The 72,089-nt window shown below is 32.0% G+C and overlaps 4 protein-coding genes across 6 annotated transcripts in view; 3 read left to right on the top strand and 1 right to left on the bottom strand.

The window, feature by feature from the left end:
• LOC143062321 (uncharacterized) overlaps positions 1–556 on the top strand; it is a 3,311-nt gene extending 2,755 nt beyond the window's left edge. Inside the window, exon 3 of the mRNA XM_076234045.1 lies at positions 1–556. This exon is cut by the window's left edge and continues 161 nt beyond it. Coding sequence (XP_076090160.1) covers positions 1–277 — 277 coding nt within the window. The 3' untranslated portion in view covers positions 278–556.
• A 14,989-nt stretch (positions 557–15,545) lies between these two features.
• On the bottom strand, positions 15,546–19,008 carry LOC143063955 (small ribosomal subunit protein uS13). The gene is made up of 5 exons (XM_076236416.1): positions 18,973–19,008; positions 18,178–18,276; positions 17,397–17,483; positions 16,207–16,400; positions 15,546–15,647 (listed from the first exon to the last, which is right to left on the bottom strand). Exons 1-5 carry the CDS (start codon positions 18,973–18,975, stop codon positions 15,572–15,574), a joined length of 459 nt encoding a protein of 152 aa, XP_076092531.1. The 5' UTR covers positions 18,976–19,008; the 3' UTR covers positions 15,546–15,571.
• Positions 19,009–19,011: 3 nt separating this feature from the next.
• LOC143063954 (vacuolar protein sorting-associated protein 52 homolog) lies at positions 19,012–58,590 on the top strand. The gene is made up of 19 exons (XM_076236415.1): positions 19,012–19,165; positions 21,543–21,627; positions 22,105–22,157; positions 22,625–22,700; positions 23,573–23,640; positions 25,392–25,505; positions 26,918–26,979; positions 31,555–31,705; positions 32,569–32,669; positions 36,432–36,564; positions 37,439–37,496; positions 38,263–38,396; positions 39,622–39,777; positions 43,822–43,940; positions 44,619–44,742; positions 45,419–45,622; positions 51,268–51,445; positions 52,811–52,929; positions 57,808–58,590. The coding sequence occupies exons 2-19, from the start codon at positions 21,546–21,548 to the stop codon at positions 57,952–57,954; spliced, it is 2,079 nt and encodes a 692-aa protein (XP_076092530.1). The 5' UTR covers positions 19,012–19,165; positions 21,543–21,545; the 3' UTR covers positions 57,955–58,590.
• Positions 58,591–65,867: 7,277 nt separating this feature from the next.
• Positions 65,868–72,089, top strand: part of LOC143063953 (N(G),N(G)-dimethylarginine dimethylaminohydrolase 1-like) — a 10,018-nt gene continuing 3,796 nt past the window's right edge. Inside the window, exons 1-5 of one of the 3 annotated variants that reach the window (XM_076236414.1) lie at positions 65,868–66,236; positions 66,690–66,792; positions 68,959–69,158; positions 69,829–69,960; positions 71,328–71,477. In XM_076236414.1, coding sequence (XP_076092529.1) covers positions 65,940–66,236; positions 66,690–66,792; positions 68,959–69,158; positions 69,829–69,960; positions 71,328–71,474 — 879 coding nt within the window. In that variant the 5' untranslated portion in view covers positions 65,868–65,939 and the 3' untranslated portion in view covers positions 71,475–71,477. Of the gene's footprint in view, positions 66,237–66,689; positions 66,793–68,958; positions 69,159–69,828; positions 70,051–70,205; positions 70,234–71,327; positions 71,478–72,089 lie in introns of those variants that run through there. The other 2 variants (XR_012975147.1, XM_076236413.1) reach the window with 2 other exon arrangements.

The following is a 72,089-nucleotide window of genomic DNA, read 5'->3' as shown; positions in this document are numbered from 1 at the left end:
TCGCCAAGATGTTGAGGAATTTAGAGAGCAACCTTACATGAGACATGAATATCCAACATTAAGGAAACATTATCCTGGTACATGGAGACTAGCGTCAAGAGATGAAATCCAAGCCACGACAGAGCGGTTGACAAGTGTTCCTGCTCCAACGTCAGCAAGCATGAATTTGCATAAATTTCAGTGTTTCCTGCACAATGTATTGGAAGTAGAAGCACAGACGCGGAATCGTGAGCTTCGGTCATGCCTTCGTAGAAGACCTAGAACATCTGTTATATAGGAGCACCCAGCGACATGTAGAATATCTGCATTTATACCTCGAGATTTAAACATAACATTTGCTATAAAATTCACAATGGTGGTGAACACTAATGATTATATTTTCAGATACCGAAATAGTAAAAACTATCCACGAAATCCTTGAACGTAATATTAAAGTGGAAGTTTTTTTTGTTTTTTTTTTTTGTGTTGATGAAAATAAAAATATTGATGGTTGTTCTATCGTTCACCCAAAGTTTGATTCGTGTCGTTCAATCTATTAAATTTTGAGTCATATTTTGTAGAACATTTGTCGTTTTGTCTCTTGGCCATAATGTCTGTTTTTTCATTGCTATTGATCCAGTGGTATAGTCTCCTTTTTGTCGAGCCTGCGTCAGTTTATGTCGACGTCAGTGGCGTCACTTTCGATTCGGTTTTTGAAAATATCTATGTAATTTCCCCGTGTTATTTTTTTAAGTAAACATTTAGTCTCATTTAAACAATTTTCAATCAGCCATTTCTTTCTAAAATTTCTTCGTGAAATCGGTCCTAATTTATGACAAAAATCATTTTCAGTCAGGAAACATATTGAATATGTTGTTTTTGTTTTTCCTTTATTTACAAATCAAAGGACTTATAGTTTATTGTAGTTAACAGGTAGATACACCCGGGGTTCACCTTTATTACACATCAATGACTTTGCCAAACCATTATCTAACTTTGACAAAGCTTTTATTTAGGATTAAGAGGTAATCATGTCTGAAGCAAAACTTTGAAGATAAATGTTTTTTTTTCTGTGAACATTTATATAGACAGCTTTGAATTACATTTTATACTTAATAAATCTAGTAACACCTTCATCGATAAATATTAAACTTTGACAGAAGCTAATCTTCAAAGTCAAGCTTCTAAAGCCGCTGATTTTTTTTCCAGTTTAGATTCTGTATTTTATTTTTTGATGCATTACATTTTTACTCCGGCAGACGCAATCGAAAGTGAGATACATGCAAGGTTCCGTGGAACCATTGAGAACTTAAAAAATAAACCAAAATAAACACGTTACACTGTTGCGTATATAAGAACAAGATTTTTCCTGAATTTGATCTTTGTTAATTTAATTAAAGGCTATGACGAGGTGTGTTTTTGAAGATTTTACTTTTAATTGCATTTACTGATTGTTGAAAAAGCATTCAACGAAATATTGGTTTTCTAATACTTGACAGCTGTAAGAAAAGACTCTTGTGCTATATGCAAATATAGGTCGTTTGTATGCATATATACTCAAGGATGTTAAGCTTGGTTCAAGTTTTGTTTTCAACTGTGTAGATGATTCAACTATTATTGAATTGAGCTGACCAGTAAAATGCTATGATAACTACATCTGTAATATTGATTCCATACACGTTCTCTTGATTGAGAAGCTTCTGTCCTCATTTCAAATAAGTTTCATGAAGAAGTGATACGGTATATATTTTAACCGGATTAATTATCTAATTGCAAAGTATTTAATCTTTGGGTAAAATGCAGAAACTCAAAGCGCTTGTAATCAACAAAGGGTAATGATTGCTTACATTTGTAAGTGGAAGTAAAATTAAAAGGCATTGTTTGTAGTTGATTCAACTACAGTTATGGACAAAGGAAGATAACTCTAATTCTAAAAATTACTTAAACAATTACATCAACAGATATTAGATTCCTGCACCTTGCACTAGTTGTGTAAGTTTCTTGACAAGTAAACCATCATTTTGTGACTTAAATGTCGGAGCAAATATTTTTGAAAATGCACTCAGTCATCTTTTTTTGGTTGGGGTAAGCAGCTGATACATCATTCAAATATCCCACCCTTTTAAAATATTGTTTATCCAAATATATACCTCGTCATATATCAGTTAACAAAAACAGAAACAAGAATCGAATTCGATCATCGTGTTCACACACTTTTCCTTTTTAATTTGAATTGATTCGAATAGGTTAATTCGAATCATAGGTGCTTGAGGACATGATCCTTTTATGAGCCCCCCATAGTCCCTCCCCTTAGTTATAAAGGGATAGAACGACGAAAGTGTCACTACCCAAATTTGTATTTGATCTGAGTTTTGTTATAAGTATGGTATATAAATTTCATAATATTTGGTTGTGGCTTACTTAATTTATAGAACTAAAACGAAAAATTCAGCATTTTTTTTTCATTTGTAAACGGACACAACTCGAGAAAACAATAGTGACACCACTAAAAGTAAAACTTGATCTGTTTTGTGGAAGTAAGTATTGTGTATACGTTTTTGAGAACGGAAACCAACTTTAGGACATACAAGGGCAGGCTTAATGCCCCCTCCACCTTGTAAGGGCATAAATGTTTTAGGATGCAAAGTTGACATATCATAATCTGTAATAAAAACACATTTTGGTTTCAATGGTAAAGTTTGATAATTGAACCGTTGAGTGGTTTTGTTCTCACTGGCCTATATTTCTTCCTTTTTTAGTATATGGAAAGTGCAAAAAGTAGAGTAACCACCAATTCATAATCATTACAAGTTGAACCACGAGTGCACACACTGATTGTTTTGCCTTCTTTACTTACCAATGGTTTTATGTTGATAGTATTTAATATAAAGTTTTACTGCAACTATGACTTAAACAGACATATAATGTCGTCTGATATCATGATATTATATATAATATAATCGAAAATAAAACAACGCCTACCTCGAATTCGCCGTTTTAAAGTTATTTTATCCGAATTTGAAGCGTACAGGTAACGTAATAACCTCCAGGTTGTAAGTTTTCATTTGTATGACGTCACGTTTAGCCATGACGTCTTTGTGCCAAAATAATTCATGAAGTTTCGCGGATTTTTTTCTATTTGTCAAATTTAGACGTTTTTTAAAGTTTTATCGTACTTTTCTTTTTGTAATGCAGTAGAATCGGAATAACAGTACTGTAGTTGAAGAGTTGCCACCGTCAATTTTGATTTGACGGTCGCAAATCTCCGTTTTACTGTCTCCGCTACGCGTCGCCAGGAAAACTGCATTTGCGACCGTCAAATCTACAATTGACGGTGGCAACTCTTCAACTACAGTACTGTTATTCCTTAAATTTACTGTATTTTTCAGTCAGAAATACAAGAAAGTGATATCAGACGACATGTCTTTGGAACACCAGTAGAGGAAATGGAGTTTGTTGGATCCGACAACACAGTAAGGCGACCAACAGTATCTAGTGCACGCCGATCTGTCCCGTTTGGTCACGTGATCGATGACTTTATGAAGACCGACATCGCCAAGATGTGGAGGAATTTAGAGAGCAACCGTACATGAGACATGAATATCCAACATTAAGGAAACATTATCCCGGTACATGGAGATTAGCGTCAAGAGACGAAATCCAAGCCACGACAGAACGGTTGACAAGTGTTCCTGCTCCAACGTCAGCAAGCATGAATTTGCATAAATTTCAGTGTTTCCTGCACAATGTATTGGAAGTAGAAGCTCAGGCTCGGAATCGTGAGCTTAGGTCATGCCTTCGTAGAAGACCGAGAACATCTGTAATATAAGAACACTCAAAGACATATAGAATATCTGCATTTATACCTCGAGATTTAAACATAACATTTGCTATAAAATTCACAATGGTGGTGAACACTAATGATTAATATTTTCAGTTACCGAAATAGTAAAAACTATCCACGAAATCCTTCAACGTAATATTAAAGTGGAAGTTTTTTTGTTTGTTTTTTTTTTGTGTTGATGAAAATAAAAATATCGATGGTTGTTATATCGTTCACCCAAAGTTTCGTGTTCAATCTATTAAATTCTGATTCATATTTTGTAGAACATCTGTCGTTTTGTCTCTTGGCCATAATGTCTGTTTTTTCTTTGCTATTGATCCGTTGGTATAGTCTCCTTCTTTTCGAGCCTGCGTCAGTTTATGTCGACGTCGGTGGCGTCACTTTAGATTCAGTTTTTGAAAATATCTATGTAATTTCCCGTGTTATTTTTTAAGTTAACATTAAGTCTCAAGTAAACAATTTTCAATCATCAATTTCTTTGTAAAATCTTCGTGAAATCGGTCCTAATTTATGACAAAAATCATTTTCAGTCAGGCAACATATTGAATATGTTGTTTTTATTTCCCCTTTATTTACAAATCAAAGGACTTTATTTATTGTAGTTAACAGGTAGATATATCCGGGGTTCGAGTTTATTACACATCAATGACTTTGATAAACCTTAAAAGATTGTTACCTAACTTTGACAAAGCTTTTTTTTTATAATAAAGAGGTAATTATGTCTGAAGCAAAACTTTGAAATTAAATGTTTTTTTTCTGTGAACATTTATATAGACAGTTTGGAATTACATTTTATACATAATAAATCTAGTATCACCTTCATCGATAAATATTAAACTTTGACAGAAGCTAATCTTCAAAGTCAAGCTTCTAAAGCCGCTGAATTTTTTTCCAGTTTAGATTCTGTATTTTATTTTTTGATGCATTACATTTTTACTCCGACAGACGCAATCGAAAGCGAGATACATGCAAGGTTCCGTGGAACCATCGATAGCTTAAAAAACAAAAAACAATAACCCACGTTGCACTGTTGCGTATATAAGAGCCAATTTCCTAAATTTGATCTTGGTTAATTTAATTAAGGGCTATGACGAGGTGTGTTTTTTAAGATTTTACTTTTAAAATTGCATATGCTGACTGTTAAAAAAAGCATTCAACGAAATATTGGTTTTCTAATACGTAACAGTTGTAAGAAAAGACTGATGTTATATGCAACTAGAGGTCGTTTGTATACATATATACTAAAGGATGTTAAGCTTCGTTTCAGTTTTGTATTAAACTGTGTAGATGATGCAACTATTATTAAATTAAGCTGTCCAGTAAAATGCTATGATAACTGCATCTGTTATACTGATTCCATAAACTTTCTCTTGATCGAGAAGCTTCTGTCCTCATTTCAAATACGTTTCATGTAGAAGTGATACGGTATATATTTTAACCGGATTAATTATCTAATTGCAAAGTAGTTAATCTTTGGGTAAAATACAGAAACTCAAAGCGCTTGTAATCAACAAAAGGTAATGACTGCTTACATTTGTAAGTGGAAGTAAAATTAAAAGGCATTGTTTGTAGTTGATTCAACTACAATTATGGAAAAAGGAAGATAACTCTAATTCTAAAAAATACTTAATCAATTATATCAACAGATATTAGATTCCTGCACCTTGCACTAGTTGTGTAAGTTTCTTGACAAGTAAACCATCATTTTGTGACTTAAATGTCGGAGCAAATATTTTTGAAAATGCACTCAGTCAATCTTTTTTTGGTTGGGGTAAGCAGCTGATACATCATTCAAATATCCCACCCTTTTAAAATATTGTTTATCCAAATATATACCTCGTCATATATCAGTTAACAAAAACAGAAACAAGAATCGAATTCGCTCATCGCGTTCACACACTTTTCTTTTTTTAATTTGAATTGATTCGAATAGGTTAATTCGAATCATAGGTGCTTGAGGACATGATCCTTTTATGAGCCCCCATAGTCCCTCCCCTTAGTTATAAAGGGATAGAACGACGAAAGTGTCACTACCCAAATTTGTATTTGATCTGAGTTTTGTGATAAGTATGGTATATAAATTTCATAATATTTGGTTGTGGCTTACTTAAGTTATAGAACTAAAACGAAAAATTCAGCATTTTTTTCATTTGTAAACGGACACAACTCGAGAAAACAATAGTGACACCACTAAAAGTAAAACTTGATCTGTTTTGTGGAAGTAAGTATTGTGTATAAGTTTTTGAGAACGGAAACCAACTTTAGGACATACAAGGGCAGGCTTAATGCCCCCTCCACTTTGTAAGGGCATAAATGTTTTAGGATGCAAAGTTGACATATCATAATCTGTAATAAAAACACATTTTGGTTTCAATGGTAAAGTTTGATAATTGAACCGTTGAGTGGTTTTGTTCTCACTGGCCTATATTTCTTCCTTTTTTAGTATATGGAAAGTGCAAAAAGTAGAGTAACCACCAATTCATAATCATTACAAGTTGAACCACGAGTGCACACACTGATTGTTTTGCCTTCTTTACTTACCAATGGTTTTATGTTGATAGTATTTAATATATAAAGTTTTACTGCAACTATGACTTAAACAGACATATAATTGTATTATATATCTCTGATAAACTTAACATGATCCAAGAAAATGAGATACAGCTCGTATATTATAAACTGAACTGGAAATACATGTACACCTAACTATCATCCATACACCAAATATGCTTTGAATATAACTGACCTAGTGCCTTTGGCACATAATATTTATGAAACAAACTTATTAAGAAAACTTAACATTGATCAGTGAACAATGAACACGAGGTCAAGTTTAGATGAAAGACTTCATCAATGTTGTCAATATTGTAATTTGAATGTGACAGAGGATGAACTCCATTTTTTGTTAGAATGTCCTCTATATGTAACTTCAAGAACCATTTTACTTGATGATTTATTTATTAAATATCCAAAACTAAGAATGCTCAATTCACAAAACTTATTTATATGGATTATGACAAATGATGATGATAATTTTATCAAAAACTTATGCAAATATTCAGTGACTTCAAACTTAGAAGTGAGAAATAATACAAGTAAAAATTAATACAGGTTTTAATGATAACATTTGGTGACGAGTTATCTTTCTTTTGTCGAACTGATGATGTCGTATAAACTGTTCTTTTGTTTTTATATCATGTTATGTTTAATTTAATATTATTTATAAACATGTATTTATGTATTTTGTCTATGATTTATTTGTTTATAATTGATATGCCTATAAGGGCCCTTTGATTAAGAAATAAACATTTTTGATTTGAACCCATCCCGGCAGACAAATGGAAGTTTTAACGACCTTGACTGGCTATAAGCCCTTGCACAGTGAGCAGTCATTAAATGCTATTATATGATTTAAATAATTTTTTCTCTCTATTTTTAAGTGTTTGGTATGACTATAATTGTAAACTCCTGTTCTCGTACTGTGCATTGTAAAAAATATTCCTTTCTGCATTACTTTATACCTTACAACATAATTATTTTCATTATTTTATGTGGCAGCATTTTGTTAAAGGTTACGGTTGTCTTTTTGATATTGGTCTAACAGCTTGCGTCTTATTTTATTGATTTTGAAATTACATCATCACACAGATCAAATTTGTTTGTTCAAGTGAGAGGTTTAGCTAGCTATAAAACCAGGTTCAATCCACCATTTTCTACATTTGAAAATGCCTGTACCAAGTCAGGAATATGACGGTTCTTGTCCATTCGTTTTTGATACGTTTTGTTATTTGATTTTGCCATGTGATTATGGACTTTCCGAATTGATTTTCCTCTGAGTTCAGTATTTTTGTGATTTTACTTTTTTCTCTTGTTAGTGTTTATGTCTTTTATTTGAGTTAAGCCATCTCAATTGATATTTTAGGGCGTGTCTTTCTTTGTTTTGATGTTTCAGGTAAGAGTGAAGGTTGGTACCTATAATAATGTTTAAACTCACTGCAATTGTTTGATATGGAACGCCATGACTGTCTTCTGATGTTGATTTTTGTCGAGCCTTCGACTTTAGTCGAAAAAGCGAGACTAAGCGATCCTACATTCCGTCGTCGTCGGCGTCGTCGTCGTCGGCGGCGTCCACAAATATTCACTCTGTGGTTAAAGTTTTTGAAATTTTAATAACTTTCTTAAACTATACTGAATTTCTACCAAACTTGGACAGAAGCTTGTTTATGATCATAAGAAAGTATCCAGAAATAAATTTTGTAAAAATAAAATTCCATTTTTTCCGTATTTTACTTATAAATGGACTTAGTTTTTCTGCGAGGAAACATTACATTCACTCTGTGGTTAAAGTTTTTAAAATTTTAATAACTTTCATAAACTATCCTTGATATGTACCAAACTAGGACAGAAGCTTGTTTATGATCATAAGATGGTATCAAGAAGAAAATGTTGTGAAAATAAATTTCCACTTTTCCGTATTTTACTTATAAATGGACTTAGTTTTTTCTGCGAGGAAACATTACATTCACTCTGTGGTTAAAGTTTTTAAAATTTTAATAACTTTCATAAACTATCCTTGATTTGTACCATTTTAAAATTTTATAATGTTCTTAAACTATCCTGGATTTCTACCAAACTTAGACAAAAGCTTATTTCTGATCATAAGATATTATTCAGAAGTAAATTTTGTAAAAAAAAAAAATCACTTTTTCCGTATTTTACTTATAAATGGACTTAGTTTTTCTTCCAGTTAACATTACATACAGTCTGCAGTTAAAGTTTATAAAACATTTATTAGATTCATAAACTATCCTGGATTTTTTTACCAAACTTGGAAGCTTCTTTCAATCAAAAGACAGTATTGTGAGGGAAATTTTTATTGATGTTTTTCCTCATTTTTGTTGTGTCTGCGATTAACAGAAAAAGTAGGCGAGACACCGGGTTCCGTGGAACCCTTACGAATTTTTAATATGTTCGGTGCTTTATGCATTATGTTTAGTAGTATTCATATTATGTTCAGTAGTATTTATATTATGTTCAGTAGTTTTCATATTATGTTCAGTAGTTTCATTAATATATGCAGTGGTTTTTAAATTAATTTAAGTACTTCTGACGTTATATTCAGTGCATTTATCATTATGTTCAGTACTTTCGACATTATGTTCAGTACTTTCGAAATTATGTTCAGTAGATTCAATATTATTTGCAGTACATTATGTATAACCTTCAGTACTCCCGGTTTCTTTATATTCGGTGGATTATTCATTACAGGGGCGTAGCTGCCGGTAGGCACTTTAGGCACGTGCCTACACATAATTTTTTCACAAATATTTTTTTTTTTTTTTTTTTAAATAATAAACAACGTTATCTGTGTAAATGAACGCCAGTGAAGTTGTCAAAACTCTTTGATTATCGAATGTCATCTGTACACTAGTCTCTCGGTCTTAGTGAATAGAATATTGGATAGAATTGAATGTTTTTATGATTTTACCTCATATAGAAACTGTAAACTAGAACTTTGGTTCAGATCATTTCACTTCTATCAACAGAAACTTGAATAAACCTCAACTTAGACACATGAGTTTTTAATTAGTTGTTGTTAGTTTTCAACTAGCTTTCCACTTTGTCTTCACCCGACTTGCCAATGTTGGTCGTTCATTTGGCTGTCCAGGATGTATAAATACGCTGTCACGTCTGGTTAGAACGGGGACATTAAAGCCGATGCCTAGTAGTAGAGAGAATGCCAGTCTTTGAGGAGTTTGTAGCTGGTTTACTGAAAGGCAAAATTTCTGCTCCTATCCAATAATCCCTCATTTTCCAATGCATGGCATTTTCAAATTTCTAGACCTTCGTCCTGGACAGGACCTAGCTCCCTGTTGTATTTATTGTAAATTTTGGGTTTTTTTTTTGGTCCTTAACTTGCATAAATATTTGACACTGGTCAGTGGATGTTTAAAAATCAATCAACTAGCTTCTAGTAATTTTGAGTACTCAGATCTGCGTGTAATGACCACAATTGTTCAAATATCTAAGCAGGTAGGGATTTTACAGTAGAGGATAAAAAAAATTATAAAGAAACACGAATTTCTTGAATTTTGATACGATAGTATGAACAGAACAGAACTTTTGCATTAGGCATGGACTATGTGTGTATGTGTTTGTGTGGCTAGGGTGAAGGTTTAAGAATCAAAAGATTGATGTTTTTTGCCAAAAGGATAGTTTTATTCTATAGTAATATCAGTGTTTATGTGCCTATTTTTTTTTTAAATAAATGATTGTCACAAAATGTACTGTTAAATAAGTTAAACGTATATATCAATCAGAACGGAATAAGTATGAAAAGACCAAACAGAGTGTACTGCTTAACTGAAGAGATACGCTGATCAGGAACATATATATTGTTAGGTATACTGTTCCCAGCACTGATCTACGCTGGGCAATGCATATTGTAAATATATTTTTTTTCATATTTCCGATTGTACTGACGCAACGTTAGATATTGCTACTACCACGAAAAATAGCGCTAAATAAATATTTGATAAGGAAATTTTCTTAGAAATGCTGAAATGAACATTTCAAATTATATATGAAGATAAAGATTGTTTCTTAAATTTTCACATTATGATAGAGAAAGAATAAAAATATTATATTCGTAGGCTTCGGAAGGCACAGATTATCAGAAAAAACGTTCACTTGGCGTTGTCCCATGTAACAAACTCGAAACATTAAACTCGAACAATTCGCGAAATGTTCACGCAACTCTTCGAAATTTTGCAGGAATGTTCTATATATATGACGTGATATATTTCAGTACTGGTTTACATGGCCATCTCATTATAAAATTAGCATAGATACTTTGAAAGGAATATGTATAAATGACTGTCCCAAGGAAAATTTAGTTTGAAAACTTGAAACATTTCAGTTAAAAGAATAAAATTTAGACATATAATTTATTAAATTGTAAGCACGATCGTTTTGTACTAAGTGTAAGCTACAAAAGTTCAAATTTATGAATGAATTGAGCTACATATTCAATTCAAAACAATAGGTTTGCAATGTTCGCCCCTGAACCCCCTATCAGGGCTCTGCCCTGGACCTACTGGGGTCCTTGAGCGCCCCCAGACCCCCTGCAGTTGACTACAGCCCTACAGACCTGGTGACTACAGTTGACTGAATACCTTGCTACGCCCCTGCATTATGTTCAGTAAAAGAATCAGTATTATACTCGGTTCAATGAAATTTCTAATAAATGATTATAAAAGGGCAATCATACTGATACTCTCAATGTTCATTGTTTGTAGCACTTTGTACAATATTTCATTCTATTACCCTTGCATATCAGCATAAATTTCCATGTAGCTCTTTGAATGTATGAAATTTATGAATAGCTGTGTTCTAGGTTTTCTGCTATTGCAGAGCTTTTTGTTTCCAATGGTCATTTATGTCTAAACTCTATCACGAACTGTTTTATCATTGCTGTAATTATTTCTGATGCAATGCAGGAAAAGAATGTATGCAATAGTGGACGAAATGGCACGTCAAGATTTGTTAACTCGTGCAAATAAACTCATCATAAATACCAAGATTTAAATTTTGTATTTTCGCCAGACACGCGTTTCGTCTACAAAAGACACATCAGTGACGCTCGAGGAAAATATCAAATGCACATAATTTGCATGGTAACGTCAATGAACCAGTTCTGATTACGACCAATTCAACCTTTCATTTCATATCAATAATTAATTAGGCATGCAGAAAAAGTTTATTTATTCTATAAATCATTCAATTCTGTAATCCCCTTTTCATTACCTTTTTTCGGAAGTTTTAAACAAATAATTGTTTTTTTACATTGAAACACCCCCTTATTCTCTATTCCTTATAGTTTACCATTTATCTTTTTTAGGGGAGGGGCATTATTTTCTATTCTGTAAACCTCATCCACAATCTCATATATCTTGGGTTATTTCAAATGAATATCTGATATTTAAGCACCTATGATCAGGGTAGGATGCATAATACTATAATAATATCTACAAGGTGATTGTTGGTGGCCATGGTATGTTAAAAGTCAATACATGAGATGAATATGCTACAACTAACCAACAAAAAGGGTTACCTTTACTAGGAATACAAAAGCTATAGAATGTTTTTATATTTTATTTTTGCTGTTTGTCTTTTTTGTCGTCTCACTATGGTGATGTCGTATTAAACGCATGCAAGTTCTTATTTCTTGTCGAAAAATTCTTCTCTCCGTCATAAATATGCTTGAAATATTTGCCACTATACGTTTGGAAATCAACAATCAATCAATCATGAGATCTTACAAATTAGGTCAGGAGGTATTTTTTCCTTGTGAAAATTGCCAACGTGTGAATGCAAACCAAACCGATTTAAGACTGCTTTCATTTCTTCCATTTTCATTCCATCCCGTAAAGGTGTCCATAAAGAAAACGTCCGTCGAAAAAATGTCTGCGCTTGGGTTTTATAAATATATAAATATATTGATTTTCCGACTTTTACTGCATCATCATAATGACACAACCACTGAACACACAGTTCATTGAACTGAGTATAATGCTGATTCTTTTACTGAACAGTGAATAGTTCACTGAATATACAGAATCCGGGACAACTGAAGGTTATACATTATGTACTGCAAATAATATTGAATCTACTGAACATAATGTCGAAAGTACTGAACATAATGAAAAATGCACTGAATATAATGTCAGAATTACCGAACATAATTTAAATACCACTGCATATAATAATGAAACTACTGAACATAATAACTAAAGCACCGAACATAATGTCAACCCTACTGAACATATATATATAAATACTACTGAACATAGTGCATAAAACACCGAACATATTAAAAATCAACATCAGAATACAGTCATGGCGTTCCATAGTTTGAACCTAGGAACCTGATGTTCAGTGGTTGTTTAACTTTATTGATGTGGTTTATAACTGTTTTTTTTTTTTTTTAAATATATTAGACCATTGTGTTCCTGTTTGAATAATTTTGCACTAGTAATTTTTGGGGCCCTTTATAGCTTGTTCAGTGTGAGCCAAGTCTCTATGTTGAAGACCATACTTTTTCCTATATCAGTTTACTTTTAAAAATTGTGACTTGGATGGAGAGTTGTCTCATACCGCATCTTCTTATTATACCCCCGCTTTAAAAAAAGAGGGGTATACTGTTTTACCTCTGACTGTCCGTCCCATGAATATTTTTCGTCACATTTTTTTCCGGAACTTCAACATAAGGATTTCTGAAATTTGGTTTCAGGGTTTATATAAGTAAGCTACACCGTTTGATGCCTTTTCAAATTCATCACTCAACAACTTCCTGTTTACCGAACACTTGTATTATTTTACACATGATAACCAAGTTGAAAATTGTCGCCATATTTTTCTCAGGACCTACAATACAAGGATTTCTGAAATTTGGTTTCAGGATTATACAAGTAAGCTATACCCTGTGATGCGTTTTCAGATTCATCCCTCAACAACTTCCTGTTTACTGAACACTTGCATATTTTAACACTATTAAAATTATCCACTTTGCGGCTTGGGTATCGTCAGTGAGCAGTAGCTCAGAGTTTCAGTTGTATTTTATCTAAATATAGTTGACCTATTGCGTTTATTATAAAACAAACTTAACATTTTTTTACATAAATAAGGCCGTTAGTTTTCTCGTTTGAATTGTTTTACATTGTCTTATCAGGGCCTTTTATAGCTGACTATGCGGTATGGGCTTTGCTCATTGTTGAAGGCGGTACGGTGACCTATTTTTGTTAATGTCTGTGTCATTTTGGTCTTTTGTGGATAGTTGTCTCATTGGCAATCATACATCTTCTTTTTTTATATTAACCATGAAACTTAATGAATAATGAATATGAGGTCATGGTGTGCTGACAATTGCCAGACAGACATATGCATCTTACAATCATTCCATGCACCAAATAAATTTGACCTATTGCAATAAGTTTTCGAAAAAGACCAAAAACTCAACATTATGCAATGAACTGTAAATATGATGTCAATGTTAAATAAACCATACTTGACTGACATGTATATCCTAAAATATTTTCATATGCCAAATATAGTTGACCAATTGCATACAGTATTAGAACCAGATTCTCCGCAGGGTGCAGCTTTATACGACCGCAGAGGTTGAACCCTGAACGGTTGGGGAAAGTATGGACACAACATTCAAGCTGGATTCAGCTCTAAATTTGGATTTTGATTAAATAGTTGACACAGCATAGGTTTCTGACACAGAATGAATGTGGTCTAATGAACTTAAAATGGTTTTTTTTTTTTGCCTTTGAGCAATTCACTATGCTGTTGAATATTAATCCTCTGAAAAAAATGTTTGAAGAAATTTTCTTTTTATTTATGAAATCTGAAATGAGAAAAATTGACCCCCCCCCCCCCCCCCCCCACCTCCAATTTTTTTTTCACATGCCCTTTCCCTTATTCCAAAACTGATCTCAATTCAAATTTCTAATGGAGTTTGCAACAATAACTACTCAATTAAATACATCATAAAATATTAAAATTTAAAAAAAATGCTTGTTATCACTGAATAGTAAAGATTGTTTTAATTTATCAGTTGGTAATAAAAGTGAATATACATTGTATATTGTATAAAACAATGATTTAAGTTGATTCAACTACTATTCTGGACAAAGAAAGATAACTCCAACTGAAAATTTCTTGCTATTGCACAATATTGTGCAATTAGATATTTCTTGCTATTGCGAAGTTCAAGTAAAAACTGTCTGACAGGCATGCAGACTTTGCACAGTATGCACATAAAAAAATATAGTTAACTTTAAAGTCTCTGTTGCAAACTTTACAAAAGGCATGTGACAATCCTAACGTTGATTTAGACAACCAGCTCCTGTACTTGACATAATTCTCCACAGGCACTTGTTTCTATCCATTGGAAGACCCACTATCAACGTACATCGTAAATGTACGTTGATAGTGGGTCTTCCAATGGATAGAAACAAGTGCCTGTGTAATTCTCCCATTTCTCTTAAGTATTTGCACGAAGCAACACGCTTTTTTTTCTTAGGCGGTGACAGAACTATTTTGCAAGTGATAACTCGCCCATCATGATTCCAATTTTTATAAATTTAACACCCAAGCTAAAAAAAAACAACTCAAAATTTCGATTCCTTGATTGTTTACTATGCCGACATTAATCAACTGGTGAATGCGTGATCCCTAAATTTTGATTGGATGAAATTTGTCAGACACGATTTGTCTCCCTAAGGAAAACTTTCAAAAGTTCAAAATCGGGAACAAAAATATTTTTCGTGTAAATTTTACTAAAATCGTGTTTTTTGGCTATTTTCACGATCACGATCGTGTAATCGGGACAGAGGGTCAAAATCGTGTAGTACACGCCTAAATCGTGAAAGTTGGCAGGTATGAGTATGTATGAGGAATACTGGTACAATATACTGACATCCCATAGATTGCAAATAAAACATAAATAGAACAACTTTTCTATCACAAAAAAATATAGGCCAGGTAAAAAAGAAGTTGGAAAGCTGATATTTTTTTTTTTTAGATGTATCTGTTTTAAATCTAGCTTTTGCATCCTGCAAACCAGTAAATGTAAACAATGTATTCAAACATATAAATGTAAGACAAATTTTGGACAATCCACATGCCATGGATAAAAGATATTGCAACAAGTAAGTCCTTTCACTGCCTTTATTAACAATTTTACTTCTTCTTGGCTACACCAACAGTTCTTCCACGTCTTCCTGTGGTCTTTGTATGTTGACCTCTGACTCTCAATCTGAAAATAGAAAAAAATATGTAATCACTATAACCCATTCCGTACACATGATATAGAATGTAGGATTTTTCTTGGGCATCAGATGCAGCAATTAACAAATGTGTCCATGAGACACAGATGATACTGTAAAAGTGACACAACCCAAATTAAACTTCATCTGTGTTTTGTCAAATTGTGGTAATAAGCATTTTGTACCAGTTTCATAAATATAGGTTGAGACAACTAAAATGGTAATTGTATTTATATCATAAAAGTTAATGACCCTCTGCTGCAGTGGGGGCAAATAAACTTCAACAGACATTTACAAATGAATCTGACTGTGTTGCTATCAGAAAGAGGGATCTATAATGACTAAGGCATGGCATAACAAATATTTTTTTGAACTTGAATTTAAACCAGCTTATATTTGTAGGCAATAATAATAAACTTCTTTATCTAATCCTCCAAAAGTACTACTATTTCTAGATTCTAGGTTGATGCCTTTAAAGACTCTTATAGCAAGTTATTAAAGAATTGCTGCTATCTAAGGGAGTATTTAACAAGAATTTGTAGAGCGTACCCCCAGTAGTGTCGAAGTCCTCTATGATTTCTGATTTTCTTCAGTCTTTCTAAATCCTCTCTAAGTTTGTTATCCAGGGCATTGGACATAACCTGGCTGAATTTTCCATCCTTGACATCCTTTTGTCTGTTGAGGAACCAATCAGGGATTTTGTACTGTCTTGGATTGGACATGATGGTGATGACCTTTTCAATCTACAAGGTGGAAAACACAATAATGCAAATCATTTTTTTCAAAAGAAGAATTTCAAAATAACTGTAATAGAACTATAATAATCCCTATCTGATCAATGGAGACAGATAAGTGCAAACATGGATAATTAATTATCCAACACCTAAAAATGGGTGGCATACCCCTTTGAACTATCTACATTTCAATGCAACTGTCTCTATACAAAAAGAGTGCAGAACAACATGGTGTTTTCTTCATAACCCTAATGGGTTTAATTCATATAAATTTTGTAGATGCATGTTAATTTTGTTTGTAAATGTTGATGCTAATTTATACAGGTTCAAGCCGTTGTTTCATTACATAAAAAAACATTTTTTTCAGTTTCTACACAAACAAAAGTTAGGGTAAAAGCACAAACCATTTAAGGTTCGTTATAACCTTTTTGCTAATAAGGCCAAAAAAATATATGTCTGTTTCCTGCTGCCAAGGCGAATAATTCAGGGTCGGTAGGTTTTTTGTTCTATTTTTTGCACTCCCTGTCAGATTTGCAGGCGGTTCAATGTCATGTTTGGTTATGGTCTTGTCCCCCAAAATGAGTTGATCTCTTTAAAGAAGCTATAATTGACTTCTCCTCCCCATGCCGACGTTTTTTAAACCTTAATTGTAGCACATTTGTGCTGGGAGCAGCCATTTTGATTGTTTGGGCATAGTAAGATACGGATCTGGATTGGAAACGATTTTTTTCAGGAATTTAAATATGACCGTATTTTCACCATAAATTTCATTCTGAGTACTGAGATCGAATCAAATGAAACTTGTGTGTAAACAGTGTTTAACTTTATTTTGCTGGACCGTATCAAATGAAACTTGTGTGTGTTTGTTTCTTTCGCTATCTTCTACAGACTGGAAAAATATGCACTTCCAAATCTAGACAAGTTCCCAATTTTCTGAAACATAAACTACATAACTTTTATATATTTAGGTCTTTCCATTTAATTATGTATTTAATTATAACAAACCTCTTCTTCACTGAGTTCTCCTGCTCTCTTGGTAATGTCAACATCAGCCTTTTTACAAACAACATTGGCATAACGTCTACCAATACCCTGAAACAATAAAACACCAATATTATCTTATTCATAAGTAATGTATCTTTGATCCAACTCTTTACAAGATTATAAGTATCAGTTCATTTAGTACAGTATTATAGGGTTATTGCATGAATATTGGGGAATATTGTCCCGAGTAGAACTTTATATTGCACGAGCTTGCGAGTGCAATATATGTTCTACGAGGGACAATATTCCCCAATATTCATGCAATAACCCTTTTATTGTATAGCAATATAATATTTGAAAGTAAAACTTAGTTTAAACTAAGATTTTGTTGTTGATGATGTCATGAATTTTGAAGATTTATTGCACTAGTGCAATATTGGAATTTATTGCACGCTAACTTTTGGTTACTTTCTGTTGGAAATATTATATTGCTATGCAATAATATAGTTTATGAAAAGCATTTATATGTAAAGATATTGAAATTGAATCCATCGGAAAAATAAAGAACAATGCTTATTTACCATATTGATATACAAAAGTTTTCAAAGAGATATTTAATCACTCATCAGTGTATAATAAGAACAGAAAAATTTGGTTAAAAAGATATTTTAAATACAAAATTATTTCATGCTACATGCAAATCTGAGGGCTTTTCAGTATCTATTTTTGTCTTGCAGTTTTGTGGAGCATTAAAACTAGTCTATTATATATTATCAAAATTATCAGTCATCCTTAAGCTTACCTTGATGGCAGTCATTGCGAACATTATGTTCCTGCGACCATCAATATTCGTATTCATAATACGAAGAATGTGTTGAAACTTCTCTGGCAGTATCAATGCCTAAAAAAATACAAGTCAGACATTATGTTTAAAACATTAAATTTTGATAAACTGTTATTACAAAACAGATAAAAATATATTTAACACTATCGATGCAACTCAACAGATACATAAAATAATTCAATAATAAAATGACATTTTAGATCCAATATTGACCTATTTTTTTTTTTTATAGTTAACATTCACCCAAATAATCAAAATGGGTTGAAAATGGGACAACTTCTGAAACTCATAAAAGTTGAACCAAACACAACCCGTGGGACACATATTTCTGCAAGGTGGTAAGACTTTCATCAATGTAAAGAACAAGATATAGAACATCAGCCTTCCTATAGGCTATAAACTATGTTACATGGATATATTATCATCTTTCGAATCTAAATTGGGTTGGTTCAATTGAATTAAATCACAATAAACCTTTAGAGAATAAGCATACTTATTCGGATTCGTCGTGTTTTATCTGGAGTTTTATTTTTCAGGGCTTCAACTTGTTTTAACGTCGTTTGTCCCGAACTAGAGGACCCCCATTTATATCCATAATAGGATCTCTCTGCATATACCCTGTGCACCATTTATTCGCAAAAGACATTATTTAATAATTTATGATGCTATTCTTATGAAAAATAGGGTAGGATGATTTCAAATTATTCGAATAAGGATGGATATATTTCAGATATTTAGCACTATCTAACTAACCATGTTGAAGATTTAACCGGAAAAGGAAGTAGTAACAAATGAAGGGAGATAATTTTCTTGCCAGTGATACATTCTGACAGTTAAAATTTACAAGATATAATCCCTTGGACAGTTTATTGCTTATTTTGTCCAGTTACAGTCGAAACATAACTTTATCACACAATTTTACTTGTACATTCAGCGAATTACATGGGTATATTACTATAGTTATTCTTAAAATATTTAAAATGTGCGAAAAAATCTGGAAACAAGACCTTTCGGACACTGACTATAAAAAAAAACTATGTCGGTTCTCAGAACTGCCTTGGTCGTTTTGGTCATGTACCACTTCAGCAATACAATAAAAAGATAAAGTGGTTACGACTTAACTTAGCTAAATTGTTCAATTATCTCATTAAATATACTAACATAGCTGTAGTAAAATTGATTATTTATGAGACAATAGGCTTTCGGGTCGATCCTGCCCCACGTCGATCCGGCCCAAGTCGATCCGTCCCACGTCGATCCGTCCCCACTTTGATCCGGCCCATATGTAAAGTCGATCGAGCCCCAATAAAAAATATATTTATTTATAAGGAATAAGAATAAAGATATATATTAATTGTAATTCATAAATGTTTATGATTTTTATTAATGTAAAAGGTGTATGTTAAAAAAAAATAAAAAAGGCCTTTGAAAAATATTTTCTTTAGATAGTATAAAACAACTATGTTGATTATGTTTTTATTAGGCACTTGCTCTGGTTACATTGCAATGTAAAATATTTAAAAAGTTATTGTTACATTGGAGTCTAATTACCAGAATACATGGTTGGGTAAGGAACTGATTATTTATGAATATAGCAATAATATTCTTTATATTGAAAGAATGTTTGGTCTTCTGTCAGTCTGAGGTTTGTAGTGGACTCAAGGCAACAACAAAAAAAGAATATCAGGGGATGCACTGCAGCACATGAACTCAATACAGGTATGAATGGGTACAGATAATTGTAGAACTGGGCATGCCCAAAAAGACAAAGATCAGAATAATCGGGCATGCACAATTCAGCCAGTTTTATAAGTTCCGAGCACTATTAGAAAAATGCTGCATGCATAGTATTACAAGATTTATTTTAGCAAACACGGCAAAATTATTGAAAGTCAAGTGCACAGTTTTACAACTTCTTGCATGATTATGCATGGCTTTAATTCAAGTGCATAGTTTTACAACTGCTTGCATAATTATTCATGGTTTAAATTCAAGTGCACAGTTTTACAACTTCTTGCATGATTATGCATGGCTTTAATTTAAGTGCACAGTTTTACAACTTCTTGCATGATTATGCATGGCTTTAATTCAAGTACCATAATAATAAACAAATGCACAGTTTAACAATTATTTGATGATCTAGGCTTCATTGTTTTATATGCATGTATGAACTGCTCACTTGTACAATTTCCTGGGGAATTGTGCATGATGTACAGATCATATGAAAATTGTTAAAAAATGCATGCCCAGTTCAACAAACTTTGGTAAAACTGCGCATTCCATAATAATAAACGAACGCATAGTTTAACAATTGTTTGAAGATCTAGGAGTCATTGTTTTATATGCATGTATGAGCTGCTCACTTGTACAATTTCCTGGGGAATTGTGCATAATGTTTAGATCATATGAAAATTGTAAAACAATGCATGCCCAGTTTAACAAACTTTGGTAAAACTGCACATTCCATTATAATAAACGCACGCATAGTTAAACAATTGTTTTGATGATCTAGGCTTCATTGTTTTACATGCATGTATGAACTGCTCACTTGTACAATTTCCTGGGAAATCGTGCATGATGTACAGATCGTATGAAAAATGTTAAACAATGCACGCCCATTTCAACAAACTTAGGTAAAACTGTGCATTCCATATTATAAACGAATGCACAGTTTTACAATTGTATGATGGACCTGGTTGCATGCCTTAACGTGCATCAGCATGCACAGTTTTACAATTGTTTGATGATCTAGGCTTCATTGTTTTACATGCATATATATGAACTGCTCGTTTGTACAATTTCCTGGAGAATTGTGCATAACGTACAGATCATATGAAAATTGTAAATCAATGCATGCCCAGTTCAACAGACAATTGTAAAACTGGGCATGCTCAGTTCTACAAAATCATGTGACAAAACATACCTCCTCAATAGCTACATGTACATGTATGACCAGTTCTTGAAATTAAAGACCAGTTTTTAACAGGTTCTAAAAATTCATTTGATATTCTCCAGATTTTAATTACTTTACCTTTTTTTTAACTTATTTTCAGGATGTACATTTTTTTTTAGAGAGACACAGTTTAAATTTTTGTTTGTTAAAAACAAACACAATCTTGTAGTACATCATCTAGGTTACTGGTAACATATATTCAGAATCAAAGTGTTCAGTTCTGTGCTCTTGGCTGTGTGTTTGCTATTGCATTCTTAAACAGTAAATTTTCCATTAAACATGTTAAAAGCTTGATTATTTTTGATGATGGAATGTTTTTAAAGAATGAAACCATTTTCACATAAACATTATATGTCTTATTTATTTATAGATCATGGATTCCCATGACACTATGGATTTAAACCTTGGTGAGCTAGATATTACATCTGAAGATTACTGGCTTGATGAGGTTGATGGTAAGAGCTACAAAATGTAGAATTTATCAGTATTTGAATGGAAAGAAATGTCTACTATGGATTTATTATTATTCATTTGAGTCTTGGAGACCAATTTCTTTATTAATTTGGTTGGAACCAGGAATTCCAATGTCAAACATTTGAAAAAATTTCCATTAGAATTTATGCCGACTTGGGCAAAACTGTGAAATCCAATATCCACAAAAATGCAGCATAGATTTGCCATATTGTAAGCATTTAAGAAATTGGAGGCAGTTAGCAAGTTCTGCTCACAGCTTATCTAGTTGTAGAGATGTTACAATAAAGAAAATTTATAAGTGTTTGTTATATATACTCAAATGTGATTATTTGGAAGATACATATAGGTAATTAGTTGAATGCAAGTGTTTGTTAATAATCAGATGTGATAGACACAATCTGCTGTAGTATCTATGTTGAATATGTCTGTGTGTAGGAAATTCTTTCTTTTTATTACAGTACACATACAACAGAATCTAGAAGATGAAATTGTCAAAGAAGCCCTGAACACTGTATGTATATTCATGTAATGATTGTAATGTGGTCATTGTAAATATGCGTAGATGTTTATAGTATAAAATAACAATTAAATAGTTAAGCATACAAATAAAGGATTTAGGTAATCATCAATTAGACAGAAACAAACAACACAGGTTACGCAAAACAAACATCTTTTATAAATAGTTAAGCTTTAATTGCTTTCTTTAATTTGGAGTCTTCACAATCAGTGATCATTGATTATTTCAATCCAATGAATGAAAAGAAACATCATAAACCATGTTAACCTTTGAAAGTCTTCAGTTTAATACATGAAATAAATACAATGCAACTTGAATTTTAAAAATATTGTATATAAAAAAACATTTGACTTTTACAAACTGTGACTCGGATGGAGATAGAGTTGTCTCATTGGCACCCATACCACATCTTTTTGTATCTAATTATAAAAGTAACATGATTCTCACATATTTTTTTTCAGGGAGTGGATTTAAGACAGTATTCCAAAAATGTAGAGAAGGAACTCCTAGGTGTAGAAAATCAATCAATACAAGACTGTATCCATACTGAAAAACCTAGGTTAAACAATCATAGTTATAAATAGTGACCTATTATCATTTAACTTGGTTTAAGAATGCATTTTATTTTCTTGGTGGGTTTAACGCCTATTGGTGGCTTTTGGCTGTTTTTCACTCTTTATTCTGGTTGTTATCTCTCTGGCACATTCCCCATTTGCATTCTCAATTTTATTTAACACCACAAAACACAGATCAACTCTGAATTTGGGTAGTGCCACTTTTACCAGTCTAGAGTTATAAATGAATGCCCATTTACAAATGGATTATTGCTTCATTTCTGTTCTCTAACTTTAGTTTGCCTCAACCAAATGAAATGAACTTATACACAATACTTATTACCACAAAACACAGTATATGTATGAATTTTGGTGGCATCGCTTTTACTATTCTAGAGTTATGCCCCTTTATAAATGGAAAAATATTTTTGTTCCTTTCTCTAACTTTAGTTTACTTCATATAAATATTATGAAACTTATATGCAATGCTTATTACCACAAAACATAGATCAAGTTTAAATTTTGTTGGCCTCACTTTTACTGAGTTATGTCTTTTTACAATTGGAAAAATCGCTATTTTTTTTAGTTTTGTTCTTTAACTTAAGTTTGCCTCTAGCAAATGTTAAGAAACTTATTCACAATGCTTATTACCCCAAAACACATGTTAAGTTCAAATTTGGGAAGTGTCACTTATACATTTGTTGAGTATTGTCTCTTTAAAATCTTATAAGCAGTGGGGGCATCATCTGTGTCCCATGGACACATTCCCCATTTATATAAGTTTAAGCCATATTGTAAACAGTTGAACGAGAAGTTCTTTTTTAAACTTTCATCATTGACCTTAACACTAATAAGACCTTAAGAAGGGTGAGGACATAGCAAATTTACACAAACAGATATCTGCTTGTGATACCATTTTAGAGGTAAGCTATTTAACTGTTAAGAATTTTAACTACATTGTAATAGAATTAACTACATTGTAATAGAATTAACTACATTGTAATAGAGTTAACTATATTGTAATAGAATTAACTACATGGTAATAGAATAAACTACTTTATATATAGAATAAGAATAAGAATATAAGAATAAGCAGAGATGCAAATACTGGTAAAACTAATCGGGTTTCTAATGTTCATGACCTATTGTTTAGTATTAGTTTAAACTTGGTATGGTACCAGCAGTCTGGTATAAATATATCATTAGATGTAATAAAAACTAGGTTAAAAGATCAATATATCCAAAGCTGGTTTGCATCTATACAGGATTGTGGGAAACTTGCTATGTACAGAATTCTAAAATTAGATTTTTGTTTTGAAGATTATGTAGATTATAACTATAATTCACATTTTTTCACAAAGCTACGTAGTGGTACTATGAAGTTAAATGTTGAGGTGGGGCGTTATACAAATATACTTAGAGAAATCAGATAATGTACTTGCTGTAATATGAAAAGTGTTGAAGATGAGTACCATTTTACTTTAGTGTGTCTTGTGTATAGACATGTATGGGTACAGTTTTTACCAAATTATTACTGTTCGTGGCCAAATGTGACAAAACTTATGTATTTGTATCAAACAAAATCTAGATCTTTAGTTGGAAAATTATGTAATTATTTGAAATCTTTCTGGCAGATTAGATCACATCTTATAAGTTGATCATTTGTCTATTGTAATATCTTATTATATTGTTCTCTGTTGTTTATTGTGTGACACAATGTAAATATGTTTGTGTTGCTATTCATTCAATAAGAATATTTATTATTACAATCAAGGGCCCTTGATGGGCAGCATAACATGTACACATAAAACAATACATCATAATTTGTTACAGAAAAACATTTTTATATACTAAAATGAAACATTAAAAAGTTCAGACCGATGTTATTATCTTCATTCTATAAAAATCACATACTTTTAATTCATATAATTATATATGATATTTATAGATTATCATTGATCATCTCAACGAGATTGATTTTCTCGCTTGAGCCGGTCACGGCGAAAGCGAGAAATGCAATCGAGTTGAGATGACCAATGATAATCTGTTTATCGCTATTTTACTTTTGACGACGTTGTCACTTTCATGTCAATTTCGTTAGCAACGCCACGTGCATGCATAGTTTCTGGCGATAATTTTCCATCTCAAGCGAGTAGCATGATATGAAAATTATCACAAAAAAAGATCAAAGGAAAAATGCACAAAATAGCGATAAATTATTTTCTCCAAAAATTGAATTAAAGACCCTGTCAAAAACCAATTTAGATATTATTCACTAAGCTAAGCACAGTGTCACAATTTGTTAACTACATGTATTATGGTAACTTTCTATCATTTAAGGGAATATACATGTTTCAGACATTTATGGTCAACTTTAAAAGAGTGCAGCTCTGTTAATTCCTACTCTCAATGAGAACTGTGCTCATAAGGTCAAGTTTACTACTGTATAATAAAACAGAGTTCACGAAATCTTTTTTCCCCTGTTGGTCCTTGAAGAAAATCTGCTGGTCCTCACTATTAATCTATTGAAAAATACTAAAATTGTGCCAGTCCTATGCAAAATTTTGGTGGTGAAATCCTGAGGACTGACACTTTTCGTGAACTCTGATAAAATAGGTTTTCTTACCTGTGATTAATGGATAATTTTACACAACAATTGTAATTAAATTTTCAGAGAATGGAACAAATGTTAAATGGTTTCCAGGGTGATTTGAGTAGTATTAGTACAGAAATACAGACTTTACAAGAACAGTCAGTTACCATGAATGTAAAACTTAAAAATAGACAGGTAATCTGAACATTATCATAAACAATTGTAGGATTTTAAATAGTTTGCAGAGTAGCTCTTTGACAATAAAAAGTAGCAGGAGAAATAATGGACTGATTCAGTGCATGCTGAAAAATTGTCAATTACTATGAATATAAAACTTTAATCACAAGACAGATTATCAAAGAAAAAAGTTTTCAAGAGCGGTACTGTAAAATTAATTATTATTTGTTGGGTACCAATTTTCGTGGTTTTCGTGGAAACCAAGAATTTGAATGTTCAACAAATTGCAAATTTGCTGTATGATTAAATGCAGACTTTTGGAAATGAAGAAATCAAATACCCACAAAAATACAAATTTTCCTTAATCCACAAAAAAATTGATACCCACGAAAATAAATGAATCCACAGTTATTTGAGGGAAAAAGGGAGGAGTTAGTCACCACATCAAAATCAGCTGTCATCTTGACCACAATTTATCTTTAGCATATTTAGTTTTAAAAGTTGATCTTACAAAGGCATAGATTTAAGGATTAAATCTATTCACTGAATTTGAAGGTGTAACACTTTTGAATTGCTTTTGTGATTGAGTTCGTAGGCAAAATTTGAGTTGAAATTTGATAATATAAACACTGTTTATAATTCACATGTGCTAGTAAGTCTCCTTGTAAGACATACAATTTAAAAAAACCTGACACTAGTCTCATGTTCATAAATCATAGCAAATATTTTGTATTTTGGAGGTCCACACAGTAATGTATAATCGTAAATATAGATAATGTCTTATTTCTGTTGCCCTTGACCTTGATAATTTTTATTGTTCAATGAGTTTCTAAACAAAGGAAACTGTACAATTATTTTATCATGTGAATTTCTCATGTATGTGTAAGAATGTCTATATGTCTATCAGATAGGGTTCACCTGACTTGACCTCATTTTATGAATCAGTGATCAAGTTTAAAATTTCATGGTCAAGTCAGGACCTCAGATACAATAAGCAATACTGTGGATTCATTTATTTTCGTGCCTATCAATATCGTGGATTGAGGAAATCTTGCATTTTTGTGGAACTTTGATTTTGTGATTTGTCAAGTCTGTATCAACCCAATAGCAAATTTGTGATTCGTTGAACATTTAAAATCGCTGTTCACTTTTACTGACGAAAACCACGAAAATTGGTATCCCACAAATATTAATGATTCCACAGTACTGGTATGTCAATTTACTTATTGATTTATTTAAAGGTTTCATCTAACCTTCACCTCATTTACATGGATCATTGGAAATGTCTAGTAAAACCTTTTGATTTAAGATTTTCAACTTATATATTAAACATCTTGTACAGTATAGCAGGTGAGACATTCCAGTGTGTGCAACTTTGTTGATAGATTAGAGAGACAGAAAAAGAAATTCTATTAATATATTTGTTTCAGGCAGTCAGAGGGGAACTGAGCCAGTTTGTTGATGAAATGGTTATTCCAGAAACTATGATCAAGTAGGAAAACATTAATTGTCATGTTTCTTTATTATTATATATCCTCATGTAAGGAAGCTGGGTGTGTAGAGTGATAATTGTGTCTGTTCTTTTGTTTTGGAATCCTCTGCACTCACATCTGTAACTCCTCTTAAACCAGGCACATTGATTTCTATGCAAACCTCATATTTGAAAATTTGTTTTTTTTAGTTCACTCCTTATTTTTGTCGAGCCTGCAACTTTTTTTGCAGAAAGCTCGACATAGGGATAGTGATCCGGCGGCAGCGGCGGCGGTGTTAGCTCACTTCTTAAAAGCTTTATATTTCAGAAGGTGGAAGACCTGGATGCTTCATACTTTGTATGCTTCATGTTATGAAGTTTCCGTCAGTCACATGTCCAATGTCCTTGACCTCATTTTCATGGTTCAGTGACCACATGAAAAAAAAGTTCAAATTTTTTGTAATGTTGAATTCTCTCTTATTATAAGTAATAGGATAACTATATTTGGTATGTGCGTACCTTGCAAGATCCTCATGTCTGTCAGACAGTTTTCACTTGACCTCGACCTCATTTCATGGATCAGTGATCAAGGTTAAGTTTTGGTGGTCAAGTCCATATCTCAGATACTATAAGCAATAGGGCTAGTATATTCGGTGTATGGAAGGACTGTAAGGTGTACATGTCCAACTGGCAGGTGTCATCTGACCTTGACCTCATTTTCATGGTTCAGTGGTTATAGTTAAATTTTTGTGTTTTGGTCTGTTTTTCTCATACTATATGCAATAGGTCTACTATATTTGTTGTATGGAATGATGGTAAGGTGTTCATGTCTAGCGGGCAGATGTCATCTGACCTTGACCTCATTTCCATGGTTCAGTGGTCAAAGTTAAGTTTTTGAGTTTTGGTCTTTTTATCTAATACTGTATGCCATCCCAGCAGGCACAACAACGTTGAATCAACATTGAATACACGTCAGATTTCAACGTTGAATCAATGTTGAAAAGTAGTGTTGGATTGAAAATTGATATGACGTTGAAAATACAACGTTGATTCAACGTCAGCGTCCAACGTTGAAATTAGGTTGAATATTGGTCTAAATTTGGTGGGGGTATGTTGAAAACAAGTCGATTTCAGGTTGAAATGTGGTCAATGTAGGTTGAAAACAAGTCGAATGTTGGTTGATTTGTGGTTGTTGCGTGTTAAAATCAGGTCGAATGTTGGTTGAACTGTGGTCAGTGTATGTTGAAATCCGGTCGAATTTCGGTTGAACTGTGGTCAGTGTATGTTTAAAAACATGTCGAATGTTGGTTGAACTGTGGTCAGTGTATGTTGAAAATAGGTGGGAATTGTGGCCAGATAGACTGTTAATGCGGTAAATGTTGAGAATATGATGTTGAACACTGGTTGAATTAAGGTTTGTTAACAGCTGAAATCGTTACCCTTTATTATATCCATAAATGCCATTTAATGTGTGGTAAAAGTTTCGCAAAAGTATATGTTCTATTAAGTTGGATAGTCATGTGGTGGTGGTTGGTGTACATGTAGTATGTTGTTCAGTTAGCATACATTTTTGTGCCTTCATTTTTATTGATAGAAATTGTACATGTTTGTTACATAAAACAGTAATTATACAACAAGTTGCCCACTTATGCATCTCACAATTTCAAACAAACACAATCTGAATACTTAATTTTATTTTGAAAAATAAGTCCTTCTGCTAGGTACATTCCCAGATATTTCAGAGACATATTCTAGGCATCTTGCACTGTTGTTCCATATTGTAGTCGTCATTGAACATTCCTTCACAGCATCTACAACAGAAAAAAAAACATTGTATTAACATAACTTGGCTAATTTTGTAAAGAACACTAGTGTCATTTGTGAACAAATAATCACTGCAATGCTATTATTTTTTTCTTTTAATATCCATTGAGAGGTACCATGTACTTTTAAACATGAGTTCAGATAGAAAATAATTTATAATTTTAATATAAAAGAAAACCCTATAGATTTTAGTAGACAAAGATCCTAGAGCACATTTAAAAGGAATTGTGACACAATGTCGCACACTTTTAATGTGGAAAAACAATGAAATATATTTTAATACTCACCTCTTATTATTTCAATCTAGTTGGAATCACCAAAGGCATGTTTATTCTTTATTCCCGTTTTGTATTTGTAATTCCCGACAGAGGTTTATTGGTTAGACATCCCATTGGTTAGACATCTACAAAAAAGAAATATTATAAATATTATAATTGCAGCATTTCCAAACTGTCAAATCCCTCTTTTACTTGAAAATAAAAGTTTCATATGTGCGAAACGCTTACAAAATTTGTGTAAAATTCCAAATGAATATTATGCACATAAAATTAATTATATTGATATATGTCATACGTTAATTACATCTAAATTCTTTATCAAAAGATATTTCGGCATGGAATTGATAAACGCAAGAAGCTAGACTAGTGTTTAACTTTGAACCTGTGTTTACATTTTTCTTCAAATTGCAATAAATTCTGATCTTTCGTGATACGTCATATTTAATCTTACATTTACATGTATATCATCATGGATTAAGCTTAGATATTAAAAGTGAATTATACTATAGGAATATTTTTATTACCTTGAATTTTTTGTGCTGTAATAATTTACTATGGTTAATTGATAAAGCATCTTTTTAGACGTTATCATATAAACCACTTAAAAATTGGTTAGATCATTGTGTATTAATTTGTTATGGTCACACATGTTTCTTATCTGCGGTATTTCTTCATTAATAAATCCTAGGAATACATGCTGTGAGTGACATCTATTCTGACCCAGAGAAAAGAATTTGTTTGTTTTAAATGTGTAGCAAGGTCAAGAATGCCATGTGTTGTAAATCTTTGACTTTTTATTATATCAACACATAAAGTATGCAAAAGAACTAGTATGCGATCACATTTGTGAACTCCAATTGATTACTTTTATTTGCCAGACGAATAAATTCTTTAATTCTATCCAAAGTTCCATGATATTCTATGACTCCACCCTCCCAATATCTGCAATAATTCTTTGCCAAAGTATTACCGCTTTTCAACGCTTTAAATTACTCATTGTTAATTAAAACACACATACTCCCCCGTTTTCAAGTCTTTACATACTAGTTTGCCTCAACCAATAAATATACAAATATATCTTAAGGTCAACTTTGTTGTTCCTCCGAGATTTAAAAACATTGTGTGTATTTTATCTAATGGAATATAACAACTACGTGTACTAATTATACAATATCTGAGCTGCCTAAATCACTTTACTCATAAAATTACAGCTACAGTATTGTTAACATTAAATTTTCATATAACTATTATTAAATCAAACAATAAATGAAAAATATACTTACTTTGCACTGCATATAGCAACTGTTCACTTGATGTGGTGATCAACATTGGCGCAAATAAATTCGAAATGTTTGCCTCATACGCATGCGCAATTTAGAAAAAAGATATATCCGTTTTGAGAAATTCTCATATTTTTATTTTTTAAGATTAATTTATATATGCAACAGTAATCATTGAATTTATTAAAAACCATCAGTTCACCAGTATAAATAAAAAGTGATTATTTCAGCAAAAATGACTGTACAAAGTTTGTTCAAACGCATCTTGACTGAAATCTTGGTCGACACTTAAAGTCATCAACCTTAATTTAACCTTTTATCAACGTTATATTTTCAACCAATTAAAGCATTGAAAGCATCAACTCAAATTCAATGTTGAATCAACGTTGACAGTTCAACGTTGAAATTTTTAACCACAAATCAACGTTGATTCAACAACGTATTTTAAACGTTGATAGGATTGACGTTGTTACAACGTTGATTTTACGTTGATCAACGCAACAACCATATTTCAACATATTTTCAACGTTGATTCAACGTTGTGTGCCTGCTGGGATAGGTCAACTATATTTGGTGTATGGAAATATTTTATGATCTTTATGTCAGTCGCCCAGGTTTTATTTGACGGTGACCTCATTTTCACGGTTCATTGCACAGTGTTAAGTTTTTGTGTTTTGGTCTATTTTTCTTAAACTATAAGTAATGGGTCAACTATATATGTTGTATAGAAGCATTGTTAGCTGTACATGTCTGCCTGGCATGGTTCATCTGACCTTGACCTCATTTTCAAGGTTCATTGGTCTTTGTTTAGTTATCTTGGTTAATGTTAAGTTTATGAGACAGTTGTAATAAAACTAAGCTTTATACTTAGGACTATCAACATAATATCAATGATTAGTATAGAAGGCGAGACATTTCAGCATGTGCACTCTTGTTTTAAGTTAAGTACAAATGTATATGATTACAAGGGGAAAGGGAATACACATATGTATGCTCTAGGTATGACCTTATTCATATAAATGCATCTAAATGAAAAATACAATGTAATAAACTATACATATTTTAAAATGAAAAACAGTTTCCATAAAAGTACTTGAGGCTTATACAGTCATAGTTTTTCTAAATTTCATCTACCGGTAATTATAGTCCTTGAACAATTGTAACTATAAATGAAATGAATTAAACAATTCCTGACTGTATCACTTTTAATCCAGTCACATATTAGATACACCAGTTACAGAAAGAGAATTCCTTGAACAGCTCCATGAACTTCATCACAAGATCAACTTTGTAAAGGAACAGTCATTTAAAGAAGCAAGATCATGTTTTGATGTCAAAGATATACTTGAAAAATTGAAAATTAAGGTGGGTAGAAAATAAACAGTTAAAAGGATGACATTTCTTGAAAATAGGTCTTAGTATAGTGTTGAGTAAATAAAGAAGCATGTTAAAATTTAGTAGATTAACAAGAATAAGTTGAGACATGTTGCTGTTTTCCGTTCAATCAATTTTTTGGCCATATATATCAAACTTTTTCACATAATAGAAATTGAAATACTAGACAAATAATCAAACATGCTTATTGTATTTCATCATATATTGCGTATTTAATAATTCTGTTAGAAACACATTTTTTTGGACCCTGATGCAGCGGATGGGGCATTATGTGTTACCCTGGTCTGTCTGTACATCCGTATGTATGTTGAAGTTGGTGTCTTTTCTCAAACACAGATCAAGCCGTGTTATAGTGGTTAGTGCATCTGACTATTATACAAAGGTTTCTGGTTCGATCCCCTTTCCAGGGAGTAAATTTCAGGGACATAATTTTCAGCTCTCTTGACACCATTTGCTAATATGGACTTGAGAAATGGCTGACCCATGTTAATAGAGAGCAATATCTCTTGCGCATAAAAGACAATCTTCAAGATTTCGAAAAAGAGCAGGCTAATGCCGCTACAAGGCAGCACTCGCACCCGCAAAGTGGAAAGGGATTGATATAAGTTTTAATAACTTGTTTACCAATCCACTATGAATAAATATGTTTAAACTAAACACAGATCAAGTAAGAATTTGGGTGGCATCTGACACTTTTACTGTTCTTGAGTTATGCAAGCGAGGCTACATCTGTGTCTTCATTTATTTTAATTAAAAAAAAATAATAAGTATATTGAATAATCTATGTGCACACTTGAATTGTTACTAACTATAGTTTGTATTTATACTTTCAGGCTATTTCAAAGATTAGAGAATATATTCTACAAAAAATAAATTCATTTAAAAAACCGATGAGTAATTACCAGGTGCCACAGAATGCCATGCTTAAGTTCAGGTGAGTAATTACCAGGTGCCACAGAATGCCAAGCTAGAGTTCAGGTGAGTAATTACCAGGTGCCACAGAATGCCATGCTTAAGTTCAGGTGAGTAATTACCAGGTGCCACAGAATGCCATGCTTAAGTTCAGGTAATGATGAGGAAAAATAATAACAAATAATAAAAGCCTACAAAAATATGTATATTACCTGTTACCACAGAATCTTTTGCTTTATTTGTAAACTGTGGATTCACATATTTTCGTGGGTACCAATTTTTGTGGATGAAGTAAAACTTGCATGTTCCTTGATATTTAATTTTGTGGTTTTGAGGAAATCTACATATAAGCCTTAAGAAAATTTGTCGTTCATTGAAATTTTAATTTCATGGTTCAACGGTACCAGTGATATTGTTTGCCTTAAATTACCGGAGAATAAAGGCTTTTTCCCCTGGAGAAGAATCCCAATTTGAAAATAAAATGGCTTAAAATTATTCCCCAAACTTTTTTCCCAAACAATGCAGTCTCGGTGGTAATTGTGCATTACAGTGAGTTGCTTGTAGGTGTTATGGTAAAATTTTACCTATAGCTCAACCTGTTTTTAAAATTGTCAACACAATAGGGACATTTAAATTGACCAGTTGGTATTGTTAGATTTAAATCTACCTTGATGCTACCTGTAAAAAAATTTATTCACCTAACCAAAAGTTTCAGCATGCTTTTTTCCTGAACTTTTTTTTACCTAGGATTTTTCTATTGAGAAATTTTTATTTTACTGTCATTCAAAATCTTATGAGTGATCAAGCCAAACAAGAATGACTATATCATATATTTTATTTTCTTGCAGTTACATGTAATTTAAAATTGCATGACCTAAAATGCACTACATTTCATCTAAATGTTTGCATAGCCACTACTAGCAGTGTTTAATACCCTAAATAATCCAGTCGTAATATTTCACTCACTTTAATGAAACCTCAAAATCATATTTGAATAAACAATTTCATTAATTTATTTACACTAATATTTGACATCTCATCCAGAATTCCAATGATTTTAAATAATTCCCAATTTTATTCATTTTTCACTACTTCACTAGATTTTTTTCTAAATCCATAGTATAAATTCTGATTAACTTCCAATTATATACATCCTAATTTAACAGGTGCAGAATCTATACATAATTCAGAATCATTTCCATTACTATATTCCAAATAGTTATCCTCACTTATATTTTGTAATATTTTATTTATATTTTTACTATATATCACCTGATTTTAATATATCCACAGTAAACATTTTATTTCATTTCCTATAATAAATTTCCAAATCAAACAATATTTGATTCAGAATTTTATAATGACTATTTCCAATTTCACATTCACTTAAAACATTTCCTCATGTTAGGAATATTTTAGAATATTTTACTTTCATTTTTCACTTTATCACTAGATAAGACTATATCCACTGCATTACTTCAACATTTTATTTCATTTCCTATAATAATTTCCAAATCAAACAATATTTGATTCAGAATTTTATAATGACTATTTCCAATTTCACATTCACTTTTAAAAAAACATTTCCTCACGTTAGGAATATTTTAGAATATTTTACTTTTATTTTTCACTTTATCACTAGATTAGACTATATCCACTGCATTACTTTAACATTTTATTTCATTTCCAAGATCCCATTTAAATAGGGAATCATCTTAAATTTGTAATAGATCCCAAAATTAATAATGAATATTTCAAAAATCACATTTAAAGCCACAGAAACATGTTGGATGAACTCATACTATATCTCCTACTTGAATTCCAGTTTTGAAATCTTTAAATCTTTGACATAACTAAATCCCATCGTATGAAAAATTGAATTCCTTTAGTGAACACAGCATTTTATGCACAAAACTCCCACTAATATTATAATAGATTTCAAAGAAAAAACACAGCAAGGTATACTCCAAAATTATTTCGAATTTTATATGTACAACATCATATGTAAGCCCCACAAAACGGTTTGAATGAATTATTTCCTCCTTGATGTCCTTCATGACAATAAAATCTTGAAAGAAACACATCACATTTTAAGAAGCAAAATTGCTATAAAAAGTCTGAGTAGTGAATTCAAATAAAATAAATCCAATATTGTATGCACAATGACACCAAAAGATTTAAAACATTGCAAATAATAATCCAAAATGAGAATCTTGAAGGGTCATGTTAAGAAAAAAACAACATATCCCTCTGAAAATTTAAACTGTAAACACCCTGAACAGCTATTTCTTGTTTCACTGGCAGCTGGACAATACTATGTATAAGGGTTCGAATTTTAAAGAAGCATTTTGGTGTAAAAACAGTTTAAATTTTCAAACATAGTAATACATATTTATTTTAATCTTTTACTGATTTAGAATTTTAGGTAAAAAATAGATAAATCAAATATATCAGGGATTTAAAACAATGAAAACCAAATTATTTTCTTCCCTATCAATTTTTAATAGAATAATCCTAGGTAAGAAAATCTTCAGGAAAAAAGCATGCTGAAACTTTTGGTTAGGTGAATAAAAATCTGTACAGGTAGAATCAAGGTATATTTAAATCTAACAATACCAACTGGTCAATTTAAATGTCCCTATTGTGTTGACAATTTTAAAAACAGGTTGAGCTATAGGTAAAATTTTACCATAACACCTACAAGCAACTCACTGTAATACAAACTGAAAAACACTCATTTTAACATTTCTCATGCCTAAAAGGATTAGGCCACAATTAAAAATATTTTGGTTTGTCCAAACCCTACCCAAAGGTTGAGACAGTGGGTAGGTAGGTAGGCATTTTCTTTTCTTTTTTTTTTTTCAAAAAGAGAAATTGAAGTATTGGTTGTTTATTAGTCTTCATGCCTATCTGATTAAAAAAAAAACTTCTTCAAATCAGGACAATAAAAGAATTTGAGTAGGCAGCTTTTTTCTACTTAGGTAGCGTTTGGGCAAACAAACCTATTCTTTTTTATGGCCTTATATGTGCAGATTTGAGGGTCTATTTATGTATCATCACTGACATTAAGGGGTCTTAATTCAAATGAGGGTTTACCTCTTGAAAGGGGGTCTGCAAATAGAAGTTCCAGTCAAATTCATGCTTTGATATAATTTTCCCAATTGGATAAAAATGACGCATATTTTCCCAATAAAAAAGGGTAGAGGTAGTTTTGAAAAAAGCCAACAATATCACTGGGTACCCACAAAAGCCATGAAAATTAGTATCCAGCAAATAATAATGATTCCACAGTAATAACTTCATGACATTATTGTAAACAAGTGATCATCAAGTCTTCATTATCATTAGTATTAAGAACCTACTTCCATTGATCTATACACAAACAAATGTCAACAATAACAACTTGAGAGCTTTAAATGTGTTTTATGAATTTATTTCAATCGTTCATCAGCTATTCCATCATCTGATGAAAACTTTAAGATTTTTCCTCAGCACTGTCTTGATTTTATAAAGGGATGTAACACCACTACTAACTATTGAAATAAGCCCTGCCTACTAACCTAATATGATATCCTACTAACCTAGTATGGAATATACACCTACTCTACACAGTTGCTTTTAACCAACAAACATAGAAATTTATAGTAGGTATGATTAATCTGTGAATCCCCTAATAAGTTTTTTTATTGTAAGTTCTAAATTTGGTTCTTTAATCAACAGTTTATTTTCCTTTGACAAATAGCAATGCATCTGTGTTTAATATTTGAAATGTGTTTTTCGTCAGGTTTTTTAATGAGTTTCTGATGTCCCATGAAAGACATGTAGCAAGGGAGATAAGAGATGAATATGTTGATACCATGAGTAAAATTTACCTGTCCTACTTCAAAGGATACCTAAGTCGTCTGATGAAATTACAGGTAAATATTGTATTTACAAGACTGAAGTATCATGACGAATTTTAGGAACTTAATAAAAATTGGTTTGAAATTTCATTGAATAAACAAAGCTCTAATACATTGTTTTTGTTTCATGACCTAAAATACCATCTTTTACACTGAATGCATATTTGCTATAGATGTGATTTCTTTTTGTTTTATTTTTACAGTTGCTTAATTTGATTTTCTTAAAGGATAGCAAGAAAGTTTAAGGATGTTCGCTTGTCATGTTTTGGAATTTTTGTCCGATTTTCGGAATCCACTGTTTTTATCCATTTGTATGCCTTAAAAATTTTTGCCCAGTGTCCCCCATTTTTCTTTTTATAAATCTGTTGCATGTATAACTATAAGCCACTTGAAAAGCCTTATAAAATTTTATTTATTTTTAATAGTTTTTGAGAACTTTAACTTGTCAATGATAAAGCTATGAAAAATCAAGAGAAAATATTTTCCAGCTAAAATTTCAATGGCTTATATGTTGAAAACAAGCACATTGACCTCTATATATTTTTTTGCTTTTTTGTTTCCTTAATTAATCCCCTATCAATATATACTATTTTTATGAAAAGCTATTTATTTTAAACTGAGAAGGGAACTTCCTTAAAATCTTTATTTAGATGAGAGAGGAGATATTCATACTTTTGTTGTACCACTAGTTAAAAAATGAGTCAGATAAGAAACATTTTTAAGTTTGCAAAATGTAAATTAATGATGCAACACTATTCTTACAATTACTGTTATTTCATGTGTCTTGTATCAGAAGGTTATAGTTGATTTTCAGATATATCATGGTGACTGATTAAAATAATAGGAAATGTAAAGTTAAATTTATTTGTTTTATTTTTATTCTGTACAGTTTGAAGAATCAGCAGATAAAGAAGACTTGATGGGAGCAGAAGACTCTGCCAAGAAAGATATCCTTGTCAGTTTTAAAACAAAAAAGAGAAATTCATTGCAATATGAAGAGATGTAGATTTTTGATCTATATAACCATCATCTGATTGGAATTTTATGCGACTATCTGTCATACAAGTGAGAGGTTTAGCTAGATATAAACCAGGTTTAATATACTATTTTCCACATAAGAAAATGCTTATACCAAGTCAGGAATATGACAATTGTTGTCCATTTGTTTGAAGTGTTTTCCTCTGAGTTTAGTATTCTTGTGATTTTACTTTTTGCAGTAACTATTGAAAACTCAATATACTGATTTAAAGTGTTGTATATAACTAATTTTCACACTTTTCTACTTTATTAAGATTCATGAGGTATATGATCTATCCTGAAATACAAATGTGATTTGACCTGCTTCGTTTTGAAATAATTGACTTTTGGCAGCAGTAATTCAAAGAAAAGGTTGATTTTTCTACCTTCACCATTAATACATAGCAGTACAGGTTTATGTATCAGTTTGCAATAAGTAGAAGAAAAAAATTGAACATGCTTAAACAACAAAAGGGTAATCTTTAACAGAGTATGAGCTGAACATATACATATATATATATGTAAAGTTAAAGGGTGAAAAAAGTCATATTTTATATTTGGGTCTTGAGTTCTTTATAACAAATAACATTGTTTAAGCTGGTCGGATTTTCTGAAGGCAAAATGTGTTGACCTTGTGTGGTGTGAATAAATTAGATTCTTAAATCAAGTTACAAGATTTTCCTTAATTTGAATCAAGCTTCTTCAGTTCTAAGCCAACACTTAAGAACAGATCGACTGTGTTCACATTGGGAAGCAGAGGCAATGTGCTGACAACAGATCTAGAAGGACCAATCATTGTACCACATGCTTCTCAAAAACAGGAAACAAAGGTAGGGAGCAATGATTCTTCTACAAGCATCTAAGAATCATGAAACTCAGATAGGAAGCATTATTATCCCCGGCTTAGTATGTATCTAGGATTTTGATTTGGTAATGCACGTCATTACAAAACCCATAGCCCGTGGGTGTTGCTAACCCATATCCCCGGACGTTGCTAACCATTATCCCGGGGAACTTCACACAAGTTTTCCTTAGTTCCATGATTGCTCCTTGTGAAATATTGAATTCTGAAGATTATCTATGATGTTTGTAATTAAATATTTGATTCATTAACGATTTTGTCCTATCATGCCGATCATTTACACTCATTTCATTAAATGCATCACTTGACTGCCACATTTTCAAGGAAAGGGACTACTGACCTAGCTATGCAAATGACCCACGTTAAGGTCACACCCTCTATGACGTTAATCTCACAACATTGAGCACCAAATTTGACTCAATCCAGTTTCTCTGTCTCCGTATTAAAAACATCTTATATTTGACTACCTGTAGAGTTCTACCATAGATAGTACCCTACACCACGTAAAAAATATGTAAAATTTCCAAATTTCAATAAAACTTTTTAAGATAATGAAAAAAACGTTGTTTTCACGTTACAAGTTGTACCCGAATTTCCATAAAACTTGCCCAATTTGGACCAAGACCGATGATAAATTCGTTATCTACGTTCAAATCCGTAGATATGGATATTTTAACACCCTTCAGTACCCTGTACACCCTTCGGCTACGCCTCATGGTGTACTAGGGTACTTCAGGGTGTTAAAATATCCATATCTACAGGTATGAATGTAGATAACTTTTAATATTGATTCAAGCATCTGAGAATCTTGTAGGAAGTAGTTGATCATCATTCAATATCTCATGATAAGAAGAAAGATTTTTCTCAGTTGTTGTAAGAAAACTAGTAAGTGCCAAATATGTATTTTTTTTAATAGAAAACCCTTGTAATGAATGATAAACACCACATTTCAAATAATAATATTTTAAGATTTTTTGAAGGAAAAACAATTGGAAGAGAAAATGATAAGTTTAAAAATTTGATTATTTTACAACTCAATACCCACAGATCTAGTTTACAACCCAGTTTTCTCCCTTCACTAATAAATCCAATTTTAGTCGGATAAAACCTACTCAATCCATTAAAAAAAACACATATGTACTCAACATTACCCTTTATTAACATTTTAAATGGATGTTGTGTTATTTTTTCAGCATAATTTTGAGAGTTTGTTCCGTAGCTTACACTATGCTGTGATGGATAACTGCTGTAGAGAATACTTATTTCTCGTAGATTTCTTCATGGTGACTGGACCGTCTGCAACTGATCTGTTTAATGCTATTATGTCCAAAACTGTATCATTATTTTTGGTGAGTGAATCAGATAGTTTTAGTATTTTACTTTGTGTCAGGAAACTTATTGAGTAAGATAGATAGTATAACTTCTACCAATTCATCAAAGTTGAATAGCTGTCTCATGATGATTAATTTTATCATAAGGGCTGTTCCATAAAAAAAAACATAAATGGGAAGGCAACTTCAGTTCCTAACTATGGGTTGGTATGAATATAATGCTACCGGTATACATACAATTTTTTAATGTATTTCTCAAAAAAAAATTTTATAGGTTTTTATTTGCTTACCTGGCCCAAAGGGCTAGTGAGCTTTTCTCATCACTTGGTGTCCGTCGTCCATCGTTGTCTTTAACTTTTACAAAAATGAGCGGACCAACCAAGATGACTGCCATGGCTAAAAATAGAAAATAGGGGTAAAATGTAGATTTTGGCATATCACTCTGAAATCAAAGCATATAGAGCAAATCTGACAGTGTTAAAAATATTTATCAGGTCAAGATCTATCTGCCCTGAAATTTTCAGATAAATCGGACAACTGGTTGTTGAATTGCTGCCCCTAAATTGGTAATTTTAAGGAAATTTTGCTGTTTTTGGTTATTATCTTGAATATTATTATAGATAGAGATAAAATGTAAACAGCAATAATGTTCAGCAAAGTAAGATCTACAAATAAGTCAACATGACCAAAATGGTCAGTTCACCCCTTAAGGAGTTATTGCCCTTTATTGTCAATTTTTAACAATTTTCATTAATTAATTAAATTTTTGTAATGTTACAAAATATTTTTCTCTGTAACTAAAGGGCCAAGTTTATTATAGATAGAAAAAATTGTAAGTAGCAAGAATGTTCAGTAAAGTAAGATCTACAAACACATCACCATCACCAAAACACAATTTTGTCTTGAATCCATCTGTGTGCTTTGTTTAATATTCACATAGACCAAGGTGAGGGACACAGGCTCTTAAGAGCCTCTAGTTTTAAAAGCTATTACAGGATCTACAAGGATATTTTTCTGGATATAGTGTAAGTGCAAGACTTTTATCCTTAAAAACAACACAGACATTAAAAAATAAAATAGCATGGGTTCACCTCATGGCTTCCAAAATGGTCATATGTTCCGGACATCTTAAATTTAATTTAAATCCGGCTGGCTCAAAGATATTTTGGAAGCCCTGGTTCAATTTCGACATAGAAAACAAAGACAAAAGCAACACACACCCCCCCTCATTTTAAATAAAATATCTATGTATGCAATATACTAATCTGGTACTCTAGAAGGAGGAGCAGTTCCTACTACTCTTGCTATTTGTTGAAAACCGTTTTATATTCTGACAGTGTTGACTAGTTCCAAAATTTAAATTCTAATTTGTAAACTCAAACAAACATAAAATATTTATCAATTAACCACAAACTCTCACAGGGGAGATGCCACTTGCAGACACAAGTGCACTCAAATGCTATTGTACACATTGACTGCTATGGCTGGAATTACTTTAAACCACCGGAGTTCACTTGTGCATGAACTCAGTATCCAAATCTAACCGACCTTACTATAAATAACCAAACACATGTCAACTATAAGCAAACAACATTTTTACATATTTGATTTTTGGAAAGTTTGCTATAGCTTGCTATAGCTACTTTCCATAGGCGTCGGCCTGAACTTCCAGTGAGACAGACTATCGCAATGTTCTGCTCCAAGATAATGTAGTACTAGTGTTCGAATTCTGGTTCTTGGATATTTTGAGTTGCTACTCTTTTGAAAAGATTACAGCTTGAATAAAAAAGGAATAAATGTTTACCGACAATTCAGATGAATTTAACTTCATTTTGCAAATAAGTGTCACAAAACTACTTTGCGGATCGGCCATTGGCTGAAGAAAATCAAAAGAAATCTACGCGAGGAAGCGATTCATTCATGAATATTTCATGAATGAACATTTTCCCGCACTATTTTTTACCATGTACGATTTTTACAACTGTTTATTATTGAATAAGTAAATTCCCGAAAATATCGAAAGAGTCCGGTATGCGCAAGTTGATATTTGACCAAGTTGTCGGATAATTGACAAGTGATAATGGTTTGATTTATTTAACAATACACAGGTGATAGAATATAAAATAATCGTCAAGAACATGTAAATAAGGTAAATACCGGCTTTAATAGAAAAGTGCATTGTTTTTGTCAAAACTGACATCGATCTGAAAGTTTTGATGCCAAACATCAGGAACATATATATTATTATGTTAGATATACTGTTCCCAGCAAACTTCATTTGAAAACTTCTGTTATTTGAATACTAACTGTTTCACATTCCAATGTGGATATAAGGACCTTCACTTGTTCAGCATGCTCAAGTGCATCAAACTGACAACAGACATCAGAAAAAACGTTTTAATGACAATAAGTATCATACTAGCATCCGTATAATTTAAAAGCAACCGAGTCATCATCTACTTCTTAGAATATTACAGTTCAGTGTATCAAAATTGAGATCAAGCTAAAGACAAGTGCTGTAAAAAATGATTTAATAACATTTTTCCATGTACTAGCAAAATGACTTTCTTAGTGCTTAACAATGCAGTAGCGGATCCAGAACTTTTTATCCTCACCCTTTATTCCTGGGGCAGTAAAATTCTTTAAGATTGACCTACATGTATAATTAACAATGTGTCGTCCTAGACTGATGCAATGATTACTAGTATATCAAATAAATGACTCAAAACAAAAAATTCAAATAACATTGCCTCAATGGTGATTACACAGCAGAAACTAAAACGTGTTGTAGGGTTATAAGCACCTCAGATCAACATTGTATGAATCTAGTGTATGTAAACTTTTTATTCCTGAGGTCATAGATACTACTATTGTTATGCCCCCACCATAATGAGTTGTATCCTTGTCTTTTTCTATAAGTATGTACGTCCCTTACTTGTACGTACATCCATACATCCCAAACTTGATTTCTGTTTTCTTTCTTTAGTTTGCCTGAACCAAATTTTATGAAACTTATACGCAATGCTTATAACCACAAAACACAAGTCAAGCTTGAATTTTGTTGGCGTCACTTTTACCATTCTAGGTGTAAAGGGGTGAAATTTTCAGTATACCCTATCAAGTATATATACCCTTATATATAAGTTCGACTTGTAGCTTTCTTCTGTTATACGTTTATCAGGTGAAATTAAAACGGTCTTAAGATTTAGAAGTATAAACAAGAATGTGTCCATAGTACACGCATGCCCTATCTGCACTATCATTTTCTATGTTCAGTGGACCGTGAAAATGGAGCAAAAACTGTAATTTGGCATTTAATTTAGAAAGATTAAATCATAGGGAACATCTGTAATACTAAAATAATGAGGTCCAATTTGTCAGCAGTAATTAATATTACCAATAATTGATAAGATCCAAGTTGACGGATTCAAACAGAAAGATTTTGAAAGCAGAGAAAACTGTACATCTTATATACTGCATGACTTTATCAGATGACAATCCAAATACTAAAATAAGGCTGACGCATAGTTATATACTTTAATTCAGTCACAGACCCAAGATATCACGGATGTTTTCTAGTGTGTACTAAGTTTCAAATTGATTGGACTTCAACTTCATCAAAAACTACCTCGACCAAAAACTTTAACCTGAATGGGACAGACAGATGAATGAACGGACGGTCGAACGGAAACACAGACCAGAAAACATAATTCCCATAAATGGGGCCTAAAAAGTGAATTTTGGAAATTGCTGGCAAGACAATAGTTTAGTTTGAAAAATCAAAACTGTGTTTAAATACATATTTGAAATAATACACGTCTATAACCTACATGACCTATTTGAAATAATACACATATATAGTTGCAAACTTTCCAGAGGTGCTATCCAGCACTTTGATTATACAACTTTAATACATTTATCACTAAGATTATACAATGATAATCTTTGTTCTAAAAGAAAACAAATAAAAATACAACAAATTATAAAACAATAAACCGCTATAAACATGCAAAATGAAGCAAAAAAAGTCTCATTAATTACATTTTATTTATTACATTACAGTCGAAGATGGAAGAATACACTGCTGACTGTTTTGATTCTATAGCTATATTTCTATGTATACATATAGTATATAGGTATAAATCAATGATGAACAAACGAGGGGTACCTGCAATAGATAGGTAAGGTAAACATTGGTAGTTTCACATATAGTGAGTAGTTAACTATTTGTTTGGGAAGGGGAAGGCAAGCCAAGTGCCCTGTTTGACTGTAAAATTGTAGTATTTAAAAAATGAGGAGATTTTTATGTTAAGATAACTGATATGCATGTGCAAAGTCTAAACAATAAGTAATTTCAATTTCATGATTATTACAGACAAAAGATAGCATAAATTTTCAAATCCTGATACATATTTGTGAGTTAGAAATATTGACCACATGAAAATACCAAATAAATTTTCACATGAGATATGTTGTTCATATAGATAGACTCGATGGTAAATTACTAAGTTGGTACTTCCATATGCTCTATATTTGCCTGTTCAAAAAAACACCTTAAATTTCCAAATTCTGTGTACTTTTTCACAAAATCATGTACAAGTCAGTTTTAAGAACCTTGTTATTGAGTTGGTAAGATTTTTCTTATTACAAGTCTTAACAGAGCCATTTAGACATTGTGTGTCTATAATTTACAGTTGTACCTGTATGTCCATATGATGAATGCAAAATTACTCAAACAGTTAGTAAGAGGTTTTTTTTTATCTGTGATCAAAAGAATGGAATTGCCATTGTTTTAAAGTTGTTAAAGATTTTTGCATCACTTTAATGATAACATTCCATCAAATTATTTTACTTTTAAGGTATTGGGATGCATTAGTTCATGTGATGTGGCCTAGATTTCAGCTGATTTTAGAAATGAATACACAGAGTATTAGGGCAGTTGATCCATCAAAGCTGGGACATATAGATGTTCGACCTCATTATGTAAGTAATATGAATAGACAAATACACAAAATTACACGAAAATAAGAGGGAATACTTTTTAACTAACTATTCAGCTTTATAGATATAAACATAATAGTGTGACATAAACACAATGTAAGGGAAAATCATGTTAATATGATATGAAAATGAACCCTTCCTTGTACTAGACTTGCATGCTGAGCTAGATTTTTACATGCTGTTTCACACGATGAGAGTCAACAGGAAGACATGTCATGCATCTTAGACATATTATGCTGACCCTGAGCGTTTCAGTGTTGGTTCTTACATTATAATTCTGGGCGCTTTAATACATATATAACAGATAAGCTGCATAGGTCAATTTAAGAAGTTTTTGTATTGACCCAGTCAGAGATTGAAAACTTGACCTCCAAAACTTGCAAATTATAGATAAGAGTCAACAAAACTCTTAAGGCAATGCCATAAATATATCCCACTAGTCTCAAAAATCTTGCTATTTCATTGGCTGAGAGCAACTGCATATGCAACGTACTAACAGTGGTATGATATTTGCTCAATGTTGAAGGCTGTATGATGACCGATAATTGTTTTTTTCTGTGTAATTTGGTCTATTGTGGAGAGATGCCTCATTGGCAATCAAACCACATCTTTTTATATTAAATTTTTGTTGCCTTTTCATTCATTCTCTGTATTTTAGATAACAAGGAGATATGCAGAATTTTCAGCAGCAATTGTTGGAATTAACCAGTCTTTTCCTGATGAAAGGGTATATCATCTTCTCAGTCAGCTGCAGACAGAAGTAGAAAATTTTATTCTAAAAATAGCAGCAGAATTCCCCCACAGAAAAGAACAGCTGATTTGTTTGATAAACAATTATGATATGCTGTTAGGAGTCCTGATGGTAATCTTTATATTTCTAAATATTGTATATCAGTTTTGTGTACATTTCTTCAGGTTTCTTCAAAATAAGGTTAACTTGACTATAGGATTGGATAACTAAAATATCTTTTATAAACAAGACTATCTAGAAAAAAGTACTGAAATATATAAGATAATTTTGGTCTGTTGTCGTTAACTCCTCCTGCCATAATTTTTATGGCCCCGAAACAAATTATGGCCCTGCAACAAAGTTGTCAGGGCATTAAAGTTTTACCCTTGTCCGTCATTCTGTCATTCCATCAATCTGTCATTCAGTCATTCTGTCATTCTGTCATTCCGTCAATCTGTCAGTCAGTCATTCTGTCATTCCGTCATTCCACAACAAACCATTATACGTTGGTTTTTTTCTAAACGCCTTCAGATATTGAGCAGAATTTTGGTATGTCAGTTAAACATGATGAGTTACAGATCAAGTATAAGTTTTGTTCCTCTCCTCTAATTTTGGCCAAAATTACAGGCTTTGGACTTTAATAAATTGTTGAAAATCACAGTTATACAGACTTTTATTCTAAACGCCTTCAGATATTGGGCTGATGTTTGGTTTGTGAGTTAACCATGATGAGTTACAGATCAAGTTTGAGTTTCGTTCTGCTCCACTGCGTTTTGCCGAAATTATTGGCTTTGAATTTCGATAAATTGTTGAAAATCACAGTTTACGGACCTTTTTTCTGAACACCTTCAGGTATTTGGCTAATTTTTTGTATGTGAGTTAACTGTGATAAGTAACAGATCAAGTTTGAGGTTCGTTTCGCTCCGCTAAGATTTGCTGAATTTACGGGCTTTGACCTTTGATAAATTGTTGAAAATCACAGGTATTCAGACTTTTTTTCTAAATTCCTTCAGATATTAGGCTGATTTTTGGTGTATGAGGTAACCATGATGAGTTACAGATCAAATTTATGTAAAATTCCGATTCGCTAATTTGCGCCCAAATTACTGGCTTTGGACTTTGATAAATTGTTGAAAATCACAGTTAGGCCAATTAAAATTAATTGATAGATTTTCATCCCCGCCCGCCCCTCTGAAATCGTCCCGCCCCGATTTTTTTTATTTAAAAAAAAATACGATTTTCGGAGTTTGTTCATTTCCGTTACCGGAAATCGTTGATAATTTCGTTTCATTCCAAACTTCCTGTTTCAAATTCGGTTTTCATACACAAAATGTATGTTTCTTAGAGTAATCTATCCAAAATTATTAAGTCGACATGTTCTGCTGCCCTAGGATGACAACATAATCTACCGAGAATAGAGATTAATAACGAGAAGAGTAACTAGTAAAAACGACACTGTGTCTAAGAACGCAAATCGCGGTATGTCTCATATTTCTGGATTTTTTATTTATGGAATGACTTTGTGTCAGGAAATTTGGACTGTGAACGATATCCAATGCGCGAGAATCGTGGAACAAATTGGTACATTACCATGACTGGTTCAAAGAAATTGACACAAGCACGAACTTGTTAGATTTATGACTCATATTGAGTTCAAAAAGTCGCCAAAAATACGTACTTTAAATTAGATTTATGATACAATGCAGCAAGCCCTTAGATTTGTACATGGCTGTCACTTTTTGTTGTCAAACAGAAAAAACCCTCTGTGCCAATAACCTCGACAGAATGATAGAGTCATTAAACATTTTAACAACTTCTTTTTTTGCAAATTTCGATCATGTTTTACATTGTATCCACAGTCCTCAATCTTAATTAAGTCTTTCCACTTTTCTGTGGAAAGACTTATTGTATTTCTTCTGATTATTATTATTATTTTTTTCTTCCGCCAAATTTTTTTCTTGCGTTAAATGTTTGTTTCGCAATATGTCGCTTAGATATTTCTCATATGGTATCATATAGTTTATGCGCTTTTAAATTTCACCCTGCTAAGGCGAACCATTTTCTTTGTAAGAGTTATCTCCCTATTCACTGTTTATCATCTGTGTGCATCTCCTTCATAAAAAAAAAAGATAGCGACAAAATTCCTTTTACAAATTGTTCTTTACATCCTCAGAAATTTTTGGCTAATTTGGATCGAATCGATTCGATGAAATTTTATAGGAGTTATCAACCTTTACAAAATAAATTTGTCGATATGTTTTTTTAACTCATAAACAGTTAACCGTATAACCCTGGAATGTTTTTATGTGGGCCCTTAGGTCCTAACTTAGAAAATGAGGTCAAGGTCAAAGGTCAAGGTCAAGTTCTCAATTGTGACTTTTGCTTGTTTTTGCATTTTCTCAGACACTTTGAAAGATACATATAAAAGAACAAGTGCAAAATGTCTGCTTTATTGTAATGAAGATATGCTACATTTAGTCTTATACAATTTAATGGCATCTTATAGGAGTTGGTGCCCCTGAAATGTCTTGATATGAGGTTATTTGATTATAACTTCAACTAAGTTCAATATAAAGGCATTTGACCTTTTACAAAAGATTAGGTGACAAATGACCTTGAAAAATGACTACCGGAAGTGACCTTGGGAAAACCGGAAGTAGTTTTTTTTGCAATTTTTTACATATAAAAGTACTCAGAATCCCTATATTTCGTCATATAGATACATAAACTGATAACTGACGACTAAAAATGACTTCCAACAAACCGGAAGTGGCCAATTATCTCCCATTCTACATACAAAAGTATATAGAAACTATATATTTTTGGAATCAGTGTGAAAAAAGCTCTCATATGAGACCGGAAGTGATATTCATTTCACCGGAAGTAGCATATTATCTCCCTTATATCACTCAAAAATATAATTAAACCATTATTAATGGCATCAGTATGAAGAAACTATCTTCTTATCCAAATTTCTTTGGTGTGGAAAGACTTTCAATTGTTCTCTGAACAATTGGTTTTTAATTAAATTTGCATCTTGCATAAGCACCAACCCTATTATTTTCAATACTTTTTGAGTTTTCATTTTATTCTGTTCTCGTAATACTTGTGTTGCCTCCCAATGCATTTGCTTCATTTTAAAAGGGAGGCTACAAACCATCGCTTGTTGAAATCAAAATAAATTTGGTGTACATAGGAAGTCAAACTAGAGAGAGCACTTCTGAATTTTTTTGCTGTTTACTATAAAATAGATTTCAAAAATGGCTTTTTTTGCTGTTTACTATAAAATAGATTTCAACCAGGTGCTCCGCAGGGCGCAGCTTTATACGACCGCAGAGGTCGAACCCTGAACAGTTGGGGCAAGTATGGACAAAACATTCAAGCGTGATACAGCTCTGAATTTGGATTGTGATCAAATTTTTGACATTACATGGGTTTTTTTTACACAAAACAAATGTCAAGATTTTACAAATCAATTAAAGATTTCTTCTTCAAACTTTTTAAATCTAAAATTAAATAGTTGACACAGCATAGGTTTCTGACACAGAATGAATGTGGTCTAATGAACTTAAAAGTTTTTTTTTGCCTTTGAGCAATTCACTATGCTGTTGAATATTAATCCTCTCAAAAAAATGTTTGAAGAAATTTTCTTTTTATTTATGAAATCTGAAATGAGAAAAATTTAAACCCCCCCCCCCCTTTTTTTCACATCCCCGTTTCCCTTTCTCCAAAACTGATATCAATTCAAATTTCTAATGGAGTTTGCAACAATAACTACTCTTTTAAATACATCATAAAATATTAAAATGTAAAATAAAGTGCTTGTTATCACTGAATGGTAAAGATTGGTTGGTAGTAAAAGTGAATATACATTGTTTATTGTATAAAACAATAAAAAAAACTTCATCAGCAACATTTTATATTGGCAAATTTCCAATGAAGTTATTTACATAAAGTTATTGGCAAATAAAAATAGAAAATGACATCATAGTCATGTCTGGCAAATGTCCAACATACATTATCTAAAAACATTTTAGATAAGATAAGGAAAAAAAGCTTCATCAGCAACATTTTATATTGGCAAATTTCCAATGAAGTTATTTACATAAAGTTATTGGCAAATAAAAATAGAAAATGACATCATAGTCATGTCTGGCAAATTTCCAACATATATTATCAACTACTATTCTATACAAAGAAAGATAACTCCAATTGAAAATTAATTGCTATTGCACAATATTGTGCAATTAGATATTTCTTGCTATTGTGCAATACTGTGCAATTGAAAATTTCTTGCTATTGCACAATACTTGATATGGAATCCTGATTTGGACCAACTTGAAAACTGGGCCCATAATCAAAAATCAAAGTACATATTTAGATAAAGCATATCAAATAAGCCCAAGAATTTAATTTTTGTTAAAATCAAACTTAGTTTAATTTTGGACCCTTTGGACCTTAATGTAGACCAATTTGAAAAATGGACCAAAAATTAAGAATCTACATACACAGTTAGATTTGGCATATCAAAGAACCCATTTATTCAATTTTTGATGAAATCAAACAAAGTTTAATTTTGGACCCCCATTTGGACCAACTTGAAAACTAGGCCAATAATTAAAAATCTAAGTACATTTTTAAATTCAGCATATCAAAGAACCCCAAGGATTCAATTTTTGTTAAAATCAAACTAAGTTTAATTTTGGACCCTTTGGACCTTAATGTAGACCAATTTGAAAACGGGACCAAAAATTAAGAATCTACATACATAGTTAGATTCGGCATATCAAAGAACCCCAATTATTCAATTTTTGATGAAATCACACAAAGTTCAATTTTGGACCCTTTGGGCCCCTTATTCCTAAACTGTTAGGACCAAAACTCCCAAAATCAAACCCAACCTTCCTTTTATGGTCATAAACCTTGTATTTAAATTTCATAGATTTCTATTTACTTATACTAAAGTTATGGTGCAAAAACCAAAAATAATGCTTATTTGGGCCCCTTTTTGGCCCCTAATTCATAAACTGTTGTTACCTCAACTCCAAAAATCAATCCCGACCTTCCTTTTGTGGTCATAAACCTTGTGTTAAAATTTCAGTGATTTCTATTTACTTATACTAAAGTTATAGTGCGAAAACCAAGAAAATGCATATTTGGGCCCTTTTTGGCCCCTAATTCCTAAAATGTTGGGACCAAAACTCCCAAAATCAATCCCAACCTTCCTTTTGTGGTCATAAACCTTGTGTTAAAATTTCATTGATTTCTATTCACTTTTACTAAAGTTAGAGTGCGAAAACTAAAAGTATTCGGACGACGCCGACGACGCCAACGTGATAGCAATATACGACGAAAAATTTTTCAAATTTTGCGGTCGTATAAAAATGGCAATTACATGTAGAACAGTGGTTACCAATCAGAGTTATTTATTAAAGAATTTGAAAAATTATGTATGATTCCTTATACATGATAGAAGATCATTATTACACCTGCATATATGAAGGACACGTTGTAAGAGGTTTCATACGAAATAAAATTTAAAAAATAAAATCCTCCCACCCGCCCCATTTTTTTCAAAAATTTGGATGAAAATCTACTTATTAATTTTAGTTGGCCTTATATGGAGTTTTTTTAAAGCCTTAAGATTTTGAGCAGATCTTTTACTTAATATGATTAAGATATATTATTTACAATGTAATGTCATTTTTATAGATTGAATTATTATAAATTTCTGCAACAGATGTCATTTATATGATAAAATTTAATGTTTTTTGTAGGAAAGGACTACTGAAGACTCAAAAGAGACTGAAAGTTTTAAAGAATTACTGACTGCAAGAACAGGAGAGTTTATAGAAGAGATATTATCACCATACTTTGGTGGAATGATTATGTTTGTTAAAGATTGTGAAGTACAGATGGAAAGAGGAGGGGCTGAATCTATTAAATGTGATGAAAGTAAGTCATTGATATGATAAGTAAAACTGCTTAGGGATGTTCCAGAAAAAATACTATGTCCTCCCCAGGGATGGGACTTTTTTTTAACCCCCACCACCCATAGGAATTTTTTTTTTTAGAACAACACTCTCGTTGCATTTTGGTATTTCAAATAAAACCAACCACAAAATTTTTAAAAACATTGCCTTCTCTGGAGGTGGGGGGGGGGGGGGGGATACATTGTATTTTTTGAAACAGCCTTTATGATACGTATATAAGTTTTAAAAAACATATTGAGAAAGCAATTGGACTGATTTGCACAAATATCAATAAACGTTAATTTAAATTGTAAGTATTTATTAGATAATGGAGAAATATAGCAGATTTAATAACACTTATATTTACATGTAACATTTATTGACATTTGTGCTTCAAATGAGTCCTGGTGGTCTTTTTATCTGTTCCCCTTCTCTCAACACTAATTTTCCTCAGGGCTTGAAGGTCGCTCTTAAATTGAATTAATGATAAAAGAAAGATATATTTTTCTAAAGAACCACATTGAACATCAAAAGAATTTATAAGATTTCAGAAGAAAGGTCATGTATATTTTTTCTCAGCTACCATGTATTTAAATTTTTGTATAACATCAAGGCAAAGGAGTAGGTCCGGTAAGGACTCATTTTGGCTTCAAATTTCAGTTTCATCTGAAGAAAGATTTTGACCACTTTTTAAACACTTAAGTGTCTATTTCACTTAATTCAATTAGTTTATGTGAAAGATTTTAACTGATTAAGTCATTAAAAACGATCCGATTGAAGCTCAAATATGAAAAATCTCTCAAATATGCCAAAAAACGTCACTTTTCAGATTGTTTTTGTCAAAAATGAAAGTGGCCGCATCCGTGTTCATCCAAAACCTTTATATATGTTATGTATTATCATAAAATACAACTTACATTGCAATATTAAGGATGAACACGAATGCGGCCACTTTCGTTTTACACGGAAACCGTCTAAAATTTAACTAAAATGATAGAATTTTGAAGATTTCAGTAATTTAGCATGAATTAATGGTGCTACAACCCGATATATGTGCATTGTATTGTCAAAAACAGCCCATATTTATGTAGCAGAAACATTCAACTGTCCAATGAATAACTAAAAGTTTACATTTTAACAATTTTGTAAAACTGTTATATTTTTGGGCCAAAAAGGGGCCTTACCGGACCTACTCCTTTAATACCTAAAAATGAAGAAAGATCCTAATTTAAAAAAACAACCTAAGTAATTACAAAATTTTGTGAATCACTTATAAATGTTTTGACTGCTTTATTTCTAATATCTATTGCTATTTATCTTGTGCATTATAGTTATGTTTATTTTACAGAAAGGGTACAACAGATAGTGAGAGGATTTAACAATGACTGGAAGAGGGCATTAGAAATGATAAATGGAGAAGTGATGAGGGCATTTACTAACTTCAAAAATGGAACACAGATATTACAAGTAGATAGATACACTATAGTTTATTGTTATTTTATATTGATACTGATTTCCAGAGGGAATCTGCTCTTTGAAGATCAAGGTTACACACATTATTTATTGTGCAAAGCTTTAGGAGACATTTGTTGATAGGTTTCATAAAGAGTGAACATTTGATATCAATTGATATCATCTTGAATAATTTAATTTCAGTCTTAATATAAACAAGACAGTGGGGACTTTATTATTAGTATTGAAATTAAATAACACAATTTTTGGAAGAAATCACGAATCTCTGTTACCAAAGGGGAAAAGAAGTCTGCTGTGGCCTAGTGAATAGCCAAGAAAATGTAACAATTTCTTAACACATTGCAAGATAGGCCAAACCAAATAAACACTATTTTATATCCCTCACATTCCGTTCATTGTGAAACAAGAAATATTTTGATATGCAGAAAATAAATAAAAGGACTTGCACATATGGGAAATTTTTATAAAACATGAATGGCCATAATCCCCCATAAAGATTTCCACAGTTAAGCTTTAACTGTCCTTATGAGATTCAAGGTTATATTCTTAGTCTTTTTACTAATTGAAGAGACAACTAACTGGCTGATACTTTTTATACGACCGCAAAATTTGAAAAATTTTTCGTCGTATATTGCTATCACGTTGGCATCGGCGTCGTCGTCGTCGTTGTCGTCGTCGTCGGCGTCGTCGTCGTCCGAATACTTTTAGTTTTCGCACTCTAACTTTAGTAAAAGTGAATATAAATCTATGAAATTTTAACACAAGGTTTATGACCACAAAAGGAAGGTTGGGATTGATTTTGGGAGTTTTAGTCCCAACATTTTGGGAATTAGGGGCCAAAAAGGGCCCAAATAAGCATTTTCTTGGTTTTCGCACTATAACTTTAGTTTAAGTAAATAGAAATCTATGAAATTTTGACATAAGGTTTATGACCACAAAAGAAAGGTTGGGATTGATTTTGGGAGTTTTGGTTCCAACAGTTTAGGAATTAGGGGCCAAAAAAGGGCCCAAATAAGCATTATTCTTGGTTTTCGCACAATAACTTTAGTTAAAGTAAATAGAAATCAATGAAATTTTAACACAAGGTTTATGACCACAAAAGAAAGTTTGGGATTGATTTTTGGAGTTGAGGTCACAACAGTTTATGAACTAGGGGCCAAAAAGGGGCCCAAATAAGCATTATTCTTGGTTTTCGCACAATAACTTTAGTTAAAGTAAATAGAAATCAATGAAATTTTAACACAAGGTTTATGACCACAAAAGGAAGTTTGGGATTGATTTTTGGAGTTGAGGTCACAACAGTTTATGAACTAGGGGCCAAAAAGGGGCCCAAATAAGCATTATTTTTGGTTTTTGCACCATAACTTTAGTATAAGTAAATAGAAATCTATGAAATTTAAACACAAGGTTTATGACCATAAAAGGAAGGTTGGGTTTGATTTTTGGAGTTTTGGTCCTTACAGTTTAGGAATAAGGGGCCCAAAGGGTCCAAAATTGAACTTTGTGTGATTTCATCAAAAATTGAATAATTGGGGTTCTTTGATATGCCGAATCTAACTATGTATGTAGATTCTTAAATTTTGGTCCCGTTTTCAAATTGGTCTACATTAAGATCCAAAGGGTCCAAAATTAAACTTAGTTTGATTTTAACAAAAATTGAATCCTTGGGGTTCTTTGATATGCTGAATTTAAAAATGTACTTAGATTTTTAATTATTGGCCTAGTTTTCAAGTTGCTCCAAATGGGGGTCCAAAATTAAACTTTGTTTGATTTCATCAAAAATTGAATAAATGGGTTCTTTGATATGCCAAATCTAACTGTGTATGTAGATTCTTAATTTTTGGTCCAGTTTTCAAATTGGTCTACATTAAGGTCCAAAGGGTCCAAAATTAAACTAAGTTTGATTTTAACAAAAATTAAATTCTTGGGCTTATTTGATATGCTTTATCTAAATATGTACTTTGATTTTTGATTATGGGCCCAGTTTTCAAGTTGGTCCAAATCAGGATTCCATATCAAGTATTGTGCAATAGCAAGAAATTTTCAATTGCACAGTATTGCACAATAGCAAGAAATATCTAATTGCACAATATTGTGCAATAGCAATTAATTTTCAATTGGAGTTATCTTTCTTTGTATAGAATAGTAGTTGATAATATATGTTGGAAATTTGCCAGACATGACTATGATGTCATTTTCTATTTTTATTTGCCAATAACTTTATGTAAATAACTTCATTGGAAATTTGCCAATATAAAATGTTGCTGATGAAGCTGTTTTTCCTTATCTTATCTAAAATGTTTTTGGATAATGTATGTTGGACATTTGACAGACATGACTATGATGTCATTTTCTATTTTTATTTGCCAATAACTTTATGTAAATAACTTCATTGGAAATTTGCCAATATAAAATGTTGCTGATGAAGTTTTTTTTATTGTTTTATACAATAAACAATGTATATTCACTTTTACTACCAACCAATCTTTACCATTCAGTGATAACAAGCACTTTATTTTACATTTTAATATTTTATGATGTATTTAAAAGAGTAGTTATTGTTGCAAACTCCATTAGAAATTTGTCTTGATATCAGTTTTGGAAAAAAGGGAAACGGGGATGTGAAAAAAGGGGGGGGGGGTAAATTTTTCTCATTTCAGATTTCATAAATAAAAAGAAAATTTCTTCAAACATTTTTTTGAGAGGATTAATATTCAACAGCATAGTGAATTGCTAAAAGGCAAAAACAAACTTTTAAGTTCATTAGACCACATTCATTCTGTGTCAGAAACCCATGCTGTGTCAACTATTTAATTTTAGATTTAAAAAGTTTGAAGAAGAAATCTTTAATTGTAAAATTTGTAAAATCTTGACATTTGTTTTGTGTAAAAAAACACCATGTAATGTCAAAAATTTGATCTAAAATCCAAATTCAGAGCTGTATCACGCTTGAATGTTTTGTCCATACTTGCCCCAACTGTTCAGGGTTCGACCTCTGCGGTCGTATAAAGCTGCGCCCTGCGGAGCACCTGGTTACTGCATGTAGTTGATTAATTTCAGTTTGTTGTACATGTAAAAAAACGATGATGTAGTTTGATACTGTTTCCAGAAAAATAGATGCATTGTCAGACCTATAAAAGCGTAATAATCTGGGGCGGATCCAGGAATTTGGAAAAGGGGGCTAAGTTTTTGGGACCTTTTTTGGGCTTAAAACATAAAATAAGTGTAAAATGCACTTTCTAAACGGTTCCTGGTGTGGGGCAGGTATATTCTATAGTTGCTGTAAAGTGTAAGGGTTGGACATTTTTTATGCTGTACTCTCCCTATTGATTGTCTATCATTAAATGATAGTATGGATCCAAAGCAGCTATGTACTGATATATTTGATTTGGGACTTGTCAGTAAAAAATAGACTTGGAAAATTCTTGTTTGTTGTATGTTAAGTTAGCATAACCTCACAGATTTCTTGTTGTAAACAGAAACACACCGGCCTATTCGATGAAATTTACAATACGATCGACACGAGTTAAAAAAGTCAAACAAGCAATTTTTATCCAAATGTTTGTTCCAACAAAATTAAGGGAGGTGAGGGGTTCCAAATCAACCAAAGGCTACGAATGGGTCTGAAATGACAACGAATTCATGAATGACAGTCAACAAATGGAGACATAAAGGCCACACTCAGCAGTCAGGTTGCAGTCTGGTCTTGAAAAAAGTATTCAGTATATCAGTTCGGCAAAACAGTCATTCCCGTCAGACATGCAAACCCGGGCCTCACAAAAAATACACCCATTTTTGTCGAGCCTTCGACTTTAGTCGAAAAAGCGAGACTAAGCGATCCTACATTCCGTCGGCGGCGGCGTCCACAAATATTCACTCTGTGGTTAAAGTTTTTGAAATTTTAATAACTTTCTTAAACTATACTGAATTTCTACCAAACTTGGACAGAAGCTTGTTTATGATCATAAGAAAGTATCTAGAAGTAAATTTTGTAAAAATAAAATTCCATTTTTTCCGTATTTTACTTATAAATGGACTTTGTTTTTCTGCGAGGAAACATTACATTCACTCTGTGGTTAAAGTTTTAAAAATTTTAATAACTTTCATAAACTATCCTTGATTTGTACCAAACTTGGACAGAAGCTTGTTTATGATCATAAGATAGTATCAAGAAGAATATTTTGTAAAAATAAATTTCCACTTTTCCGTATTTTACTTATAAATGGACTTAGTTTTTCTGCGAGGAAACATTACATTCACTCTGTGGTTAAAGTTTTTAAAATTTTAATAACTTTCATAAACTATCCTTGATTTGTACCAAACTTGGACAGAAGCTTGTTTCTAATCATAAGATAGTATCAAGAAGAAAATTTTGTAAAAATAAATTTCCACTTTTCCGTATTTTACTTATAAATGGACTTAGTTTTTTTTGCCAGAAACAAAACATTCACTCTGTGGTTTAAGTTTTTAAAATTTTTATAATGTTCTTAAACTATCCTGGATTTCTACCAAACTTAGACAGAAGCTTGTTTCTGATCATAAGATATTATTCAGAAGTAAATTTTGTAAAAAAAAAAATTCACTTTTTCCGTATTTTACTTATCAATGGACTTAGTTTTTCTTCCAGTTAACATTACATACAGTCTGCAGTTAAAGTTTATACAACATTTATTAGATTCATAAACTATCCTAGATTTTTTACCAAACTTGGAAGCTTCTTTCAATCAAAAGACAGTATCGAGAGGGAAATTTTTATTGATGTTTTTCCTCATTTTGTTGAGTCTGCGATTAACAGCAAAAGTAGGCGAGACACTGGTGTTATAGAAAAGTATTAAAATATCACATTCAATAACATTTTTTTTGTCTTTTCAGGGTGCATTGACACAGCTGATACAATACTATCACAGATTCCAAAAAGTTCTATCCCAAGGACCATTTAGGAATATGCAGATTAGAAATGAACTCATAAATATTCATCATGTGATGGTTGAAGTTAAAAAATACAAACCTACTTTCTGATGAGAATCTAATAAGAAGTTTGACGCATTCTATTTGATATCTGTGATCTGAAACGGGAAAGCATCTTATCTGATAGAACTAAAGTGAACACAAGTGGCTACTTTCTAAAGGAAAAACAAGTCCATGCTCAAAAAAGTTCAGTGGTTGTAAATTGTTTGATGTGTGAAATTGCGATTAACCAAAAAGTATTGATGCCAAAATAAAAATAACATTTCTTATACTTTGATAAATGTTCAAACAGCTAAATGTGAATCATAAAAAAGAAAGCCTTGCTGCTTCAAAGTTTGTGAAATGAAAGCTCATTTGTATAAAATATTCTAAAAGAAAGTTCTTATAAAAAATTGAATGAAGTCTCCTTTTAAGAATATTTTAAGAGTAAAAATAGATACATTCATACAAATATAATATGCAGTATAATATTCATAAATGTTGCATAGCATGTATTTAAGAATAAAGGTAAAAGTGTACTGAAACTTATATTAGAACATTAAAATTTCATTTCTTTTTGAAGATATTAAAAGATCCTTTTTTATTTGTTTATTGATTTGTTGAGTTATTAGGAATATACTTGTCATGTGCAATACAATGGATTATTTATGTTTTATTAAGTCAAATGAATAAAAACGAGAAAATTTATTTTATTTTTTATTTTAACAAATGTGTATATGAAGTAGCAAGAATAATTTGAATAAATTGAATAATTGGGGTTCTTTGATACGCCGAATCTAACTGTGTATGTAGATTCTTAACTTTTGGTCCCGTTTTCAAATTGGTCTACATTAAGGTCCAAAGGGTCCTAAATTAAACTTAGTTTGATTTTAACAAAAATTGAATCCTTGGGGTTCTTTGATATGCTGAATCTAAAAATGTACTTAGATTTTTTTATTGTTGGCCCAGTTTTCAAGTTGGTCCAAATCGGGGTCCAAAATTAAACTTTGTTTGATTTCATCAAAAATTGAATAATTGGGGTTCTTTGATATGCCAAATCTAACTGTGTATGTAGATTCTTAATTTTTAGTCCTGTTTTCAAATTGGTCTACATTAAAATCCAAAGGGTCCAAAATTAAACTAAGTTTGATTTTAACAAAAATTGAATTCTTGGGCTTTTTTGATATGCTGAATCTAAACATGTACTTAGATTTTTGATTATGGGCCCAGTTTTCAAGTTGGTTCAAATCAGGATCGAAAATTATTATATTAAGTATTGTGCAATAGCAAGAAATTTTCAATTGCACAGTATTCAGCAATAGCAAGAAATCTTCAATTGCACAGTATTGTGCAATAGCAAGAAATTTTCAATTGCACAGTATTGCTCAATAGCAAGAAATCTTCAATTGCAAAGTATTGTGCAATAGCAAATATTTTCAATTGCACAGTATTGCGCAATAGCAAGAAATATCTAATTGCACAATATTGTGCAATAGCAAGAAATTTTCAATTGATTGGAGTTATCTTTCTTTGTCCAGAATAGTAGTTGAATCAACTTAAATCATTGTTTTAAACAATATACAATGTATATTCACTTTTACTACCAACTGATAAATTAAAACAATCTTTACCATTCAGTGATAACAAGCACCTTTTGTTACATTTTAATATTTTATGATGTATTTAAATGAGTAGTTATTGTTTACAAACTCCATTAGAAATTTGAATTGAGATCAGTTTTGGAATAAGGGAAAGGAGGATGTGAAAAAAAAATGGGGGGGGGGGGGTCAATTTTTCTCATTTCAGATTTCATAAATAAAATAAAAAGAAAATTTCTTCAAACATTTTTTTGAGAGGATCAATATTCAACAGCATAGTGAATTGCTCAAAGGCAAAAAAAATATTTTAAGTTCATTAGACCACATTCATTCTGTGTCAGAAACCTATGCTGTGTCAACTTTTTAATCACAATCCAAATTTAGAGCTGAATCCAGCTTGAATGTTGTGTCCATACTTGCCCCAACCGTTCAGGGTTCAACCTCTGCAGTCGTATAAAGCTGTGCCCTGCGGAGCATCTGGTTTATCTAGCTTTTAATTTCCAAAATCAATTCAACATGCAGACATCAGTGCAAATGTGTTACTACTCAATAAATTTGAAATATGAATTTTGAACGACTCCAGAGATTTCTTTTGGTATTGCTTGCAGCAAACTAAATAAAATAATTTTAAGAATAATTTTATATGTTTTTGTACATTATTAATCCTGAAATGGTTTGATTTATGAAATGTTATTGCTTCATCAAATCAAAAAAGGCTGCCTTTTGACTTGTCTTACAGGTCCACTTCAACTAAAACAAGAATGTGTCCATAGTACAAGGATGCCCCCCACTATCATTTTCTATGTTCAGTGGATCAGGAAAATGGGGTAAAATCTCTAATTTGGCATTAAAACTAGAAAGATCATATCATAAGGAACATGCGTACTAAGTTTCAAGTTGATTGGACTTCAACTTCATCAAAAACTACCTTGACCAAAACTTTAACCTGAAGAGGGACAGACAGATGAACAAACAAAAAGAAGGACAGACGAACGAACACAGACCAGAAAACATAATGCCCATAAATGAGGCATAAAAAATTCTATTAGAATCAAAAGTCTTCTTTCATGTTATACTGTAGACTAATTTTAACATGATAGGGATTTATTATGTTTCCACCATTTAACACCATGCAAAATGCTAATGTTTCGTGTATAATAAAAGTATTTACTAAAATGATGCATACCCATGTTTATATAAGCATAGAGCATGACATGAAATAATTAATTTCTTAAGCAGATAATAGCATAGCAGCTTCATTTTTTGTATAAATTAAAAGAGTGGTGAAAGATACCATAGGGATATTTAAACTCATCAGTCAAAGACTGAGAATGCCATGGCAGAAACGAAATACAACAAATAAACAACAGTACACAAAACACAACATTGAAAACTTAAAACTGAACAACATGAACCCCATCCCTCGAGTGGTGGTCTCAGTTGCTCAGGAAGGGTAAGCACTGCAGATCCGGTTGCACAAGTGGGTCAATAGCTTTCCTTTTAAGAAGCAACTGTGTTTCAAGGAACTCCTGATAGGCAATCAGTGGCGGATCCAGAAATTTTCATAAGTGGGTGCCCAATGACTGACCTAAGAGTGGGCCCGCTCCAGTCACGCTTCAGTGATTCCCTATATAAGCAACCAATTTTTTTCCCAAAAAGGGGGGGCCTGGGCCCCCTGCCCCCCCTAAATCCGCCTCTGGCAATGCATGCTCTGGAATATGGTAGATATATACATGTACTCCATATGCAGGTGCTGCAGGAATTATGCTGCATATAGAAATGGAAAGTTCATAATTTGCAAGCTGTGATAATCTCTATAGAGCCTGTGTCCCTAACCCGTGTCTACACCAATGGCTACTTTGTTTTGTAAAAAGCATCATGAAAATGCATAAACTTCAATGAGAGTTGTCCATTGATGATTTCGATTATTTTGACTTATTTGTAGATCTTGTCCAACTGATCATTTTTTTCCTTTTCAAAGTTCTCTCTCTCTCGTCTAAACATCAACCCAAAAATGTTAGATCTGTTAATTTGCTTTCGTAAATTTTTTGTTCTTCCCTCGCCTGGATTCGAACCCATGCTACTGAGATATCGTGACACCAAATCGCCTGCTCTGTAGCCGTCCCGCTTGACCATACGACCACCTGGGCTTCATAAAAATGAAGCTTCCTTTCCGCATTGATCAGTTTTAATCTAGCGTCGTACTACAGTACATGATACATAAGGCATGAAGATGTTATTCTTACAGATCAGCTAAATTGTCTATAGTAAAGGATCCTACAAATTAATGTAAGATACAGTCACAGAAAATAATTATATTTATAAGTACGTCCGAGTCGGTAACAACTCTACAACAGATTTATCCATCGGATCTATTATATATTTGTTCATTATATTAGGAAAAAACGACAATAAATGGTAAAATTCGTCTTTAAAGAGCTATAGTTTCAAGAAGTAGTCTTCTGATGATTGCAGCAATGTTAGCTTATTTGTAGATCTTGAATTACTTATTGTTTTTCATAATAAATCTTTTTTGGTAAAAACTTTGACAATCTTCAAGTTCTAAAAATAATGTAAAATTTTATAAAATTTGACATTTAAGGTCAATAACTCCAAAAAGATGCCATCTGACAGTTTTGTCCATTGGTTAGCTCTTGAGAGTTTGAAGGCTTTAAACATCACTGACCTGTTAGATTTTCTCTATTCATAGCAGAGGGTCTGGATGGGGTCATAGCAGTTAAAAGCTCATAGACAAAACTTGCAGTTTAACCCTATCTTTTATTTTTAGCCATGCGGGCAATCTTGGTTGGTAGGCATGGTCATTGGACACATTTTTAAAACAGTACATCCTGATAATGATTTTGGCCAAGTGGTTTTAGAAAAAAGACTTTTAAAGATATAGGCAAAATTGAGAAATAAAATGTTAAAAGTCATCATTAAAGGGCAATAACTCCAATAAGGAGTCATCCGACGATTTCGGCCATGTTGACGTAGGGGGCAACCATTTAATTGTTTAGAAGGAGGGGGGTTAATAGTGTTGAGTTTAAACAAAAATATGGCAGGATGATAAACTTAGAAAAAAGGCAGGATTACAATTTATGTAAAAAAAGTCAGGATGTACAAATGAAGTGTAAAAAGACAGAACAGAGATTACAACTAACAAAAATGCAGGACAATATTTTTCATCCGGCGACCAATTAAAAAAACTCTTATAACCTCAGTTGATACTCTATCTGAATATGTACTGTCATCAAGCTCTAGCATATTGATAAACGTTATTAAGTGTTTGGTATTGTATTCTTTCAATAAATCGTTGTCAAATCTATCCCAGCACCCAAACTCTAAAGGTCACAAGGTGTTTCGAACATCTATGTAGAACAATTAGAATCAACAAATTGACCAAGTCCATCGTCAGGAGTCGAAGCCATTGCATGGTGGCACTTATTATAAAAATACTTCACAGAATTTGACTTGATAATATTACAACTGCATGAGTTTGTACCTTACATGAGAAATACGACGGGTGCCACTAGTGAAGCTATATATGTTGTGTTTTGCGTTCGTTGTTAGTCTTTTCATCGTTTTTTGCCGTCATAGCATTGTTAGTATGTTTTCAATTTACGAGTTTGAATTTCCCTTGCGTATCATTCACCCCTCTTGCATCTTTGGATATGAGTTATATCCAGATATTTTCGGGTTATCCAATCTAATTAATTGCGGATTATCTGATATATTTTATTTTTTTAAAGCTAGAAGCTTATGAAAACATAATGTCAAACTGATGAGCATGTTATTATAAATTAAGCAATTAATGTCTATTGTATTAAAACAGTCTACCCTGCATATAAAATCCATTTTCGGATTAATAGAAAACTGCATTATAATCAAAAGACAATTAGACAGAAAATTTGAGTAAAAGGTGACAATTTAAAAGACTTTTAGTGTTACAATACAAGTCCGAAATACAATAGGCTTGATTTAAACAAAGCAACCGGTTTTGTTGTTAAAAACAATAATAATTCTGTCGAATTAGGAATTATCTACTGCTGTGACACTTGAAATAAAAGATTAGCGTAAGCTCTTTGTTAATTTTAAACCCAAAACTTTATAATGTACCCCCCCCCCCCCCCCCCCCCCCGAATGGGCTACATGTATATCCTCCACTTTTTTGTTTCCTACTTATTGATTGATAATCAATGTCATATCTTCGTGATTTTTTTTTTGTTTTCTCTTCAGATGCATGTTCAGCTCTTTCAGTATTTTTGTTGTCCTTGCAGTGGCGGATCCAGGGGGAGGGTTCTTTTTTTGGACGATCAATGCATTTGAATGGGAACATAGTTGGACCCCCCTTGTCCTGGGTTGGGAACCCCCCTTTTAAAATGGCTGGATCCGGCCCTGTCTTGGTATTAGTTCCCAAGGCGGATTCAGTAAAGGAAGCTACCACCCTGGAGCTCATGATATACATGTATATAGATACATATATGGTTGTAAATTAATCGGCATAAACGACATATACTAAAAATTTGTACAGAAGCTCTTCTAATCTCTTCTGGAAGTTTTGTGGTAATCAAACTATAAAAAAAATGCTATCATTTCTGTTCCTGTTGTGACAAACATTCAATACCCCAACAGATACTGTTATATTTCTTTCATAGTAAATAATGTTATGTAATATTTATTCCATAAAAAATTAAATAAAATGGAACTTGAATTATAAAGGATCTCTAATAGATGACACAAGTCGCATGCCTATCTACCGTTTGCATTTACCGGTTGGTTACCTGTCCCTCCTTTTTCAAATTTCTGAATCCGAATCTGATTTCTATATTAATTTCTTCCTGGATTATTTTCAGGAATTTATATTTTATTCTCCCAATATTAAGTACTTCAGGCGCGGATCCAGAGGGGTTTTTTTTTTTGACCGATCAATGCATTTGAATGGGAGCATATAGCTGGAACCCCCCCTTTACTCTGGGTTGGGACCCCCCCCCCTTTTTAAAATGGCTGGATCCGCCCCTGTACTTTACTGAATATAATTATTTTTTTTATATTTTCTTTCATTAAATTTCTATACATGAATTCATATCGAATGTAAAATAACAACGGAGATCACACGCTGAAATGTCTCGCCTTCTTTACTAACCATTGATATTATGCTGATCGTCCTAAATATAAAGCTTTATTTCAACTGTCACATTAACTTAACATTAACCATAGACATATAATACAATATAACCAAGAAAACAAAACAGTGACCAATGAACCATGAGAATGACGTCAAGGTCAGATGAACCATACCAGGCAGGCAAGTACAGCTAACAATTCTTCCAGACAACAAATATAGTTGACTTATTGCTTATAGTTTATAAGAAAAACAGACCAAAACACAAAAACCTAACACTGAACAATGAACAATGAACCATGAAAATGAGGTCAAGGTAAAATAAAACCAACGCGACTGACATAGATCATAAAATATTTCCATACACCAAATATGGTTGACCTATTGCATATAGTATTAGAAAGAAAGACCAAAACTCAAAAACTTAACTTTGACCCACTGAACCATGAAAATGAGGTCACGAGGTCAGATGATACCTGCCAGTTAGACATGTACACCATACAATCATTCCGAACACTAAATAAAGTAGACCTATTGGCATACAGTATAAGAAAAACAGACCAAAAACACAAAAAACTTAACACTGAAAAATGAACCGTGAAAATGAGGTCAATGTAAGAGTCGTAAAATAAAACCTGCGCGACTGACATAAAGATAATAAAATATTTCCATAAACCAAATATAGTGTTGACCTATTGACTATATATATATAGTATTATAGTATTAGAAAAAAAGACCAAAACTCAAAAAATTAAATTTGACCACTGAACCATGAAAATGCGGTAAAGGTCAGATGACACCTGCCAGCTGAAATGTACACTTTACAATCATTCCATACACCTCCAAGACAATGAATGATTTATTTCTCAGTTTTATCAAGGATATCGATCATTTGTATAGCAACTATACAAATCCTTGGTTCAATCTCAATCTCAATGAGATTGGTTCCATCTGAGACTATTATATTAAACAAGAGACATATATAATACACAATGTATTCATATGTGTATTATATTTGTCTCTGATAAAACAGATGTGGAATAGTAGTCTCATATGTAATATTTTAATCTTTAATTTATAAGCTTCCGTGAAAAAGGACTAAAATAAAAAACAAACAAACAAACATGAAATGAAACACTTAATCCAATTTGCCCGTTTATCTAATTTTAACAATGTTTAATTTACTAAAATAACAACTGTCCTAATTTTTATTGACAAGCACCTGCCGCCGGCAACTTCAAAGTTTACAAACATGACGTCACAACCGGAAGTTCAATCACTTCCGAGTGGAAACAACAAAAATCAAGCACTGAACCAGTGTCTGGAAAGTAGCAAGAATGTCTAACAGATATGAATGTAACGCGTTTGAATACAATTTTGCCATTTTGGTAAGAATTCCTGACAGTTTTCAGAATAGTGCAAGAAAATTTGATCCCGAGGCAGAGGTTGACATGGAAAAAGCGCGTAAAGAGCACAAAGATCTTGTGGAGACTCTAAAAAAATGTGATGTGAGAACAATTGAGCTTGACGGGACAGAAGAATACCCAGAATGTCCGTTTGTTGACGACTGTGTTGTAGCTATTGGTAATACGGCCCTTATAACAAGACCTGGAAGTAAAACTAGACAAGGAGAGGTAAGCCAAAGCCTAGTATAAAACCTATTAAAAGTCCTATTAACAGGGCGTGACAATCTGTATGTTTGGTCAAAGGTACCAATTCTAGCTTGAACTCATCAGGAAAGAGAGCACTTGATGACAACAATTGTAAAGTAGGTATTAAGGGCTCTGAAATTTGCCCCTATTGACTGAATACGGGTCTGTTCGCCAAAGATCACTTTCTCTCCAATTCCTGTTCCCACTCTTTTACGTTTGCACCCTTTTTAAAGGTTTTGTGTTTAATTATTTTTAATAGCGTTTTAGTTATCTTCAAAATAAAGATAATGAGTTGTACATAATTCTAAACACTTAAACAGTTTTACCCTACTGCATCAAGTAACCACTAAGCCAATGAATTTACATGAACGGTTACACCTTGCAATACACCCCAATTTTACTAGCTACATTTACATGTATACAATATACTTGCAGGTTAGTGAAATCAGACGATATTTACAGAGTCAGATGAAAATGACCATTGTAGAGATTAGAGATCCTGATGCGATTGTGGAAGGAGGAGATGTATTATTTACAGGTATGGGTTACTGACAACATTTAATCAAGAAAAGATACACCTGTACATGTACGAATGCTAGTCAATTCGTTCCAAGTCCGATTCGTTCCAAGCAAGTTCGTTCCAGATTTGGACAATTCGTAGCAAGTTAATTGTCAATTCGTTCCAACTGATTTATTTCATTATTAATCAGACTTAACAATGTGTTCCACCTGATTAAGTTCATTATTAAATCAGACTTAACAATTTGTTCCAACTTTTTATAATGTATATGTCCGTATATCACTGTATTCGTGTAAATCAACCTACAGTGCACGGCAAAAATCAGCAATTCCTTGTCCATTTTTTCTGTATATTTCATATAAAAGATCATTTTTCAATAACATATGTTCATCCTAACAGTTCATAGATAATTGTTTAATAGTCTTTCAGTATTTCACATATATTTCATTTTGCTGGTCAACGGATGACACAATGATAAGTACAACAGATGTCATCAGTTGAGTAACTGTAATTTGCTGTCTTCTTTAGCTGTCCCAAAGCTCCATCATCTTGGACTGTGATCTGTTTGTCGGTTTCGTATGTAAGGACACTGAGTAAATTTTTATATTGTAAAAAATACACAACCAGTGCTAATGAGTAGTAACGATGCAGGTAAGAAAAACATAGCAAATGTGGTATGTCAGCCTTCAATTATTATTGACAAGCGTTTATGACCCAAGATAAGAACAATATTATTCTTTTGATGAATGCATTAACAACTGTTATGCGCACATCAGTGAAATACAATAATCAATTATAATGATAACTATTTCTTTGAAAATATCACTAGTTAGTCACTTTATTCATACTTAAAATATTAAATTTGTCATCAAATACTTACCTTAATAATTAATAATTATCATGCCCAATATATTGTTCTTCCCAATTAATAAACCATAGAATTGTTTTAGATACGTATTTATATTCATTTTTTATAAGTACAGCATTAAAAATTAAAATAATAAGGCTATTTAAATGGTTAATATTGTTTAATACTGTTCTTAAATAAGTTGGAACGAACTAACCAGTTTTTGGAAAAGTTGGAACGAACTGACCAAGCAACTTGAGACGAATTTGTTGGTACGAATCAGAGTTGGAACGAATCATCCAGATACCACATGTACATTTGTATATCAGAAATATACTGAGCCAAAAAAGTTTAGCAACAAAAATGTGAATTTTTTTTTTATTACAAAATCATAGCAGCATATAATTTTAATAATAACAAAATGGAATTATGACATGTCAGAAGCAGCATGAATGTTTATCACTCACATTCATGAGGATTTTCTTTGTATGGAGTGCGGGAGGGTCAAAATGCGGAAATGAGTACAGTGTTATTCAAAATCAATTTCACAGCCATGCCCAAAGTGTACCAATGAAGGATTGACAGGCACACCAGCAGCTGCCCTTAGTCAATGCACTACTTTTGTGGCCGGAAAAAAACTTGTCACATGTTGAAAGTAAAGCGAAGGTAGCGCTCCTCCCTTGACAATAGTTGTTTTGGTCTACGATACATCAACCTATCCTGTGCAGTTGCAATTTGTCGATATCTGTGTGTTAGTCTCTATACTATTGCCTTATGCACATTTAATCGAGTCACGATGTCAGCAACACTCATTCCGGCATCAACCATTGCAAGAGCTTTCTGATGGTCATTTTCAAGGAGGCCTGGTTGACACCGCATGTAATTTTTTCAAAGGTGTATGTGTTTTTCTTGCCAATGGTGTGTTTCTGAACGTTAGTGACAAAGAAATTTTTAATATCGTTTTAAAAATACAGGTACAAGAGGTAAAACATCAATTAGACGTGCAAAGCTGAAATGGCGCGAAATCAATAATTAGGGAAAAAGTGCGACTGTTTTAAATTACAGGTAAAACTAAGGATTATATCAATGATGTTTAAATAATTTTTTTCCAGAAAGAACAAAAAAATAATTAAAAAAAAAAGTGTTGCTAAACTTTTTTGGCTCAGTATAGTTATAGATGTTTCATTAACATGATTGAGCAATATATTGGATTTCCTTTATTGATGTGTTTTGAATATATCCAAATTTTTTGTTCCAATTTATGCAAGCATATCAAATGCGTCAAAAAAAAATTGTCTGCTAAAGTCCTAAAGTTAAAAAAAAAGGTTAAATTACAGGAAAAGAGATATTTGTTGGTATTGGAACTGGTAGAAGGACCAATGAAAAGGGTGCTCAGGCTGTAGTTGATGCCTTCCCAGAATACAATGTGACACCCATAAATGTACCAGGATCTAGAAGACTGAAATCTATGCTCAGCATGGCAGGATGGGATATAATTGCTGTTGGAAGTAGTGAAGAAGCTCTTTTAACATTTAAGGTATATTTTTGTTTTTTTTCTTGAACTTGAGTTATTTACTACTAAGCGGTATGCAATTAATTGGAGTCAACTATATTTAGACATATACAATGTATATATATGTAAAAAAAAACATCAAATTGTAAAAATATTTGAGTACTTCTGCAAAAAATCACAGGGACGGAATTTGAAATCATAGTTAACATGATTAGCAGATAGAAAAGTTATACAGTAAAGATAAAATGATTTAGTTTACTGATTAACCCATGTATGCCATATTGATTATAAATGTTTTGTTTGTTCATACACTGTTATAACACATTTTTATAATCATAAGATTTAAGAAGCATAAAACTTTCCATTCCTTTAAATTGTTGAGACGATTTTCACATACTTATTTTAAACATGCCCAATGGTAAAGACCTTTGTCTAGAGTCAGTGTTCTTTTTTTCTCCAGTTGCCAATATTAGATATAAAAGCTGCTTGATCAGCCCCTGATTTGTATTTGTACATACATTTAACATTTTACACAAAGGTTGTAAATTACGAATTTGGGAGACCAATAAGTATAAACGTACAAGAAGTAGATTTAGACCTTATAGATACATGTATGTATTTATTCAATATATAATTAAGATTAAATTAAAATGATATGATGCTGATGGAGAAACCTGATCACATTTTATTTCAGCAAATGAAGAGTCTTGCACAGTACAAGTATCGTATATTGAGACTGGACAGTGATGATGCAGCTAATATGCTGTATGTAAATGGTAGACTTATACACAGAAGCAGAGATGAAATCGGTGAAAAAAGTTATAGTGTATGTATTATATATTGTCTGTAAAACCTACATGAAAAAATGTTAAGAATGTTTTTACAAAAGTAAATTCAACATGCACACACTTTAACAGTCTTCACACCGAGTGGCAGCCCAGGCTGGTGAAATTGCTCTCGGGCCTGTAAAAATAAGACCTACAGGCCAACAGAATCTAACTAAAAATTTTCAAAAATTGAGCTGCGGGCCTGTAGATTAGCAGTTCAGGGTGAAGACTGCTTTAATTGCAGTTTTTAAGGCATGAATATTTCATTATGAACACTTCAGTTGTTTTAATGGTAATTGTCAACACAGATGATGCAAAAAATTAAGATAAAAACTACTTTTGTTTGATTTTTAATATGAAATAAACAGGCAAAAATCATGTCAATTTTAAAATTTGAGAGATAATTAGTGGTAAAATGATTTTGTTCAAAGGTTTAATGAAATGTTAGTCAACTTAATGTATTTGTATAACACACTTTCACCACATTTGATTTTGTTGTTAAAGGTTACACACATATATTGTATATATGTATACACTGTTTTGTTAACATCTCGACTAATATAAATAATAATTTTTCACATATATAATAACTATAAAAAAATTATTCTGGTGGGATCTACTCAACTGCTAAAAATTTGATATAAACATTCACAAGATACTATTATCTGGCTTATTAGGGCTGGCTTGTGCTTATTTCTAACCTTTTGTAACCTTGAGCCTCTGTTTGGACAGGTGTAATAGCATGTCCTTCCTCAGGGAGAAATCATTTAAAAATCATGTTCAACTCTTGATCACCTATCATTCTTATAGTGTTAACAAGTTTAGATTTTAATCTGAAATGATATTATTTGGTAAAGTTATGTAATATTTGAAATATAAATATTGTTAAACTGTACTTCCTATTATCTGACAGATTTAATGTAATCACTGGTAATCATCCATTTAAATATGACAAGATGTTGATTTTATTAATTGTTACTAATTTACTACTAGTCATGTAATAGTTTACACAGTGTAAACACTTAAGGCCATAAAAGAAACATGTAAATTTATATATAGAATTGCAGTACTAACAAGTTTATATGATAAAAGTTGGAATATGAATTTTACTGTAATCCTCAAATATTACTTTCTAATTTTTTATAAAGGTTAAAATCTGTAAAATCTACATGAAAATTCCATACTATTGTTTTAATGAGAGATAACTCTAAATGGTTTAATTTATGCGGCAAAAACAAATAAATACATAAATACTTTGATCATTTTCACAAAAAGATGTATACATGTACATGCTTAATTATATATATGACATGGCTTTGAATAGCAGAGAACATCATGTTAATAGCTTTAGCATTTTTCCATACAGGCTATACAAGATAATTTAGACCATAATGGTCTGCATCATGAAGTTACATGTCAGGAACTTACAAAATCAGGTGGAAATCTCATCCGCAGTGTCTTGTTGGTACTTGGCAATACCCTTTATCGAAAAATTATTTCCACCTTACCTTGAAAGGTAGTATGACAAATTTGGGTGTTCATTGTGCATGTTATTTTGAGATGGATGGAATTTCAGTCGGCTTTAAACAGCATTGTTCATTATTTGACAATATGATTGTTTATTTGCTTGTTAATTTTTATAATTTTTTTTTTTTAGTTTTTTTTTCAGATATTTTTGTTGTTGATAGTATCCATATTGATATTTATTAATAGCTTGAAATTATTTGTCATTTGTTTTTGACTTATCTTGTTCATCAAACATTCAATTTTTAGAATGTACATTACATACTCTTGCATATCAGAAGTACATGAGTCTGAGTATTTAGAAAATTGCACAACCTACAATATATTATCATGCCCAGTTGAGAATGACCTTGAAATGTGATGATTCCCCCCTTTTTTAACCGGATTTTTGTTACAAAAATGTCGGTTATTGATTTGGGGATGTACGTCGGGCGGTCGGGCTGTCGGGCGGGCGGCAATCAAATGTTGTCCGTGCATTAACTCATGAACCGTTCAACCAAAGCTTTTAAAATTTTAATATGTTATTACTGACAACTATACGAAGGTCAAGTTCAATAATGACGATTTTGACTTTTACCGTTCAGGAGTTATGGTTCTTGAAAGA

Source organism: Mytilus galloprovincialis, chromosome 2 (assembly GCF_965363235.1).
Source record: "Mytilus galloprovincialis chromosome 2, xbMytGall1.hap1.1, whole genome shotgun sequence".
In the NCBI taxonomy this organism is placed as follows: domain Eukaryota; kingdom Metazoa; phylum Mollusca; class Bivalvia; order Mytilida; family Mytilidae; genus Mytilus; species Mytilus galloprovincialis.
The sequence above is the reverse complement of the archived record's forward strand: the minus strand, read 5'-3'. Positions and strand labels throughout refer to the sequence as shown.

Excerpts from the sequence above, each read along its gene's own strand:
- LOC143063954 (XM_076236415.1), top strand. The coding sequence starts at position 21,546 with ATGGATTCCCATGACACTATGGATTTAAACCTTGGTGAGCTAGATATT. Across the intron at positions 21,628-22,104 it reads CTGGCTTGATGAGGTTGATG|TACACATACAACAGAATCTA; the intron begins GTAAGAGCTACA and ends TTTTTATTACAG. Across the intron at positions 43,941-44,618 it reads GGGGTACCTGCAATAGATAG|GTATTGGGATGCATTAGTTC; the intron begins GTAAGGTAAACA and ends TTTACTTTTAAG.
- LOC143063955 (XM_076236416.1), bottom strand. Across the intron at positions 17,484-18,177 it reads TCGCAATGACTGCCATCAAG|GGTATTGGTAGACGTTATGC; the intron begins GTAAGCTTAAGG and ends TTATTGTTTCAG. Across the intron at positions 16,401-17,396 it reads GAGAACTCAGTGAAGAAGAG|ATTGAAAAGGTCATCACCAT; the intron begins GTTTGTTATAAT and ends TCCACCTTGTAG.